General features: G+C 34.1%; 2 protein-coding genes and 1 pseudogene across 3 annotated transcripts; 2 read left to right on the forward strand and 1 right to left on the reverse strand.

Moving 5' to 3' along the window:
* Nucleotides 1-19,549: 19,549 nt before the first annotated feature.
* On the forward strand, nucleotides 19,550-20,695 carry CT83 (cancer/testis antigen 83; the record flags this gene model as incomplete). The annotated part of the gene is made up of 2 exons (XM_079123605.1): nucleotides 19,550-19,618; nucleotides 20,393-20,695. 2 exons carry the CDS (start codon nucleotides 19,550-19,552, stop codon nucleotides 20,693-20,695), a joined length of 372 nt encoding a protein of 123 aa, XP_078979731.1.
* A 179-nt stretch (nucleotides 20,696-20,874) lies between these two features.
* SLC6A14 (solute carrier family 6 member 14) lies at nucleotides 20,875-49,709 on the reverse strand. Its single transcript, XM_079124474.1, has 14 exons — nucleotides 49,570-49,709; nucleotides 48,441-48,606; nucleotides 44,869-45,000; nucleotides 43,080-43,241; nucleotides 42,026-42,161; nucleotides 37,766-37,898; nucleotides 36,041-36,181; nucleotides 31,348-31,576; nucleotides 29,901-30,026; nucleotides 28,584-28,702; nucleotides 27,768-27,867; nucleotides 27,404-27,513; nucleotides 24,295-24,462; nucleotides 20,875-23,152 (listed from the first exon to the last, which is right to left on the reverse strand). Exons 1-14 carry the CDS (start codon nucleotides 49,615-49,617, stop codon nucleotides 23,006-23,008), a joined length of 1,917 nt encoding a protein of 638 aa, XP_078980600.1. The 5' UTR covers nucleotides 49,618-49,709; the 3' UTR covers nucleotides 20,875-23,005.
* A 20,874-nt stretch (nucleotides 49,710-70,583) lies between these two features.
* Nucleotides 70,584-71,699, forward strand: LOC306651287 (diablo IAP-binding mitochondrial protein-like; annotated as a pseudogene). Its single transcript has one exon. The product of its transcript is annotated as a diablo IAP-binding mitochondrial protein-like (transcript).
* The last annotated feature ends 390 nt before the right edge of the window (nucleotides 71,700-72,089 follow it).

Here is a 72,089-nt window from a genome sequence, read left to right on the forward strand (position 1 = left end):
TGGTGATTTGTCAGCTCTGGAGCCTGTGGTGACCACCTAGGGAGTGCAGTATTGTGTCTGATGGTTGTTTCTATTGTGTGCAGAGCTTCAGGGTCCAGGCTTTGGACTGTCACTGTGATTGCTGTGAGCCACTATATACCTCTATAGGGTCCTTTTCATGGTTGTGTAGAGTCTGGTGGCTATCTGTAAGCTCAGGTCCTGTGGTTGCGGATCCTTGTAGGGGATCTGTGGTATAGAAACATTCTCCTTGGCCTACTCAGCTCACCAAAGTACTATACTTACTACTGAGTAAAGGGATTTAGCTGGTTCACCAGTGTTCTAGTTTTCACTGCCTCAGGTTATAAACAGCGGGTGCCCATGTCCTTTTCTGACTGTGACTGAGGCAGGGTCCATTCAGTGTCCAAACAGTGACCTGTCACTCAGCAGTTGTGGCTGAGGGTCAGGTTGGGAGCTGGGTCAGAATGGGAAATGAGTCAGCTTGGGGGACCTTGCTCTCCATTGCCTTGAACCCAGGCAAATTTCTGCCTTGACTGACCTCCTGCTGCTTATGATGACAATCTGGGCACAATCCCATTTAGCTTGCTGGGGACTCAGGCACTTTCTCATCATGGCCTTCTGCCAGTTGATGCTATAATCTGGGGACCTATCCCTCTATGTTGCTGCATATTCAGACAGCTTCCCTCTGGGTTGGCACCATGCAGACTATGGTCACAATCAGGGGGATAATCCCTCTAGGCTTCATAGGACTTCTTATGATACACTTCCTACTGTGTATCACCCCAGTGTCAGTGGGAGGTGGCAGTGGTTCTAACAGCTCCCCTTTCCTTTGCTGGGAGCCAAAACTGACTTGTTGCTCAGATCTGAGTTCTCACTTCTACCACCTTGAATTTCAGGCATCTGCTCTGTCTCTGCCTGGGCTTTGCAGTGGCTATATAGAGCACTGAGTTGAGCAGGTGGGATGCTCCACCCTGTTACACTTGTTTGCAGTGAGTGGCAGGGTGTTTCAGTGACTTTTGGCTAGTAGCAATCTCTCTACAAGTTCTTTCTAGCTGAATTCTTAAGAGAACCCACTGCAGGGGTGCTCTGGGTTAATTGTTTCTGTCTAGAGGTGGGAGATGCTATGTTGATTTAAAGGGTAACTGGTCAACTGTGGGCTCCTCAAAATGGCTATAGTATCCAGCTAGGCTTTCTATTCACAATTTGGCTTTATACAGCTTGAGCCTCTTCAAGGACATAGCTGTTACCATCACACTTTAAGTTTTCAACCTTCTTTCCAAATGTTGTTAAGGGGATGAGTTTTTGTACTTCTCTCCCCCTCCTCTCTCTCTCGCTCACTCTTTCCCTCACTCTCCCCTTCACCCCTCATCTCTCCCTCTTTTCCCTGTTTTCCCTACCCTGGTCCGGGTTTGGGGTTAGGGAATACTGAGCTTATTTTCTGCTCTAGTAACCAATCTTCATGTCTCTTCAGCTATCAGACTTTGTAATATTGGGTCTTAGATCATTTATTTTTGTCACCCACCTCTCAAATAAGTTGTCCCTTCACTGTCTCTTTTCTGTGTTGTGGGGGGATCAGGAATCACTGACTAGCTCCAACCCGCCATTTTCTAAACCTTGGTCAACATATGTGTTAGCAAATTTCCTTGATGAGTAAGGTTGGGTATGGGGTATCATTTTATATGCAAAGAATTAATTCAAGGAAACTGAAGTTCTCACTCTTCAGACATAATTTTCCTTCAAAGTCAAATGGAAATGGGTCTGCATCTTCCAGAACCCAGGAGGTACTACCCTTAGAGCTGAAAATGTATGACATTTCTATAGATGTGATTAAATGTAAGTCTATCCAGGAGAAATTCCTGAGCAATCAAAGAATCTCCATAGTGCAACTAAAAAGGGTCCAATACTTAAACCACATAAATAATATCTTAATATCAATTAATATTTCTTCTGTCAGTTTCAGAACTAGAAGATTAGTTATCTGACTCTGGACCTGATGGCAAACACACTGAAAAATATGTAACATGTTTGTAAAATGTTACCAAGATATCTCTCCATTTGTTCAACTTCTCAACACAGGAAGAGAAAACTAAAACCATAGAATAAGTAGTAATTTTTCTCTATTCAAAGATAAACACACAGAGGCAGGAAGATGAAGGGACCAGAATCAGGAGACCAAGTTTTTATATAACTAATTTAGAATTTAATCATAATAATGAAATTATTTACACTAGCTTCCTGTCCTACATACCACAGAGTTGTTATGAGGATTAGATTAAATCTGCAAATGAGGATGCTTCAAAATCATAGAAATGGTGAACAAATGTTAGGGCACAGATTTCTATTGGGACTATGAGAGAAACCAAAATTTTCATAAATAAACATACCACATAGCTAAATATATTTGTCTAATGCTGTTCACCATAAATTACATATATTCACACACCAACCTTGGAAACATTCATCAAGTTGCTCACAAATATTTGATAATAAGATGCAAATAACTGAGCAATCTGGTATTTTCAAATTATTGTTTTTTCCAGCTTAATTAAGGTATGATCAACAAATAAAAAGTGTACATATTCAAGGCACATAACATGATACTTTGATAAATAAGTGCATTTTGTAATGATTACAATGTTCAAATACTCAACACGTCCTTCATTATACATAGTTACCATCTGTGTGTGAGTGTGTGCTCGGTGAGGACAATCAAAGTCACTCTCCTAGTAACTTTGACTATATAATATTAACTATAGTCACAAGTTCCTCAGAACTTACTCATAACTGAAATTTTGTATCCTTTAATCAATAGCTTTCCATTTCCTTCAAACCTGTCACTGGTAACCATCATTCTACTGTTTCTATGAATTCAACCTGTTTAGACTCTACATATAAATGATGTCATATGGCATACATCTTCTTCTTATGTACCTCCAGATCCATCCTCCATATTTACACATGTTGTCACAAATTGCAGTACTGCCTTCATTTTTAGGACTACATAATATTCTGCTGAGTATATACACCACATTTCCTTTATCCACTCATCTATTGATGGACACATAGGTTGAGTCTACATTTTTGCTATTGTGAATAGTGATGCAATGAACTCAGGGTTGCAGGTAATCCTTTTTTGTTGGTTCTGTTTAGTTATACATGACAGTAGAAATCATTTGGATATAATTATAAAAGCATGGAATTTATCTTGTCCCTAGTACATCCCCTTCCCCTTCCCTCCTCTACCCCCTGAACCCTTCCCTCTATTGATCTTTCTCCAATTTACCCACAGTCATTTTTAAATTAATTTCTTGTTCATATACCCATTGGTGAGATTCACTGTGGTATATTCATATATGAACATAGGAATGTTATGTCTGATTCATTCCACTGTCTTTCATTTTCCCATCCCTCTTCCCTTCCCTTTATTCCCCTTTGTCTATTCCACTGAACTTCTATTGTTTCTCTCACCCACCTGCCACTTATTATAGATTAGCTTCCACATATCAGAGAAAACAACCTTCAGCTTTTTAGGACTGGCTTATTTCACTAAACATGATAGTCCGAGATCCATCCTTTTACTGGAAAATGTCATAAAGTCATTCTTCTTTAGGGCTGAATAATACTCCATTCTTTATGCATTCATCTGTTGAAAAGCAGCAGATAATCCTTTGAGATAATTTCAGTTCCTTTTGATACATACTCAGAAGTGAAATTGCTATATCATATGGTTGCTCTATTTTTTTATGTTTTTGAGGAATCTCCATACTGTTTTCTATCATGACTGTACTAATTTACATTCCCATCAATAGTGTAGAAGGTTTCCCTTTTCTCCACATCATCAACACTTGTTATCTCTGGTTGTTTTGAAAACAACCAGCCTAACACACATGAGATGATATCTCATTATGGTTTAGAGTTGTAGTTCCATAATTAGCCACATTTAGTACCTTTTCATATACCTGTTGGCTCTTGGTACATCTTCTTTCAAAACATGTTTATTCAAGTCCTATATTTTAATTGGGTTGTTTACTATTTATTTTCAGTTGTATGAGTGCTTATATAATTTTAGTATTAATTCTTATCACCTATATGGTTTACAAACATTTTCTCTGATTCTGTACATTGCCTTTAATTTTCTTACTCCCATTTCTATGAAAAAGTTTTTCAGTTTGATGTAGTGCCACTTGTTTATTTTTGCTTTTGTCCCTCATGTCTCTTGTATTTTTGTTGTCATATCTGAATTATCTTTTTTCCTATGATTTCTTCAAAGAGTTTTACAGTATTAGATCTCACATGTATGTCTTTAATTCATTTCAAATTAATTTTTGTACATGGTGTAATGATTCAATTTCACTCTTTTTCATGTGAGTATCCAATATTGTGTTTTTGGTGCTCTTGCCAAAGATTAATTGCTCCTACATACATTGATCAATTCTGTTTGGATTACTGGGTGACATCAATAATTTGGTGTGCTAGGAAATTCCAGGCACTCATTTTCCCATGGAAATATCAAACAAATAGGTAAACACAAACTAAAATAAATGTAAAGGAACACAGTAAACCAGTCAAAGATCTGCAGTAACTGAAAAATAGCCCAATTAAGAAAAAGTTACATTAAAAACGGTAAGAAATGTTGTCCTGTTATACTAAACTTTGCCCCATCCCTTCCCTGGTAGAGTAAAGTTGGCAGGAAGCACCCCAGTTTCCAGCTACAACTACTGGTCTAAAGAAGCAAAGTAGAAACCGTGGTCTGTTTTGTAGACTGCTTGAGTGACTGGTCTCTGTTCTGCCTGTCATGAAGCTCAGAAGAAGGATAGCAGCACATTTTAGATCTCAGTACTGAAGCCATGGAAGGCATGTGAAAAATGCAGGAGGACTGCAGTCCTGTGGATGCCCGGTGGCAAGAGATTAAAGATAGAGGAATACAATGAAACATCTAAGTCCCCAAAGAAGCTAGTGTGAAACACTTTGGTAAATTAATATATGTAAAAGCAGACAATGAAAATTGAGGTAACATGAAAAAGCATAGACCTAGACAGGACACGTGTTCAAAAATAATTAAAAAGATCATAGCCTTTGCCCTGGACAGATCTCATGGTTCAAAGGCCCTCTATTTAGTGAAGGCAAGTCTACACACAAGTCTACAAAGACTGTAAGAGATGGCTTTTTAAAAATTCAATTTTAATGCTCAATTTTTTAAGGAAAAAAAAGCACGCAGTGACACATGACTCATTCAAAGAATCAATTTTGCTTTTAAGCACAAAATAACTTTAGAATATATTATTAAGTCACAGTGATAGCCACAAGTAAAATATCTTTAAAAATATGCAAAAATAAATGAAAACACCATCAAAATTTATCACTCAAAAATCATCTAAACACAAAGGAAGACAGTAATAAAGGAAATGGGGGGGGACTACAAGACATACAGAAAAAATTACAATTGAAAAATAAAGTGCTTCCTTACTAGTAATATTTTTAGATGTAAATAGATTCAGCATCCCGATCAAAATATATTAATGGATAAAACTGACAAAGTGTTTTAAAAAACAGCATGCAAATCAATGCTATCTACAGGAGATTCACTTTTGATCTAAGTATTTGCATAAGGTGACATTTTAAATATGGGAAAAACATTTCATACACATAGTAAGCAAAATGGAGCAGTGTTGGCTATTCTAATATCAGACAAAGTAGACAATTCACATGCTGTTATGAGACAAAAGACATCATGCAATGAGAAGATAAAATAATTATATATGCACCAAACCCCAGAGTTCCTAAATATATGAAATAATTTGACAGAATTTAAAATTAAATAGAGCTCTTCAACAGGAAATCTCCAGTGCTCCACATTCAAATATGGAGAAAACCGGACAAACTAAATAAAGACATTGAGGACTTTAGCATTGTAGACCATTTGAACACATGAAAACACCCAATAGCTAAATACTCATTTTCTCAAGTGCAGATGGAACATTATCTAGGATACTACAGAAAGTCCAGAACTATAGAGCTTTACTGGAGAATTCTACAAAACATTTAAATCATTAACATCAATACTTTTTAAACTCTTCCAAAACTTTGAAAAGAATGGAAAATTCCCAATGCATTATAAGTGGTCAGCGAGACTTCAATAACAAAGTCAGATGAAGATATGAAAAGAGAAAATTAAACCTCAGTATACCTTATTAAGTTTTATATAAAAATCACTAACAATATATTAGCAAAGTGAAATTATTTGTGAGTTTTGGTCTCCACTCTCACATATAAGGTTAGAAGTCACTGTCTCATATTTGAACAAATAGAAAGCTGAACTGAAAAGGCAATAGCTTTTTCTAGATCTGTAAAAAAATGTTAGGTCACAGAGCAAATCACTGCCCTGAAAATCAGAGAGACTGATAGGTGAATACAGAGAATCACAACTTACCAGTGCAGAAATCTGTAAGCAACAACATCCACAGGAAAAACTGCTAATGCAGACAAACCTGAACTGCCTAAAGAATTGCCAGACAGTATGAACAAGTCTGAATCAAAAGCTCCAGGAGACTCAGTCATAGGGAGAACTCCACACATTGGTGAGTTTTACCACTTGGGGCTCTATCAGAGCCTCACTGTAATAATGGGAAAAATCACCTAATATTCCCAGAGGAGGAAGGAGAAAAGTTACCATTTTGAAATATTCCAGAGCATCTGTTTTTCTTAATAAGCCCTGACCTGAAGAAAAACAACTTAACCAAAGAAAAATAATCAATCAATATAAGCCATTTTATCAATATACTAAAAGAATAAAATATGATCATTTCAACAGATGCAGAAAAAGCTTTTGACAAAATCCAATACCCATTAATGATTTAAAAACTTTCAGGGGCTGGGACTATAGCTCAGTGGCAGGGTGCTTGCCTAGCATGTGTGAGACATTGGGTTTGATCTCTATAACTGCATAAAAATAAACAAATAAAATAAAGACATGCTGTCCATACACAATTACAAAAAAAATTTTTAATAAAAAATAAATAACTTTCAGTAAACCAGGAATAGAATTTTCTCAACTTGATAGAAGATATCTACACACACACACACACACACACACACACACACACACACACAAACTTAAAAACAACAGTTAACATCATACTAGTAGTGAGATGCTAGAAGCTTTTACACTAAAATCAGAAATGAGTCAAGGATGTTGCCTCACAGCATTGCTGTTCAACATTGTACTGTAAGTACTATATATAACACAATATATTAGTCAGCTTTACATCACTATTACCAAAACACATGACATAAATAACTTATAGAGAAAATATTTGTTTTGGCTTATGGTTTCAGAAGTTTCTGTCCATGATCAACTGTCTCCATTGCTTTGAATCTGACATAAGGTATCATGGTGGAAGGATGTGGTGGAAGAAAGTTGCTCACGGCAGCCAAGAAGAATGGAAGAGGGCAGTAAGGACAAGATCTGGTCCCTGAGGACATGCCCCAAGAACTCATTCCCTTCAACTTGGCCTCAACACCTACAGTCTCCACCAACAGTTCAGTAAAATTGTTTATGCATCAAATGAATTAATCCACAGCTGAGGTTAGAGCCTTCATGATCCAAATATTTTCTAAAATCCCCTCTCTGACCATTGTTGCATTAAGGACCAAAACTTCAATATATGATTCTTTGGAGAATACTTCAAATCCAAATCATAATACATAATAAAATGAGGAAATTAAGTAAGAGGTAAACACATTTGGAGGGAAGAAATAAAACTATCTTTGTTCATAGATAACATGATCATATATGTAGAAAATATAAAAGAATCAATAACAACAACAACAAAAATCTTTTTGGAACTAATAAGTTATTATAATAAGATTGCAAGATATGATTTTAATGTACAAGTCAATTGCTTACTATATACCAGCAATGAACAAGTGGAATTCAATATAATTTGCATTAGCATCCAAAAATGAAATATTTAGGTAGAAACGTTTCCAAACCTAGGTAAATATACACATGACCTATGTAAATGACAAGATTCTGAAGAAAGAAACCAAAGAAGAACCAAATAAATAAAAAGTAGATATTCCATCTTTGTGGATAGGGAAACTCAATATTGTCAAGATGTCAGTATATCCCAGATTGATGGCAGATTCAAAGCAATCCCAACAAGTTATATTGTGATAGCAACAAATTGATTCTTAAGTTTCTATGGAGAGGCAAAACCCCACAATATCCTACACTGTATTGAATAGGAATAGCAAAATTAGAGAACTTATACTAACCAACTCCAAGACTTACTATAAAGCCACAGTAATCAAAACTATAGCATTGACAAAAAGAATAGATAAACAAATCAATGAAACAGAATAGAAAGGCCAGAAATATAGCCATATAAATAAAATTGACTGATTTTTTACAAAGAAGCAAAGACAATACAATGTAGAAAGTATAGTATTTTATCTTAATGGTTCTGGAATAACTGAACATACAAAAACAAATCTATACACAGACCTTATACCTCTCATAAAAATTAATTCAAAATGAGTCAAAGACCTAAATTAAAAAGGCAATAATAAAAAGCTTGTAGAAGATAACAGGAGAATATCTAAATGATCTTGGTTTTAGTGATAACTCTTAGATAAAATAGCAAAACCATGACCTTGAAAGAAAGTATTGATAAGCTGGACTTCACTAAAATTACAAATTTCTATCAAAGTGCTATACATAGAATAGAGGACAGAGAGTAGGAGGAGGAGGAGGGAGATTAAGAGGAACCTCTTCAGACTGATATTGGCCAAATTATAATGTTATATTGTGTGCATGTACAAATGTGTAACAAATAATTCATCCATATGTACAACTATAATGCACCACTAAAAATTATGAAAAAAATTTAAAAATTCATTTCAGTTCTGTAAAAAACACTAAGTAAGGAAAAAACAAAAAAAGAAGTCAAAAACTGTGAGAAAAATATTTTCAAAAGACATATTGAACAAAAAATCTATAATTCAAAATACATGAGGAACTCAATGAAATAGAAGAAGTCATCAAAACCTATCAACCAAGAAAAGTTCAGGACCAGAGGTATTCTCAGCCAAGTTCTACAAGACCTTCAAAGAAGAACTCAATACTCCTCAAAGTATTCCATGAAATAGCAAAGGAGGGAACCCTTCCAAACTCATTCTATGAAGCTAATATCACCCTGATACCAAAACCAGACAAAGACACATCAACGAAAGAAAACTTCAGACCAATATACCTAATGAACATAGATGCAAAAATTCTTAACAAAGGTTTGGCAAATCACATACAAAACATATTAAAAAGATAGTGTACCATGATCAAGTGGGTTTTATCCCAGGGATGCAAGGTTGGTTCAACATCCAGAAATCAATAAATGTAATTCACCACATCAACAGGCTTAAAGTTAAGAATCACATGATTATTTTAATAGATGCAGAAAAAACATTTGATAAAATATAGCCCCCCTTCATGCTTAAAACACTAGAAAAAATAAGGATAGTAGGAACATTCCTCAATATTGTAAAGGCTATCTATGCTAAGCCCATGGCCAACATCATTCTAAATGGAGAAAAACTGAAAGCATTCACCCTAAAAACTGGAACAAGGCAGGGATGCACTCTTTTTACCACTTCTATTCAACATTATCCTTGAATCTCTAGCCAGAGCAATTAGACAGACCAAATAAATTAAAGGGATATGAATACGAAAAGAACTCAAACTATCACTATTTGTCAATGACATAATTCTATATTTAGAAGAACTGAAAAATTCCACCAGGAAACTTCTAGAATTTATAAAGGAATTCAGTAAAGTAACAGTATATAAAATCAATATTCAAAAATCTAATGTATTTTTATTCATAAGTGATAAACACTCTGAAAGAGAAATTAGAAAAACTACACCATTCACAATAGCCTCAAAAAAATAAAATATTTGGGAATCAATCTAACAGAAGAGGTGAAAGACCTCTACAATGAGAACTACAGAACACTAAAGAAAGAAATTAAAGAAAACCTTAGAAGATGGAAAGATCTCCCATGTTCTTGGATAGGCAGAATTAATATTGTCAGAATGGCCATACTACCAAAAGCTCTATACAAATTCAATGCAATTCCAATTAAAATCCCTATGATGTACCTCATAGAAACAGAGCAAGCAATCATGAAATTCATTTGAAAAAATAAGAGACCCACAATTGTTAAAGCAATCCTTAGTAGGAAGAGCAAAGCAAGTGGTATCACAATACCAGACCTTCAACTAAACTACAGAGCAATAGTAACAAAAACAGCATGGTATTGGCAACAAAATAGACAGGTAGATCAATGGTACAGAATAGAGGACACAGAGACAAACCCACAAAAATACAGTTACCTCATACTAGACAAAAATGCCAAAACCATACAATGGAGAAAAGATAGCCTCTTCAACAAATGGTGCTGAGAAAACTAGAAATCCATATGCAGCAAAATGAAACTAAACCCCTATCTCTCACCCTGCACAAAACGCAACTCAAAATGGATCCAGGACCTCAGAATTAGACCAGAGACGCTGCAGCTAACAGAAGAAAAAGCAGGCCCAAATCTTCTTTATGTCGACTTAGGACCAGACTTCCTTAACATGACTCCCAAAGCACAAGAAATAAAAGCAGAAATCAATCACTGGGATAGATTCAAACTAAAAAGCTTTCTGTCAGTAAAGGAAACTATCAGAAATGTGAAGAGAGAGCCAACAGAGTGGGAGAAAATGTTTGCCACTCATACTTCAGATAGAGCACTAATCTCCAGAATATATAAAGAACTCAAAAAACTCTACACCAAGAATACAAATAACCCAATCAACAAATGGGCACAGAAGAAGATCTACAAGCAATCAACAGATATATGAAAAAAGTGTTCAACATATCTAGTAATAAGAGAAATGCAAATCAAAACTACCCTAAGATTCCATCTCACCCCAATTAGAATGTCTATTATGAAGAATACAAGCAGCAATAGGTGTTGGCGAGGATGTGGGAAAAAGGTACACTCATACATTGCTGGTGGGGTTGCAAATTGGTGCAGCTACTCTGGAAAGCAATATGGAGATCCCTTAGAAAACTTGGAATGGACCCACCATTTGACCCAGCTGTCCCACTCCTTGGCCTATACCCAAAGGACTTCAAATCAGCATAATACAGTGATGCAGCCACATCAATGTTTATAGCAGTTCAATTCACAATAGCTAGACTGTGGAACCAATCTAGATATCTTTCAACAGATGAATGGATAAAGAAACTGTCGTATATATACACAATGGAATATTATTAAGCCATTAAGAAGAATAAAATTATGGCATTTGTAGGTAAACGAATAGAGTTGGAGAATATCATGCTAAGTGAAATAAGCCAAGCCCAAAAAAACCAAAGGGCAAATGATTTCTCTGATAAGTGGATGATGATACATAATGGGGTGAGAGGAGGTAAGGGAAAAATGGAGGAAAGATGGATTGTGTAGAGGGAAGTGAGGAGTAGGGAGGGGTCTGGGGGAATAAAGATAATAGAATGAGACAAACATCATTACCCTATGTACAAATAGATTATGTAAATGGTATGACTACTTTGTGTACAACCAGTGAAACAATAGTTGTACCCCATTTGTGTACAATGAATCAAAATAAAATAATAATATTAACAAGAAAAAACAAAATATATGAAGAACTCTCAACAACAACAATAAGGAAATAAATAACTTGATATAAAACTGGGCCAAAAACTTTATCCGATACCTCACCAAAGAAGCTATGCAAACAGGCTCAAGATGTAGCTCAGTGGCTTGCCTTGCATGCTTGGGTTTGAACCCAACACCATCTCTAATAGATATGCAAATGGAAAATAAACATATGGAAAAATGCTCAGCAAAAGCTATCCTAAGAATTTTTTTTAAATACAACAATAATAAAATACCACTTATACCTATTATAATGACTAAAATCCAGATCCCACAATAACACCAAATGTTGATGAGAATGTAAAGCAACAGGAACTCTCATTCATTGCTGGTGGGAATGCAAAATAGTATAGTCACCTTGGAAAACAGTTACTTATTTCTTCTAAAATTAAACATAGCATGTGATCCAGCAGTCATGTACCTTGATATATACTCAAAGGAGTTGGAAACATCTGTACACAAAATACTTCACACTGATGTTTATCTCAGCTTTTCTAATAATTGCCAAAACCTGAATGTAACCAATATTTCTTTAGTAGGTAAATAGATAAACTCTTGTATATCCAAACAATGTAATACTATGTAAGACAAAAAATGAGCTATTAATACTTGTAAGTCCATGGAGAAAATTTTAGCACATATTACTAAGTGAAAGAAACCAGTCTGGAAATTTACACTATGTGATTCTAACTATATGAAATTTTATAAAAGGAAAAAATATGGAGACAGTAAAATGATCAGTAGTTGCCAGGGGTTTGTGGAGAAGAAGGCATGAATAAAAAGAGCTCACAGGATTTTCAGGTTGGTGAAACAGCTTTACGTAACACTAGAATAGTGAATATATGTCATAACTTTGTCCAAAGTCATAGAATATACAATACCAACAATGATTCTTAATGTAAACCATAGACTCTGAGTGATAAAGGTGTGTTAACACAGCTTCATGATTTGTGATTTAAAAAAGTACAATTCTGGGGTGCAAGGTTGATATTGGGGAGAATATGCATGTGAGGAGGTAGGAAGTATATGAGAAATATTTGTACCACCTACTCAACTTTGCCATGAATCTAAAATCACTTTTTAAAATGTACATTCTTCAAACTGTTGGTAAACTAAATTCAATAGTACATTAAAAGGATTATACACCATGACTAACTTATTATTCCTGGAATGTAAGGATTGGTCAAAGAATAAAAATCAATGTAATAAAATCACATTAACAGAATGAAGTCCCAAAAAGCACACAATCATTCCAAATGATGCAGAAAAAGGATTTGATAAAATTCAACAGTTTCCATAATAAAAACACTCAACAAACTAGGAATGAAAGAAAAGTATCTCAACATAGTAAATATATGGCCATATGGGAAAAACCTACATCTTACATGTAATCAATGACAAATAACTAAAACCTTTCCCTCTAAAATAAGTAAAAAGGCAAGGATGCCCTCTTTCACCACTTCTCTTCAACATGGTATAAACGTCCTAGCTGAAGCAATCAGACATAAAGGAATGAATGAGTGAAGGAATGAATAAAATTATCTTTGTTTGAAATAACATGAAACTGTATAAACAGAAAGCTCTCTCTCTCTCTCTCTCTCTCACACACACACACACACACATATGCACACACACTCATTCAAACATCCTAGAAATAACAAATGAACTTAGAAAGGTTTCAAAATGTAAAAGACAAACTCAAAAATCACTGGCATTTTTATACATTAAACAAAATCCGCTGAAGAAAATTTGGAAAGCAAGTGCATTTAAATAGTCTCAAAAAGAATAAAATACTTAGAAATAAACTTAATGAAAGAAGTAAACAATTCATATACTGAAAACTACAAAATATTGATGAAAATTGAAAGATAGTGCAAATGTGAAGATATATTATTGGTTTGGAAAACTTCAAACAATTAATATAGTTTGAATACTACCCAATGTGATTTACAAAGTTAATGAAATTCCTATCAAAACCCTAATGAAGTTTTTTTCTTTCAAAAATGAAAAACTTGATTGTAAAATTTATTTCTAAAATTCATTTGAAATTTCAAAAGAACAAATAACCAGAACTCTGGAGAAATAAGAACAACGTAAGAGCACTCATACTTCCCAATTTCAAAATGCACTACAAACCTGTGGTAATTGAAGCAGTGTGGTACTAACAAATACAAAAAGAATGGGCAACGAGAATGAATCAGAGAACTCAGAAATAAACCCTTATGTACATGGACAATTTTTAAGAAGGATGTCAAAATCATTCAAAGAGTAAAGGAGAGTCTTTTCAATGAATGGTGATATGAAAACTGGATATTCACATGCAAAAGAATGAAGATAGACCCTTACCTGATGCTACCACCAAAAACTACCTAAAAATGGATCAAACATCTAAGTTAGGGTTAAAATTATAAAACTCTTATACAGCAAAAACTGTATATGTTGGAATTTCCCAATGATTTCTTGAATATAACAATGACTTCTGGGGTACAACAGCAAAAGTACAAGCAAAAAATAAAATAAAATAAATTCCTTTCCTATATACAAATGACAAATGAGCTGAAAGAGAAATTAGGAAAACTATCCTATTCACAAGAGGCTAAAATAATACTTGGAAATAAGTCTAACCAAAGAGATGAAAGACCTCCACAATGAAAATGACAGAATACTAAAGAAAGAACTTGAGGAACACCTTAGAAGATGGAAAGGTCTCCCATGTTCTTGAACAGGAAGCATTAATATTGTCAAAATGGCCACACTACCAAAAGTGCTATATAGATTTAATGCAATTCCAATTAAAATTCCAATGATGTAATTCATAAACATAGAAAAAGCAGTCATGAAATTCATTCGGAAAAATAGGAGACCCAGAATAACCAAAGCAATTCTTAGAAAAGTAGAGCAGGAGTCATCTCAATCCAAGATGTTCAATTATACTACAGAGTTATAGTAACAAAAACAACATGGTATTGACACCAAAACAGGCATGAAGATCAATGGAACAGAATAGAAGACATAGAGAAAAACCCACATGAATACAGTTATCTGACTACACAAAGTTGCCCAAAACATACATTGGAGAAAATATAGCCTCTTCAAGAAATGGTTCTGGGGAAACTGGAAATCCATATGTAGCAAAACGAAATTAAAACCCTGTCTCTCACCCTGCACAAAACTCAATTCAAAGTGGATCAAAGACTTAGGCCCTAGAACAGACACTGTACCTAATAGAAGAAAAAGTAAATCCAAATCCTTACCATGTTGACTTAGGAACTGACTTCCTCAACAAGACTCCTAAAGTAGAAGAAGTAAAATCAAGAATCAATAAATGGGTCAGACATGGTGGAACATGCCTATAATCCCAGGAGCTGGAGAGGCTGAGACAGGATAATCACGAGTTCAAAGCCAGCCTCAGCAACTTAGAGAGGCCCTAAATAACTCAGTGAGACCCTGTCTCAAAATAAAATACAAAAAAGGGCTGGAGATGTGACTCAGTGATTAACTACCCCTGGATTCACTTCCCAGTACCAAAAAAATAAAAAATAAAAAGAATCAATAAATGGGATTGTATCAAACTAAAAAGCTTTTTCACAGCAAAGGAAACAATCAAGCATATGAAGAGAAAGCCTACAAAATGGGAGACAATCTTTGACAACCACACCTCAAATAAGGAGTTAATTTCCAGTATATGTAAAGAATTCAAAAATATTAACACCAAAAATACCCACCAAAATAACCTAATCAATAAACGGGCAAAGGAACCAAACAGGCACTTCACAGAAGAAATACAAATTGTCAACAAGTATATAAAAAAAGTTCAACATTTCTAGCAATTAGATTAATGTAAATTAAAACTACTCTGAGGTTCCATCTGGCTTAAGTCAGAATGGCAGTTATCAAGAATACAAATAACAATAAATTTTGCCTAGGATGTGGGGAAAAGAGTACACTTATACATTGCTGGTGGGACTGCAAATTGGTGCAACCACTCTGGAAAGCAGTATGGAGATTCCTCAAAAAACTGGGAACAGAACCATCATTTGACCCAGTTATCATACTCCTTGGTATATATCCAAAGGACTTAAAATCAGCATACTACAGTGATGCAGCCACATCAATGTTTATAGCAGCTCAATTCACAATAGCCAACTTATGGAGCCAACATAGATGCCCATCAACAGATTAATAGATAAAGAAACTGTGGTATATATACACAATTGAGTATTACTTACCCATAAAGAAGAATGACTTTTTGACATTTTCCAGTAAATGGATGTATCTGGAGATTATCATGCTAAGTGAAATAAGCCAATCACCAAAACCAAAGGGTGAATGTGTTCTTTGATATGTGGAAGCTAACACACAATAAGAGAGAAGGGGAAGAATAGGAGTTAAGAGGATTAGACAAAGGGAAATGTAGGAAAGGGAGGGAGGATAGGAATAGAAAGGCCAGTGGAAAGAATCTGACATAACTTTCCTATTTTCATACATAAATACACCACAGTGAATCCCACTATCCTGTACATCCATGAGCCTGGGTCGCTAATTAGAATAAGATATATTCCATACGTGTATAATTTATCAAAATGGACTCTACTGTCATGTATAAATAAAAAGAACCAATAAAAAAGAAAAAAGTTGGACTTTATTAAAATGATATATTTTTGTATATTAAAGGACATATTCAGTTAAATGAAGAAGTAACCTACAGTAAGGGAGAAGGTATTTGCATATCATATATCTGATATAGATTTAATATGTAGACTATATTAAAAAATCCTACATCTCAACACAAATTCTAATAACCTGTTTGACATTTGTATTTCCATGTTCACAGGAGAATTATTCACAACAGTTAAAACATGTAAACAATCCAAATGTCCATAGATGGACGAATGGATAGGCAAAATATAGTATATACATACAACGTAATATTATTCAGACTTAAAAAGAAATTCTGACACAAGCCACATGAGTGGACCTTGAACATATCATGCTAAATGTAATAAGCCATTCAGAACAAGAAGAATATTATGCAATTCCACTCATATGAAGTACTTATTGTAGTCAAATTAGTAGATACAGAAAGCAGAATGCTGGTTGTTAGGAACTTGTGAGAGAGGAAAACAGGAAGTCAGTGTTCAACTCGTTAAATACCAAGTTTTCAATTCTATGAATATTTCAATGAAATTGATATAGGTGGCTTAAAATAGGCTGTAAATCATTATATATATGTATATATACACACACATACACACATACATATACACATTTGTGTTTTCAAATACTCTAACACTTCACTTATTTTTCTCAAAAGAATAGACCTCTTAAAATGATATATTCTCAAAGTTAACATAAGCATAAGTGTTATATTTGTAGCTCAATTTTAGTTTTTATAGGTGTTCCATATCTGGGACAATGAGAAAAAATGGATTAATGAATACTGAGTTGGGGAAGATAAGAAACTTCTAAAGATGGTTAGTGGTGATGTTTGCACAATGATACAAATGTAATTATTGCCACAGAATTGTGCACTTTAATTGGCTAAAATGTTAAAGTCTATACTATTATAACATTATACTACATATATGTATATATATTTATTTATTCAATGTTTAGTAACAGTGCTTGATTAGAACACTTTCTAAAAAATCTGAAAATTTCCCCTGGATATTGATATAATTGAAATTAAAAATGCTGTTATTAAAGATAGATTAGTGGCTTCACTCAATTTTATTCAATGAAATAACAAATTTAGATTCAAGACAATCATAATAGCACACAATAGAAGTGTTATTACCCGGTTATTAAATATTGCAATCCTTCAAGGCTCTATTCTAATTTGTCTTCTGTTTGCACATCCTACAGTAACAAGAGGGAATCTTGCATATCTAGAGTTTCAATTATCATTAACATGCAGATGACTAACAATGGTATGTCTTCAATTATTTCTCTGAGATCAATTGTTTCATGTCTTGAATTGCTCAAACTTGACATGTCCTAAACCAAATTCATGATCAGCAACTCTGTATTGGTTACTTCACCCAATTGATTAAACCCATAAAGCCAGGATCTTATTCTCATTTATATGTCATATCCAATAAGTTCCCAAGCCACCATGTACTTCTTGCTATGATTTATACTTCAACACTTTTACATTAATTTCTGTATTTCGTTAATGTCTATCTCCTATACTAGAGTGCACATTCCAGGTGGACTTCATTTTGCACCCAATCTTATTCCCAGAATATAACACAGTGCCCAGTACAGAGGTGTTTAATACATATTTTGAATTAATGAAACTTCAAACTTTGAACCAATCTTAGAAAATATTATTTTATGAAAAATTAAAATTGCAATTCCTTTCCTTCCTATCTATATGAAGATGAGAGTTGTTCTCAAGCAGAATTAATGGCTGAAGTTTGACATTCACCTTGAGATTACCTGATTATTGTCTTTAGTTCTGGTTCTTTTAAAAAAAAATTTAGATGTTGATAGACCTTTATTTTATTCATTTATTTATATGTGGTGCTGAGAATTGAACCCAGTGCCTCACACATGGTAGGCAAGCGCTCTACCACTGAGCCACAACCCCAGTCCCTAGTTCTGGTTCTTTAGTGTCTTCTTCCACATTTAAATGAATTTCTTGAACACATCTAACTTTTCTAGTGCAATGACTCCTGTATCTGTTGCCTCCCATTAATACTAATCAAAGTACATTTCAATTCTTTGTTGAAAAATATTAAATACTTGATGTACACAAGTCAGAGTAGAGTTTGAGGTCTTGAAGATGTGAATTAGAATGAAGGAATGGAAGAGTTTATCTCAGAACTCAAACTCCAAGCGTTGGTGCTTTGAATTTTAAAACCTGAATCTTTTTCCTCATTTTCAAAAAAAAGGCCCAGTATTAAAAATCTCTTTATATAAACTTGCAATGAGGATTTTAATGAGGAAATATCTCTGAAATCCCTTTTTAAACTATAAAGTTAAAAAAAATGTATTTAACAATTCCAATGTGACTAGGATTTGAATGAATCCTAAAATAGCAAGAGAAGTATGGAGGAGATACTTGTTATGTTATTGACTTACATTTTGTGGGTAACTACGTTTTACAATGCATTTCTATCTTATTATTGAACTTATTTTTTTGTACCAGAGATTGAACACAGGGGTGTTAACCATTGAGCCACATCCCTAGCTCTTTATATTTTTTATTTTGAGCCAGTCTCGCTAAATTGCTTAGGGACTCGCCAAGTGTCTGAGGCTGGCCTCAAACTTGTGATCCTTCTGTCTTAACCTCCCACGTCACAGGGATTACAGGCAGACACCACCACACCAGAGCTGAAATTTTTGTGAAATGAAAATTAGAATGGTTGCAGCAAAGTCATATTTTTAAAGGAAAAAGAAGGGAAAAGCACATTGTATATCATATATTTAATCAGTCTGTTTGCAGTCTGAACTTCTATCATAGTTCAAGTTCTTGAAAACCCCAATTTCCCCTTATCATCTCTTACTCTCCTAATGACCTGAGACAATTACAAGGTGGGTGGTTGCTAAGTGCCTCTTGGCTTCGTGCAGGCTAGATTCTACCTCATCAGTTTGTGGCGTAGCATCCACTCATGCGCGCTTACCGATTATGAGGTCACACGCCTGCTCCAGTATATAAAGCTGGACCCCACGGCGTATCCCAGTCGCACCAGGCAGTGAGGGGCGCCTACCATACTGGCCAGTGGTTTCCACAGGCCGGGTGGCTACTGGCCCCCGATTCCCAACTGCCAGCTGAGTGCATCTGTCCTGAGAAGAGAGAAGTGGCTGAGGAGGAACCGTGAGCATGTTTTTCCTTCTAATGAGCTGTATTACGTTCGCCTTTTTGTTTGTCTTCTGGAAAAAACTAAATCAGGTAAAGGTGTATCTAAGAGAGATTGGACTTAGATGAAGCTAGGTGAACGCGTGGGTCAGGGAGTGTGTTTATAAAATGGTAGAAAGATACTAAAATGAGAATTAAGGGGAGATGTCCTCATTCCCCCTTTCTCTCCACAAAACCCCAGACGTTTATTTCTCCCTATTACCCATCCCCCTCAATTCCCACATTTTGGTCAGTGATTCGACCCTCCCTCGTGGTCTGTTATAAAAGAGCCCCAAATCATTAAGTGATATAGTTACCTTTCTATACACCTGGAGAGAAGAGTGCAGTTAAAAGTACCCATTTCCCACCACCATGTCCTATTTTAAGAATCTGTAATTACTTTTTCTTCTCTTATTTCTACAACCCCCATTTTCCTGTTTCCTTCCCCTGCCATAATTTTGGGAGCTTTCTGGAAATTTCCCAGTATTTCAGGTTTAAATATGGATTTCCTGATTTCAAGTTGCAAATGAAGTACTTTTAGATAAGGGTCAAAGACAGGTTCCACATGCACACCTACTGGACTGCCCAAGAAATGTAAGCAAAAGGATATGGCACTTCGGTGCTATAAGGCTACTTTCATATTTTTTTTTCTCAGTCTTTCTAGGCAGAACATACTTTGAATCAATGTGGTCATCCAACACACTTTTAATCTATAACTCTTAGGGGAAGTCAGCTCATTTTTGTAACTAAATGGGTTTTCGGTAGTATTTGGTAGTATTTGGAAATTACTACAATTAATAAACTACATATGCATAATTTCCTTTACAGGGAAACACTGGTGAAACGTCATCAAATTCGACTTCTCTTGCACTAGTAAGAACTTCTCCTTCTTGGTCACCTAGGAGCAATACAGATAGTCTTTCAGTCAACAACCTTTCTCGGGATATCTTAAATAATTTCCCACACTCAATAGCCATACAGAAGCGAATTTTGGTAAACCTCAGGATCGTGGAATACAAGCTGGCTGAATTGGAGCATTTCCTAATTATCAAGGGCTTAACTGGTGCATTAATTAATCAGAAATCCACTGAAAAGTTTACAAGATGTAATGACAGTGGAAGTAATCATTAAAGGCACTTTGAGTGAATTCATTTGATTATGTGTTTATACCAAATGAATTATTATTTAAAAGGGGAGGGTATATCAAGTCAGATACAAAATCCAAACATTTATTGATTTTCTTACTCATATTTTATTTAAAGAATTGATTATATATACTTGCTAAAATATATTTTACTGAGGAAGGAAGAACAATACAGTAAGAAAATCAGTCCAAAAGTTTATTTTTTACAATAAGCTACATTCAAAAAATAGTTGAGATATAGTGATTATAATTCCATCAAGAGTGAAAAACAGTTTTCTCTAATGGTTTACAGCATAATACTGAAATTATCTCCATGCTTGCATTAAAGTAAGTAGAATTTGATGGAACTCATTTCTATTATGCAGAATACTGTTTCTTGCCACTGTTGAATCTGTGTAATAATTATAAGAGCTATCATGGGCACCCTACAATATGCCAATCACTTCATTAAGATCTTGTGAAGATAGTGACACAAACTTTCACCTAGTCTTTGTGGTCAGCTTTTGAAAAAGATTGCTTCCACTTCATATCCCCCTCTCCCAATTAGATATTCTTTCATTTAAACTGTGCCAAAATCTTCCGTGAATTGCAAGAGTCACCTATAGAAAATTCCATGCATTTTTCTCTTTGGTGAAAAATTTGTACCTCTAATAGCACCAAATTATAATGGTAGAATATATGTAATGTAATGTGAATTAAAATTATTAAAAAGTGTTTCTAAGCTCTATTTGGTTATCTATTTCAAATAATATTTTACAAAATCTGGGATAGCTAAGGAATTAATCTCTTGAAGTTTGCTAACAGCATTTGACCTATCTCAGAAAAACCCTCAAAATATCAAATGTGAGTTCATTATCTATATGTACATAAATCACTGATATTATTTATACAAAATCCATTCACATGGTTCAATTGCAGGCCTATTTACCTTCATGCCCCCTTTCCTCAAAATAATTTACCAGTATAAATTAAAGAAATGCCTTAATACCTTATTCCTTTAATCTTCAATTGAAAGGAAAAGGAATTGAAAACATATAAGAAAATGTATAAAAAAAGAAAAGGAAAAAATCATTCCTTCTAGTGTCACTCACTTTCCAAGCATAAAAACCAGCAGCAGTGTTTGTGGTTCTTAATCTTTTTTGAGTCATAAGTCATTTTGGTATTCTGATGAAAACTATGGACTCTCTCCCTACAAAAAATGCACATACACATCACACAAATGATGTTACATATAATTTCAGCATCATAATTCCCTTAAACCTGTTTTTTAAATAAACCTTAAAAATTGCTGAGAAGTTCCTTATATATTTAGGCAGTGTTTATTGTCCTAGGTTGTGATGTTTAAACCAATTGTCAATGAAATACAATCAAAAATAAAGTTGTTAGTGATATATTTCATTAGTAAGGAAACCAAGACATATAACCTTCATTTTGTATGTGTTTATCTCCTGTTATTATGTAAATAAATTATCACCCATAATCACTAACTTATTCACATAAGACTAGCCATATATCATGATTATTAAATACTAATTTTGTGTAAAACCATTTTCTCATTAATATTTTGATCCATAGTCTACATGAAATTAAAACTCTATTCAGAGAATATAATGAACACTCAAGGTTGCTAGACAATAGAAATTAGATGTATCATAGTTTTCTTCCAGATACAACCTAAAGAAGGAAGATAGAATATAAGGAAACCTGTATTTCACTTTCTAGATTTATCCCTTACTGGCCAAAAGATTCTTATTTCTCCTGTCCTGTCAATAAGTTCACATAAATGTATGGAGTTTTTAGACATATTTGGATCAAAAGCACTAAACTATAATCCTGATATAATACACACATTTTTTCACTTATTTATGATATTTCTAAGTGAGGCCTTTAGTTTGTATCACTTGTTTTTAAATATACTGATATTCCCCCAGCTTGTGAAAAAGAAAGGTTGTATATTAAAAAATAGAAGCAAATAATATTTTTAAACTTGCATAACAAAATCAGCTCAATGCATTCAATGTATTAGAAAAACCTTATGGTAATATTTTTTTAAATTTCACTATGAAAGACTTGTGTGCATATTATACAGATAGCTAATCTTAAAAGAAATTAAGCACATTATTAAACATTAATAGGTTCACATTTTTATATTACATTCCTGCTTAAGTGGAAAAATACTTATTACCCTATTGTGAACATGGCATGTATATTTTTCTACTCAGCTAACATACAAATAAATAAAAATTGCCCCTACTCTAAAATCACATTATACAACAACCATTTTTTAAAATGAGGTCTCATTCTGGTTTTCTACTGCCACTAATAGTAGGTATTTCATGGTTAATCTCTTTCTTAGGCTCCACCATGTCTTTATATCGTTCCCCACGATGTTGTTCCAGGTATGGACCCCAGTTAGGAGCTGGTTTGCAGCAGCTTACTATGCGCTGAAATGACAAAACAAAAAATTCCTGTCTTAGAATTTAAGTACTATTATCTGCAAATACTATACTGTAATTCTAAAATTTTGTTTCTTTGCTAACAAGCAAATATTAAACTATAATTTTAAAATCATAAGCTTCTTTACTAACAAAAATGAAATAAGAATCACAGAAAAGTTGAAGTGAGTCTAAATTAATAATGCAGCCTACTAAGAAGAAATTAAATAATCAAATTATTACCTAATTGTATTGAATATTAAAATATATTTTCATTTTAAAATTTTAAGTTTCTTTGCTAACAATAATGAAATAGGAAAAGTCAAAAAGTTAAATGCTTAATGTAGTCTAAGAAAGTATAATCAAATCATTAACTAATTGTTAATAGAATTATACCAATAATCAAATTAATCAAATATGTAAATGATGTCAGAAGGCATGTGAGCCCATTAGAGTAACAGGGTCACTTATAGTTACCTTCACTGAATTCGTATGCATTTCCATCCTGGCCTTGAGGTGAGGGTGAGGTGAGGATCTAAACTAGTGTATACTTGCATGTGGTTCAAGAACAAAGGAAAGGAAGTTCCAAGGTCAAAATATTGATTGGAATCTATTCTTGTAAAGGGATTTAATTAAATGTAAGACTCCTGAGCCTAACTTGTCATTGTTCTAGTAAAAAATCATAATCAAATCTACCTGCTAAGCCTCCAAGGAAAAAAGATGATTCAAGGTCTACATAGCATTCCAAATAATTTTCCAGGCCTATTGCACTCTAAACACACTACTAGGAGTTGTATTTTAACTAGGTGAGGCTTTAAAAGTAGAAATTATGGATATAAAAAGCAAAGAACTTGTGATATCTTCGGAACAACTCAGTACAAGTATAGAGACCTTAACTGTTACATGTTAAGTACTGTAATAGGGCTTGAGGATCCACTAACAAGACAGACAAGACTTTTCACAAGGAGCTTGTAGTCTAATACAGTTTAAAGTACTAGTAACAGATGATTATATCAGGTATAGAAGTAGTAAGAGGAAAGGGTGATTATTTAATTGCACATAATCTCATATTACTGCCATATAAAGTAAATTAATGTTCATTTTTCTGATAAATAATTTATATAAAGCATTTTACAATTTAATGTGCTTACCTGAAAGATGTTTCCTTGGGCCTGAACTATTTTTATAACAGCAACAATTGGAATCCAAATAATGCAGAAAATAATCATACACCAGCCCAGAGCAACTCCCCAGTCAGGGTATGAAATTTCACCATACATGGGCCTCTGGAATTTCACCAGTGACCATATTAAAATTGCCTGCAAAAATAAAAAATGAAAATACAATGCTACAGATTGGACCTTATTGCACATATGATTAATAATTTGATCACATTCCAAAGTTTATCAAATAAATTAAAATTAAAATATAATTTCAATTTAATTTTATTATCTTCTGGTAACAAGCCAGAAGATAATAATATGAAATGAATAAAATTTCCATTTTTACTTTGAATAAATTCTTTCAAAATTTAATACTTCCATATATTTATAAAATATATGAATACTTGTTCCACATACATTTCAATAAAATACTTGACTGAGACTGAAAGCAAAATAAATCTGAAATTTTGTTATTGAGCTTTTAACTCTACCAATTTATTATTTATATTTTTATTTTTAACTGATACATAAAACATTAAAATATACATAATAATTGACTCATTACGTTTAAATACATGTATATATTGCATAATGTTTTAATCAGGTTAAACATTTGTCTCCTTAGACATTATTTCTTTATGGTTAAAACTTTGACTTTGAAAATCATTTCTTCTAGCCCTTTGAAATGTAAAGTACATTACTATTATCTATAATCACCCTACTGTGCAATAGCACACCAGAACTTCTTGCTTCTATCTAACCATAACTCAGTACCACTGATCAATATTTCACAATACCTCTCCCCTACACACACTTTTCCTGGTCTCACTATTCTATTTTCAATTTCCTTGAGATCACCTTTTTTAGATTCCACTTACAAGTAACATCATGTGATACTTGTCTTTTTGTTTCTAGCTTATTTCTCTTAACATAATCTCTAGTTCCATGCACATTGTTGCAAATGACAAGATTTCATTCTTTTTATGGATAAATAGTATGCCATTGCATATATGAACCACATTTTTTATTCATTTATCAGTTGATGGATACTTAAGCTGTTTTCATTTCTTGGGTATTGTGAATAGTTCTGCAATGTATATAGGAGCGCAGATGTCTCTTTATCCTATTGATTTTATTTCAATTGAAAATATATACCCAGGAGCAGGATTGTTGGCAAGGATATAGAGAAAAGGAAACCCTTGTACACTGTTGATGGAAATGTAAATTAGTACAGTCATTATAGAAAAGACTATGGTGGTTCCTCATATTAAAACTAGAGCCATCATTTGATCCAGCAATCTCACTACTGGATATATATCCAAAAGGAAATTATGTTTCATTTAAAATAACATGGTTTTATTCTATGCTTTGAGTTTGCCAGCATATATTTTAATTCAATGAGAGTGTAAAAGTACACATTAGTGGACATGTTCTCTTCTTGCTTAACAAGTATTTCTGTTATTTTAACTGCAGAGAGCACCCCTTCACCTCAAAACATAGATTTGCACATATACTATGGGTACATACTTATCAAAGTACACTTCACGTCCAACCTCAGTGAGAAAAAAATTCAATATAAGTTTAGCTAATATGGTAAAATCTGAATGACAAAGATACAATCACTTTAAGGCCTAGTTTTAGAATGTTTTTTAAAAAACCTACTAGAAATGTTGAGGCATTAACACTGTTTATAGAAATCTATGAAGGAGAACAAAACCCCCAAATTACCTACACATTTTCCTAAATTTAGCTGACTTTTACTAGAAACAATGAGAAAGCAATGAATTATAGAAATCTTTATAAATAGATATGCAAGTATAATTATAGAATTGAGTGGATATGTTTTATTAATTCAATTATAGTAAATTAAATATATTTCACAGTTACCATAATTGTACATAGTTACAAGAAGATGAATGCAGGACATTGGAGTCTAAAACATAAGACTTTATTCAAAATAGATGGAAATTTGTATCATTTGATATTTAATATTTTAACATTTTAAAGTAAATTCAAGTATTAGACCTATGTAGTCAATGAAAATTAGCTGGTTAGTAGTTTAGTTGGATCTCTAAGTTGATAGGGGGCATATTTTGTTAGAGATTTTCAAACAAGGGGAGTGATATTTAATAGCACTTTCTAAGGCATTTAGCAAGAACAAGAAGAATGTAAATATTGCATTCAGTCCCAAATCATTTACTATGTAAACAAATCGATTAATGTTTAAAAAATATAAACTAACACCCACTAAAAATAATCAAATATGATACTTCAGATATCGAACAAATCTGTATCAAATTATTTAATGGCCTTTTCTAGGGAAACTTTAGAAAGATGAAGGCAATGAAAACTAAAACACATCCATGAAGCTCTGCCATCAATCCAATCTCACCATGAACTCTAGTACATGGCATTTCTCCATCTCATGAAGTGTTTCCTACTATCCATTTACTTTCCTAAACTATTATTTGAAGATTTAACGTCTATATATCATGACACTTCAGTAGACAACATTCGGATTTTAAATAGCACCAATTGTTGAATTTATTAACATAATAATTTTCTCTTGACATAGTTGAATTTCCTTTAGTAATTTCAGATGCTAAATAACTACCACCATGAATTTTAAAACTGCACATTATAATTCGAGTGCTGTTTCTTACAAATCAGTATATCTAAACTGAATTTCTTGAAGGCATTTTCTGGTCTTTTCTATCTTACTATTTTCTATACTTGCAGAGAGGTTAAGAAAATTATTGATGGCTCGTATATCTGTTAGGGAATGAGAAAATTCCTTTGTTTTTATTTATCCTATTGATTGTTTTTATCCTATTGATAATTTTAGGTTACTGACAACTTTTAAGTCTACAGGAAGTTCTTTATTTTCTCAAATAGTAAATGTTTCAACCCCGGCCTCAAAAATAATACTGTAAAGGCATTTTAGGCAGTTTTGAGGCACTACTCATAAATACAGCAAAATGTGAAAATTATTTTTTTACAACTACTATTTCCACATTGAATTATTCTCCAAGTATATCCTGGAAATTTTTAAATGTATATGTTACTGCTACCAAATTCATGGTATACTATTACTTACAATCAATAAGATAGGCGTAATTACAAACCAGCAAGCTCTCCACCACAGCCAGAATATCCACCTCTTTGCTCCAATCATCATTTCTATATCTTCAATGAATCTGTTTCCTCCTAAAGAAAACAATGTCCGAGAGTACAATGAGCCCTTACTCAGTGGTTTCCCCAAATAGTCATTTTTGTCTAACATATTTTTCTACATCTGAACATTTTTCTAACCACAACAATGAAGTATACAGCTGTAAATAATTTTCTTTATATTATACATTACTATTATAATAGTGAAGTTATTAATAGCATGATTACATATATATAATTATTAAATTATTTTAATAAAACTTGTAAATAATTCTAAAGTCATTATTTACCATAAATCCAGATGATTCCTATTATTTCCAATATAGCTGCAATCAAAATGCCCCATCCAGCACAGAAGTGGTCAATCAGATTAACCCAATAAATTCCAGCCTACCAAAAACAAAAAGCCAGTTACTTGTTTTAATTATTTTTGTTTTTGATGAAGTGTTCAAATTGAATCTATTAATTTTTTCTTAATTTGTTTATTAGTTCTTTTTAGTTATACATGATAGTAAAATCCATATATCTATATGTATATATCTATATACATATAGATGTATATATCTTCTTCTAGTTAAGACCCCATTCTTGTGGATGTACATGATGGTGGGATTCACTGTAATGTTTTCATATATGTACATAGGAAAATTATATCAGTGAATCTATTAAGTTGACCTTAACATATGCTCCTTAGTTTCATTTCTGCTAAAATATAGAAAATAATGTTTCAAATACAAACAAAAATGTGGTTTTAACTATCTTACAAAACTTTTTTCTATACTGAGTTATTGGGAATAAATAAACGTTTAAAATAATTGATTGTCAAAATGTATGTAGTATCAATATGTTCTATGGTAGCTGCCAAGAAACTTACAGTATATGTTTAAGGTCTATAATCTTGTTATAGCAGGGAAAATTATCTCTTCCTTTGCAAAATATGTACAAAGTTACAGTGGGAAGAAATGGTCTAAAATTTGGAAAACCTTATTCCAACTAGAACTTAGACTTTCCACTAAACACCATCTTAAGACTTTTTTTTTTCATTTAGATTCTGACATATGTCCCAATTAATATATTGTCTAAGAAAAGAAAAAGTTGTAGTATACCTGAGTCACACAGACGAGACCAAGGAGAAACAAAACCAAGCAGCAACCCAAAGTTATAGGAACCCTCATTTTCTTCATTACTTTGGGAAATAAATCCTGAATTGTTGTTGTAATTGTTTCTTCGGGGGGAAAAATGACATACGTTAACTCAATAAGGTTAACCACAGAATTTGACTTCTACTAATCAAGTTTACAAATATTTGTGGAGAATATACTCAAAATATTTGTGGAGAATATACACTGGGTCCTACTAATTTAAAAAAAAAAAATTCTTAGGGTTATCTTACAATTCACCACTTGTTGATTCTGATGAAAACCAAAAACAGCTCTACTTGTTATCTAAGTTTTTTTTTTTTTTTAGTAGTGACAACTGTAAGGTCATTGGGGGCTAAAGTAGTTTGAAAAAGAGTTATAGGAAAGGAAAAATTCTAATGAGAATTTAATCAAGTAAATATTAGAATTAGTGGCATGGAGATAGAAAAGATTGTAGGTTTAAGAAATAAATGTATTCATTAAATAGGGAACTGGCTAAAAGCACAAGGATGATTGAAAGTATTAGAAATGTGTTTGAAATTTACAAGGGCTTTGAGAGTCATCGAAAGGAATCTGAACTTTGTCCTATAAACAACAAACTGAAAATTTTTATATAAGAGAATGATATGATGAAAACTAAGAATAATTGCTAGTCTACCTTAAGGAAAATTCCTTTGTTTACATGGAATCATGAATAAGGATAGTCATTGCATAATGTGTGTCAGGAAAAAAAATGGAATCCAAATACCTATGAAACCTATCAATACGGAAACAGATTGTTAAATAGATCTATATGTCTATGTAGCAACATGGATTCATAATACATATAAAAATCTGTTAGAGTGTAATACATATATATGTATTAACTTCACATTTATGTGAAATATTTAAATGTATATTATTTATGGATATATATACAATGTATACAAACATGGACTGAATAACACAATCCATGGTGATGGTTGCCTCCAGGAAAAACATGTAAATTATATTAGTGAGAAACATAGGGAACTTCAAATTCACTTGTAACCATTTATTTTCTAAAAAGTATCTGAAGAAAATATGATACAATATTACTGTTTTTTCCTTTTGAGTGTCAAGTAGATAGATGTGTAGTTTGTATTTTTCCATACTTAAATTTTAAGTTAAAAAATAATTTGGAATGCTCATTTAAAGAATTAACAGCTAAAGGGGGGAATAAGTGTAAGAAAAGGATGTTTTCAAGTAGAGGAAACATGAATATAATATGAGGGTAATGTTAACACTGGAGGTACTACTACTTACCAATGGAGGCAAACTGAGAATCGAGACCCAAAGTTAAAAGCATGAAGAAAAATAATATGGACCAAAATGGACCACCTGGGAGTTGGGCTAGAGCTTCTGGATAGGCAATGAATGCTAGATCAAAACCTAAGAAAAATGTGTGGTATTTTCAATTAGTTGTTAAGAAAATTCACATATTTGGACACTACAAAATTCTCACCTTGATTTGGCAATGCAATCCTTGACATAAATCCTTGACATTCTTTACCAACTATCTCACATTCACTTTTTAAAATTTTTAACTTGGTTGTTGTACAATATTACATTGTGAACACGGGACATGAATTAAGCTAGTGCCTATTTCTCGCATAATAAATTTAACGATTTTAATGGTTTTGTTTAACTGATTTACATTTAGTAAGACTGATGAAGAGTAACAGTTGTCTTTATCATAGAAACATTAATTAGGTCACCTTGACTTAGCTTAAAATTCTGAAAGAATTAGACTATCTAGAAAGATACACAAATGGAACTTTTTAGTCTTCAACTTTATTTCCAAATGTTTACCTAGAATCATTATGAGTAATGCCATTTAAATCAGTTTATGGATACCTGAAAAATTGTATGTAATGAAACTATAAAATGAATCTTATTTTCTATTTGCTGTTACATTTAGAAATGCTATTCATTTTGTTCCAGTTTTCTTATGTGATTGTCAGTTTTAAGTATTTTAAGTTTCTCTCACTTTCCAAAGGACTGAATTTTAAAAATTACCTTCTAGTCTAGGCTCTATCATTATCCTAAATATTTGACCATCTTCAAGATGTGGATAACATTCTTGTGTATTAGTCCTCTAAGAGGAGTTTGACACTAGATGATCTCCAGGGGCCCTTCTCAGTCCCGAAATTTTTTTATCATTTATCAGTAGTTCCATCAAATGATACTAACTATAATAAAATTTTAATAAGAAGCTTCCAGGATTATTTTTTCTAAGAATCTCTAGTCAAATAATTAAACATCACTAGCTAATGATTTTAAAGTTAAGAAGTTCATTAGTCAGATTTTTTTAAAGATGGACACAGCTGTATATTCAGAGTAACTGGAATTTCTATATGATATTGATGTGTTTAGAAACTCAAATCTGACATGTAATTTGCATAAGGGAATTTGCAATATGTTTTTTTCTCTTTCACAATGCATGGAATATGCATTACAATTATAACTGTGCAGTAAGTGGTTCATATTAAGAACTAAACAAAATCCAGAAAAGCATCATATCTTCTTAAAACAATGTTGCTCTTGTTTACATAAATCATCTAAGAATTATTATATTATTAAAACAAATTGCATAAGATGAAATGAGAAATAAAATACAATACCCCAAATCATGAATGCAAATTGCTATCAACCATATTAGACTTTAAGTGAGCTATATTAATTAAAATTTATAACATATAGCATCATATACCTGATTTTACAACTTGAGAGACTTCCTTTCCAGATATATGAGCCATGTGTCCCAAAATAGAAAAAATAGCAAATCCAGCAAACACACTAGTGAGGCAATTTGTCAAACAAACCACAATGGCATCAGAAAAGCAGTTGTTGTTGAACTTATTGTAAGATGATAGAGCAACTAAGCCACCCCAAGCCACTGAAAGGGAGTAAAATATCTGGGTGGCAGCATCTTTCCAAACCTGTAAGAGAAAATTAAGTTTATAAAACATGTGCTCTTAAGTTTTCATTTGTATAAAATATTTCACATATACATATCAATACATTTTATAAAACAATGAAATGAATACCAAGTACCCACTATTCAGTTTAAGAAATAAAAGGTTACTAGTCTCTAAAAGCCTCCTTGTGCCCTTGTGCCTCTTCCTAACTCTATCTCCCTTCCACCGTCCAGAAGTAAATGCATGCTGACTGATGTTTATCATTTCCTGTTCTTTCTGTTTAATGTGAATGCTTTTGAACTCATAGAAAAATTATTTTAATGGGTGTAAACTTATACAACTTACTTTTTCATTCAATAGTATTAAATTTTTCCATTATCAAGTTGAGCCACAAAAATTTTCAAATTTTATAATTCAATAAAGAAAGAATACAGGCAAATTCATGTGACTCAAATGCATGTGGCTTTAAACATTTTTCTACTTTTCTATTGCCCCACTGTATATACAATTTATCCTTTTCCTGTTGATGGATATTAGATTGCTCAGTATTTTGTTATTATGTAGTTGTGAACATTCTTGTACATGTATCCTCATAATCTAGGTGGGGAAGTATGATGTCAGAGATCCTTTCTTTTACTAACTCTTTGCAAATTGTCCAGAGTGATTGTACTACTTTCTAATTCCACAGCTCATTTGAGAGTTCACATTCCTCTACATCCTTGCTAGCATATGGTCAGAATTTTTAATTTGATCCAATGTAGTGGCTGTGAAATAAGAGTTTGGATTATCTTTGTTACTTACAAAGTTAGTGTGTTTTTAAATGTTTATTTTCCATAGGATTTTTTTTCCCATAAAACTTCTGTTCAGTCTTTCTTTTTTGCTTGGGTTATATGCCTTATTTGATTTCTAGGAATTCTTCATGTAATTTCTAATCCTTTGTCTATTACATATGTTGAATTTTTTTCTCTCAGCTTGTGGTTTTTTCCCACTTCATTGTGTTCTTTGATGAACCAAAGTCTTTGTTGTTGATTTAATGTGGCTGAAGGTATTCACCTTTGCTTGTATGTATAGGCCATGATGTCTATTATTTAACAAAGTACTTAGCCCAAAATTATAAAGATACTGTTTTATATCTTATTCTGAAAGAAAAAGTTTTGCCTATATTATTAAAATTTCAGTTCACCCTCAATTGTTATTGTGCATATTAATACATGAAATTCCTGGTATCCTAAGTGGGATATCGACAGTGAAAGTATAATATATGTTATCAGTGATATGTGTTTGATATCAATTGTGTATCAGCATTATCAACTGGATAATCATTCTTTCCCCATTGATCTGCATTGCCACCTCTGCCATATATCAAGTTCCATTTAATTGTGAATCTAATTCTGAGATTATTCTATTCCATAGGTCTATATGTACCACTCTATTTTAATTAATACAGCATTATAATATTGTTTCGCATCCAGTAGGATAATTTCTCTTCACTTTTTCTGTGCTGGGAATTTGATTGGAATTCTGTTAACACTACATATCAATTAGAGTCACATTCTATTGACTCTACATATAGAGTAATAATAAAAACACATTCTTAGCAAGGCTAGTACTAGGTGCCCCCTCACACTTTATTAATCCCACCCTTTTTTTATTCCTCTTTTCACAATTTATCCCTCCTATGTCTTTGTTAAAGGTCATTAATTAGTCTTAGAAACTGATTTAGGCTAATCCATTTTAATATTGAACTGTTTTGGATATAGCATTACTCCAAAAAGAAAAAAAATCAGATGTGCTGATTTCAAATAATAGAGCTGGTATATATTGAAGCAAAAATGTCTTTTTCATTCTCTAAAAGTCAGATTGTCAGAGGAAGATAGTATAATATAGTGACTAAGTGTTCTGTCTCTGGAGTCAGAAAAATGTTTATATCCAATACTTCCCACTCCCTTTGACCTCAGTTTATTTAACCCCTTTAAGCCTGTTTCTTCATCTGTAAGATGGATTTTAATAATAATATCATCCAAGGAATGATGTGAGAAAGAACTGAGATAACACATGCAAAGCAATTAATAAGATGCTCAAAGATGCTAAACAGTAGTTCCTGTTATTGTGAGAATCAGAATAAATTGATACTCAGTTTCTTATATAGAAGTTAAAAATCAATAATTTCTCCGTTTAATATTATTTTAATAGAAGCATACATGCTTAGATCAAGGTTATTTGACTTACATATAAAAAAATCATGTTAGAAGTAAAATGCCCTCTTATTTATTAGGATGTTCTCCATCTTAAGAGATGAACAGCATGTCTACATTGGCCTCTGAGCTTCTTTCACTTGATATATTCTGTTTATATACGGGAGTTGGTGGTTGCTATAGCAGTTCTGGGATGTTTAAAAACGCTACTGTATACCACCATATGTACTTAGGTTGCAAACAAACATTGACAGAAATTCCAAACATAGTTATAATCTCCTTATGAATCAATCTCATATACATACACAAGATTATTAGGTATTAGGAAATCTTAATTCAATTTGCACTAATTGTGTACACTTGACTCAATTTGAATCTTTCTGGATCTTAATTTCATCACTCTAAGATGAAGGAGTTAGTAGAATATTCTCTAAAGACCTCTCTAACTATTAATTTGTATGGTTCTCTATTTTCTGGGAAATTTCAGTAGAATTCATAAATTCCAATAAAAGTTTAAAGTATATACTATTATCTCATGTTTACAATATGAATTGTGAGGAATAAAAAAAATCTAAGAAAAACAATTCTCATTGCCAGTAAACCCAAAAGAGGAGTGGGGTTGTGTTGTATTGGGGAGTGGATGGGATAGGGGATTAAACTGTATCTTTCACAAGGAGTTTTAAGTGTGGGTCTGATTTTTTAAAAAATAATAGACATTGAAGCACAAAGCAATATAAAATAGTCATACACATTTTTCAGAAGAGTTTCAAGGAAGCATAAAGACAAGATGTCTGAGGCTTGTAAAAGCCACTTAATATCAAAGGGGCTTTTCAACCTTGCTCAAAGTTATGAAGTTTAAGAAAATGCTGGATCTATTTCTTAGGGAAAATATTGCAATTATAATAATAACAGGATTATTGAAATAATTGGATATTAGTTCATAGTTATATGAGTTTACCATTTCTAAAATGCATTAACTTATTTTATCTTGTTTAATAACCTAACAGAGAGAAGGTGATGAATCCCAACTACCGTTTTATTTGTTTCTTATTCACCGCCGAAAATGGTCTTTGAGTTGGGAAGAGATTAACAAACAAGGTTAAAAAGAGTGAGGCCCAAGATAAATGAAGAAATGCATTAAGATGGCCTGTGGACACTAACCTCCAAGACTAAAAATAATAAAATGTCATAGTTCCAACATAATTTAGAGCTGTTGTGATTAATCATTGAGTGAAAATTATTGGGCACAATAAAAGAACCAAAGACCAGAAATTGACATTTCATATTTCAAAAAGGTAAATGATAGGTTTCCATGACTAATAGCTAATTGATTTGACATTACTTACCAGAAAGATCCTACAACAATTAATTAAATATCTGATTGTTTTTACAAAACAGCAAGGGCTGGAAATTAGCATGAGTTCTACAAAGAATACCATAGTAATCTAAAAGTAATATCCATTTTGGTCAGTACTCATATGGCAGATAGTAAAATAATATTTCTTGATTTTAACATAACATTGTGAATTTTTAGTTGACCAGAAGCTTAATATATGCCAAGAGTGTGATGTAACTACTAAAAGAGTGAAAGCCGCCTTAGGCTGTATCATGGTATCTAGAATAGATGTGTTGTTAACATTCTCTGTAGTTAAAATTATGAAAGATTTTTTGTGCCCATGACACACAGCCATTATCTGGAGATAGACTAAGGTTAAAAGAGGATTAGCCAGTTCACATTCATGGCACATGTTTATGTTTTGAGAATAAGCTTATTTATGGAATGCTTAATCCATGTCATTTTGTGTTTTGTCTTTTTAATCCATTAGGCAAAATATGATCTTGCTTTTGGAATATTAACTTTTGAAGACAATAAAAAAGAACAAATTTTTCAAAATACATAGTAGACCATTAAATTGTCAACAGTGATCTTTAAGGCTACTATGAATTTATGCAATAAATCACATAGTCCTAATCATCATTTGCAGGTATTATGCATGAAATATTGTTTTTCACATTAATAAACACCAAACCCTGTTGGTCAGGCAAAATCATTTATATGAATAAAATGATTATTTTAAATTCTGTTGCTAAAAATTCTTTCTTACATCCAATAAGAGAATTAAGATCATGTTATGTAGGTTAATCAGAAATTCTAGTGGACAGAAACACAAATATATTTAACTGAATATTCTTTTACAAGCCACTATGACACTCATGCAACCAAAGAGCTTTGGTATATAATTTTAAGGTTTACATCCTCAGATAACATTAAATTTAAATAAAGTCTTACCTCTGCTTCCCCAAGTTTTGTAAAATTCGATTGTGCTCCAATATAGTATGAAATGCCTTTTGATGCACCCTCTAGAGTTGCACCTCGTATTAACAGAATGAGTAGGACTACATAGGGAAAAAGAGCTGTAAAATATACCACCTACCAAAAAGACAACAAAAGTCAATGTTATTTTCAAAGCATGGCATCTAACTGTATATAGGTAAAATTGTGAGATGGATGAGATTAGACAAATAAAGTACTGGAGATTTTTTTAAGTTATTAATACATATTATGATACCAGTACCAAAGTTGGCATAATTTCCTATTTCTCTTCTCACTTTCAAATCATCCATTTTCAAAAAACACTTTGACATTTGAAGCAGTATTTCCTAGGCTCATGGTGTAAATGAACAGTACAGTAAGTAGCAGTGATAACTTAGGATCAAGTTGGAATGTTTTCCTAATATATCTTTATAAATATCTAAGAAGATTGAATGTCTCCTTTTAAGAAAATTATTGCATTGAAGTGAGAAGGGAAATTATTTAAAAATCTACAACAGTTAGTATATATTCCACTCCTAAGAAGAAGGAAAATATCTGATAGATGTCCAAATCTCATAAAAATTTTATTAAAGTGAATACTGAACACTTGGTACTTAAAGCTACCATTAAGAGAGTTTGATAACACACAAACAAATACGCTGTTTCTGTCCTAGATAACATATGGTTCCAGACAAACAGATTTTGCCTTTGAGGCTGGCTTTTCATTAAAGTGGATGATTTCTTTGATCCATAGATGTCCCATGTTTGATAATATGCCCAAGGAGATGATTTAAACAAGTCATCCAGAGACTAATAAAAATTAATTGCTTGGGTAAATGGCCTTTAATGGACTCTTCCAATAGTAACTTCAAAAAGGAAGCAAGGGCTTCAAAATGTGCAATTAGAACATGCCAGAAAGTTTCCACTGTGTTTCTGATGTTCACAGTAATTTTTGTGATGTAACAAACAGCATGTCTCATTATGACAACATTAGTTGAATTTGCTGGATATTGTACTAGGAATACAAAAATAGTGCTCACAAGTTTTCTTGTCCACCACCTTTAATAAAATTTCATTCTAATAATTATAAAGAAAGAAACATTCACTTTTCTAGGTGTTGTGTAACTGCACACAGAGAAAATTTCATGATCTTTTAAATTGCCATTGTGCTCTCTGAAAATCTTTTAAAAATAAAACAATGAAGAGGGAAAATGTAACAATGTTTTCAGAAAAGGCCTTTCACTGAGAGAGTAGATTCTGAGTCAATTTTGGAAAATTTTCATTTAGAAGAATAATTGCATGGTATTTTTTCTATTTCTTTCCAACAAGGGCATTTTGGTGCTATTACTCTACATGGAACTAGACTTTTCAAACCAAACATTATAACACTATATAATTCCATTCAAGATGCTTATTTATATAGTAGGTCAGAAAATTGGAAAAAACATACTCTCAAGCCTCACAATTCTGCATCAGCTAGAAGGGTCCAAGTTTTGAGTAGCTGTACAACCTTTGTATTATTTTTTGTTCATTTTAACAATAGCAATGATCCTTAAAACTAAAAACCCTACTTAGAAAACTTTTGCATACCCAGATGTCCCCATTGTAGAAAATATGCATCTGATAATTGCTTGACTTTGAAATTCAGTGACATTGGAAAGCAGCTACCATCACAAAAACCTAATGTGTTTTCCAAATTACCTTGCCAGAAGACTTGATTCCTTTAAATAATGCTGCTCCAACTATGATCCAAGCCAGAAGAAGGCAAAGTGCTAAATACCACACAATTTCTCCAGTTTCATCCATTCCACTAGACCTTTGAAGTGCCACTTTACTGAAACACAATAACCCTTTTATGAACACAATCATTCATCTTTAATAATATTGAATTTTGTAATACATTTCATCTGAAGGAAGCTTCATGAGTATTGTATTTAATTCATATATCCATGTCCTGTGAGCCTTTTGTTGACAGACTCTCTTGTATGAAGGAACAAAAATTATTCATTAAAAAGCCAGGCTCTGAACTTCAGGGTTAACTACACCCAATTCAAATTTCCCAAACCTAGAATAACAAAGCTACTGACTCCTCTCCCCAAATGATTTCTCTCTATAAATTCAAGCTGCTTGACATAAAGAAATTAATCTTATATTCCTTCATTTGACTCAATACAATATTTTTATCAAGTTAAAATGTATTAAATATTTCCTTATTCCATACTTGTAGATATTAGCAAACTCAAATGACTACATTATTCACAAGTTTTTCAAAAACATTTGGCAAAATTCTGTGATTTTCAACAGCAACATACATGGTTCTAGAATTTTAATTTTTAGCTTGACGTTTGACAGCATTTCAAGATCAAAATTTTAAAGAGTCATATTATGGAAAACAGTCTAGAGGTTAATCAAAATTAAATAAAATAAAAATAAATAAAATTCCATCTGGTTCAACAATCCTACTGTGTATATATCCAAAGGACAGGAAATCAGCATTAACCTGCACTCTGATGTTTACTGAAGTATTATTCACAATAGCCAAGAAATGGAAATAACCTAAGAGTCCATGAGCTGATGAATAGATAAAGAAAATGTGTTATATATACATAATGGAATTGTACTACAGCATTAAAAAGGATGAAATTCTGTCATTTATAACAACATGGACAGAACTGGAGTTCGTTATGTTAAGTGAAATGAGGCAGGCACAGAAAGACAAGTACCACATGATTTCACTCATATATGGAATCTAAAAAAGTTCATCTCATAGAAATTGAAAGTAGAACAGTGGTGACCAGAGACTGGAGAGAGTACAGTAGTGGGGATGGGGAGCAGTTGATCAATGGGTACTAAGTTACACTTAGCAGAAAGTTCTGGTGTGCTATTATACAGTAAGATGTCCATAGCTAACAATAATATATTACATATCAAAAAGCTAGAAGGAAGGATTTTGAATGTTTTACACCATAAAGAAGTGAAAACTGATAAAATACTTGGGAGTTAATATAACCAAGGAGGTAAAAGACATCTATGATGAAAATTATAGAACTCCAAAGAAAAAAATTCAAGAAGACCTTAGAAGATGGAAAGACAACCTGTGTTCTTGGATAGGCAGAATTAATATTGTCAAAATGGCCATACTACCAAAACAATATACAGATTCAATGTGACATCCATCAAAATACCAATGACAATCTTCACAAACTAGAAAAAAAAGTCCTAAATTTCATTTGGAAGAATAAGAGACCCAGAACAGCCAAAGCACTACTGATCAAGAAAAGTGATGCAGGAGGCATCACAATACCTGATCTCAAATTATACTACAGAGCTACAGTAATAAAATCCCAGCTTATTGGCATCGAAATAGACATAAAGACCAATGGAACAGAATAGAAGACACAGAGACAAAACCACATACTTAGCATCATCTGATACTAGACAAAGGTGCCATAATTAAATTTTGGAGAAAAGACAGCCTTTTAACAAATGGTGCTAGGAAAACTGGATAACTCTATGAAGAAAAATGAAACTAGACCTCTAACTCTCATCCTACGTGAAGGATCAAAGTAGATCAAATACTTAGGAATTAGACCAGAAACATCATGACTTCTAGAAGAAAAATAGGGCCAACACTGCATCATATTTGTGATAAGTACTGACTTCCTTAACAAGACCCCTAAAGCTCAAAAAATAAAATCAAGAATCAGTAAGTGGCATGCCATAAAATTAAAAGCTTTTGCACAGCAAAGGAAATGAGAATGTGAACAGAGAGCCTACAGAATGGGAGAAAATCTTTGCCAGCTGCTTCTCTGACAGGGGATTAATACACAGAATATGTAAATAACACAACAATTTTAACACCAAAAACAACAACCCAATTAACAAATTGGCAAATGAACTAAATAAACTTCTCAAAATAAGAAACACACATGGCCAACAAATAAATGAAACAATGTTCATCTCTGACAATCAGAGAAATGCAAATACTAAGATTTCATCACATTCTAGACAGAATGGCAATTAAGAACACAAATAATAAAAGCTGGTGAGGATGGGGAAAGTACACTGGTACATTGTTAGTGGGACTGCAAACTAGAACAACCACTCTGGAAAGCAGTATGGAGATTTTTCAAAACACTAAGAATGAAACTACCATATGACCCAGCTATAGCACTCCTTGGTATTTTCCCAAAACAACTAAAATCAGTATTTCGTAGCAATACAGCCACATCAGTGTTTTATAGCACCACAATTCACAATAGTTAAATTATAGAATCAACCCAGGTACCCATCAATAGATGAATGGATTAAGAAATTGTGATACACACACACACACACACACACACACACACACACACACAATGGAGTTTTACTCAATCATAAAGAAGAATGAAATTAAGGCATTTGCTTATAAATGGATGGAAATGGAGAACATCATGCCAAGTAAAATAAGACAGACTCAGAAAGTCAAAGGTCAAATGTTTTCTCTCATGTGAAAACTAGATTAAAATAAAGGAAAGAAGGATGGGAGCATTGGCTATTACAAAGATATAAGGAAGGTCAGTAGTATAGAAGATGGAGAGGGAGAGAGGAGCGAAGGGAAAGGGGAAGAAATGTGTAATGAATTCTTACATTATCATGTTATGTGCATATATGAACATGAGACAGGGAATTTCCCTTTATATATAAGTAGAAATAACCAATCAAAAATAAATAAAAGGGTGAGTGAAAGGAAGACCACTAGAGAAAGGAGAATGGGGTGGGAATGGAGGGAAGAGAAAAGGTGAGGATTCTGAACTGAAAAAGAATTCAATGCATATATGATTTTTTATGATAAACCCAACTATTATGTATAATTATAATACTCTAATAAAAATGACAACTGAAGAGTTAGTTATGTTTAACTTGACTTAAACATTTTATAATATATACATGTTTTGAAATATCACATGGTAGCTCATTAACATGCACAATTTATGTTTTTTCTGAATCAGTTTAAAAAATTAAAATAAAAAAGTCATATAGGGCATTTACATATAGATGATAACAAGCTCATTCAACAGTAGAGCCAAGGATGTAAGGTAAGGGTAATAGATCAGTATAAGGAGAGTTGATTTAAAGTTAATAAATTAAATATAGCCCCAAATATCTCTAGCCCATACAGTGGCAATTGTAAGCCAGACAAATAATTAGGAATTGCAGCCTTAAAAAGCAATTTTGCTCCCAATATCACCTATCATTCAAATTTTCATTATTAGAACCGCTCATTATAATTTTAAAAGTACACTATTTTTTCTGGTAAATAAAAAATAGATCACTAGTGTTGTGCCCATTGAATAATTCATTTATAGGAGAAACATTGTTAACTATGAGCTAACTTTACAGATAAGTACTATTCACCTAGGATAGGTAAACATGTAAACATTTGAATCAAATGAAATATGCTGATTCCCCCTTTTTTCTATTTATATGAGTTAAAGAAGGGACCAATCACTATTCTGTTCTTCTTTATAAAAATTTTTTTACTAGTTCTAAATTTTATTTTAATTGTTTTTAAGGTGAGTTTTCTTTAATGAAGAGGATGAGTATAGAGTACTTCTCTGAAACCTAGTAAAAGCTACACTGAAAAACTCATCTGCATCTAATACATTTTTCTTTATATACCATCTGAACAAACAAACAAACTAAACTAAACAGATAGTGAAGGCCTGGAGCAGGAATTTACATGAAGTGAAGATAAGTCCATGATGTTATTCTGTTTAGTTATCTTTTATGTCAGATACTCCACTGACTGCTTCTCTTTCCCCTATTTTATATGTAGTAACTGTATTTAATTGACTCTACTATTTCCTTCCCAAATGTGATTATGATTGGTCATAAGTTATCCTCTACCCTGTTGAAAACTTAATTTAAAAATTTTAATAACACCTGTTTAATAAGTAAATCCGCTAATGTACTTACTTCCAGTATTGTTCACTTGGTAGCTGCCCTGGCTGATATACTTCACTGCCATTCACGCAGGTAAAATTGTTGGCATCTACCCAGCTAATATTCAGTAGGATCTCTTCACCATACATACTCACATTACAGTGAGTTACTAAAAATGATTAAAAAAAAGAAATACAGACACATATGAATTGAGTTTCTGAAGAGTACTTTCCTGAAAAAAATTTACTGGTAAATATTTAAGTTACTGACTAAATTTTTAACTTGGTAAAGGTAGAATAAAACATTTTACAAGTAGAATAAATCATGTACATGCAGCATCTTAAATCTTCTCTACTCCTAAGCTTGGAGTAACTGTAATACTATTTGCCCTTTTAAACTGTGATAGTACTTATACTATTAACAGTTACAGAGTAACAATTGTTTCCATTGAGATTTAGTGCTCTAAAAACTTTTAATAGGTGGACTTATCTATCTAAACTATGTAGATAAATTGATATATTCAAATTCTCAGAAGTATGAAATCTTTATAACTTTAACCTCTGATATGTATAGGTAATCACAGTGGTAATAGACCACAATATTGATGCTACTTATCCCAAAGTTTAGTATCATATTGACATGGACAAAACCCACTGTTTCCTGAAACATACATTATGGCTAGCACTTTTCTCTATCAGTTTCCCATTCTCTTGCTTCTCTTCTATCCAGGACTTAAGCCTGCAAGAAGTACTCCTAGACCTGCTTTAATGTTCCTGGCTGCCCTGAAATATTAACACATTAATCCATTCTCAGATCATATATGTTATATTCTGTTTTAACCAATGACTATGGCCTACTTAAAATTGGACCCGAATTGATGCTATGTATCCCAATGATTAATAACACCTACTGTTCCCCAAAACACATACTCCCACTATTATGGATGCCACTTTTCTCTCTTTATTACTTTCCAGTTTTCTTACTTTTCTCCTACTCAGGAGGATTTAATCCTTCGATCTTATTTAGAAGAAATGAAAGAATGATGTGAAGATAATAATATTTTAAAAATTAAATCAGTAAAATTTACCTATAGGTGATCTGCTACAGTTTTTGTCTGACCAAGAAGAACAATTTTTCCATGGTAGTTCACTTTGAAAAGAAGCAAACATGTAGTAAAGACTATAACCAATTATGACATTGTAATAGATTGTCACAAAAATGGATATCAGGACCATTGTAATTCCCACACCTGGAGAAAAACAAAATTAAACAAACTTAATTGAAATTTATTGTACTAATTCATAAAAAGAAGCTACATCTCTATTTCTACAAAATCTATTTTAAATTAAAAGGCTATTTCAAATAACTATTTTTCTTCGTTTTGAGGAGGTGGATTAGGGGAGGTCAGGGATGAGGAATGTGTGATACTCTCTGAGTAGTTTTATTCACAAATTTAAAACTATTTTTATTTTGGTTTTCTGAGACAGTTTTTCATTTGATTTGAAAAGGTATTAAGGTCAAGGGAAGAAGACCTGTATTAAGCCATCAAATTCGCATAAAGCCTATGTCTATTACTCTTCGTTATTAAGTCTACAATTCTTGTCAGAGTGGACAGAGTGAACGTTAAAAACATTCAAAGCCCATATCCTGTTGACACATTGACCAATACTTACATCTTCATCTATAAACCAACATTTTGACAAGTAGAAAATGAAACATCTGAATTAATGTTCCGAAGGGACATAGTACAGTATTTCTACAAGTACACATAAATTGTATAATTCAGTGAAAATTTGAACTTAAACCTCCAGCATTTCTTTAACTCGGTAGCTTCTAAATGCAGTTTAGCATACTGAATATAACTCCAGTGCTTAAGATCACCTTTTAAAGTAGCTTTTCTAGTCTTCCAGTACAATATTCTATTCACCTCCTCACGAATTTATTTTTGATGTCCCATTGAGATTTTTACAAATAGTTTTCAGCAGCTAGCAAATACTAATATGATATTTAATCTTCAGAGAGGAAGGCAGTTTGATGTTTAATGACAATCAAGGCATTTTCAGCTTTACGAGTATCCTATCCTACTAGGAGGAGCCAAAAAAAAATAGTGACCTGCCCTTCAAGTTTTCTGAATGAGGCTTTGTAAAAGATGTGCAAAGACAGTGAGACAAAGTCTGCATGTGTATTATTTAAAAAGTCAGAGCTGCTAAGTAAGTGTACAACAGGACTATGCCAAAAGAATTCAAAAGGTGGAAATAGAAAATGGCAGCATCCTTACGAACATCTCTACTGTCCTTCGTAACCCTGCCCATATCTACAGCCACACTAAACACAAATAAAAATTAATATTTCATTCATTTCATTCTTAAATTTCACTGTTGCAAACAATACAGAAAACAGCAATGTATGCTTCTTTGCCGCCTTTGGCAGGGTTTTATTTTTGTGCTTTCTATTTTTTCAATTGACAGATAAAATTGTATAAATTTTTCATAATGTTTGAAGTGTATATACATTGTGGAATGGTTAAATCTAGCTAATTAACAAATACGTACATAGTTGTCATTAAATTGGAAAGAACACTTAATATCTACTCTATTTTTGAGAGTATAATATTGTCATTAATTAATCACCATGCTATGACTCCTGAACTTACAGATTTGTAGATTATTGATCTCTTTAATTTATTTCTCCTAACTCTAACCATATATCCCTCCCTCCTTCCTAACCACCCCAACCTCTGGTAACCACCATTCTGTCCTCAACTTCTATAAGATCAAACATATCCAAATTTTAACACTTTTTCTTCCAAATAGTGAAGTCAGCTATATGCACACATAGACCAATAATCATGATGCTGAAAATATTTTAAGACCAACCTTGAAACAATGGCAAAATCCTCCAAACTGAAACTGGACCTAAACTAGCAAATTGGCCCAGTGAACACTCTAGGAAGAACAAAGGTAAACCAGCCAATGCCAGCATAATTGCATAAGGTATCAGGAAGGCACCTAGAAAAGGCAAAAAAAGAACAAAAATGCTATTACATTCCAAAACCTTGATGGCACTTTGACAACCAGCATAACATTTTAAGTCTCCTGATACAGTAGAATCAGTGTGTTCTGGGTTCGGGCCCCAAACTTATTGCTTTCTATGAGAAAATGGGCATGCTAATGTTACCTAATGAAGTGACTGCAATTATTAAAAATAATTGTCTATAAAAAGTAAGCTAGAGGAGTTGAATAATCACAGGTTATGGAGCCAGAGGGACCTAGGTTGAAATGCTGGATCTATCACTTCCTAGCTATGTGACCTGGGGCAGTTTATCTAACCTATGAACCTTGTGCTCCTCATAAAAGTGGAGAGCAATTACCAACTCAACAGTTTCTGGTAAGGGTTCAAATACTGGGCCTATATTGAAACAGTTGACAACATGTCAGGCATATACCATATGTTCAATGTTAACTTCCATCCCCTCCTTTCTTCTTTAAAAATAAGTGGCCTATTTTTAAGACTTAGGGTACAAATGCTAAATGTGTTTCACAGTAGAAGTTATTATGATTAAGTTTATTATTCTCCAAATAATTATGAGGCTCTTTACTCAATAAGATATTTTTTTTTGGTTTTGATAGAATAATCTAAACTGAATAGTTAACTTTCAATTTCAGAGATATTAATTCTTCCATATTAAATTATCTAGCCCTTTCCCACACATACCCCATTTTATTTTTTTTTATTTTTTTTTAATTGTAAACAAATGGGATACATGTTGTTTCTCTGTTTGTACATGGCGTAAAGGCATACCATTTGTGTAATCATAAATTTACATAGAGCAATGTTGTTTGATTCATTCTGTTATTTTTTCCCTTCCCCCCACCCCTCCCACCCCTCTTTACCCTCTATACAGTAGTTCCTTCCTCTATACTTGCCCCCCTCCCTAACCCTAACTCTAACCCTTCCCTCCCCCCCATTATGTGTCAACCTCCACTTATTAGCGATATCATTCGTCCTTTGGCTTTTTGAGATTGGCTTATCTCACTTAGCATGATATTCTCCAATTTCATCCATTTGCCTGCAAATGTCATAATTTTATCATTCTTTATGGCTGAGTAATATTCCATAGTATATATATACCACAGTTTCTTTATCCACTCATCAATTGAAGGGCATCTAGGTTGGTTCCACAGTCTGGCTATTGTGAATTGAGCAGCTATGAACATTGATGTGGCTGTATTTCTGTAGTATGCAGATTTTAAGTCCTTTGGGTATAGGCCAAGGAGTGGGATAGCTGGGTCACACATACCCCATTTTAAACTTTTTATTAGTTTGTTTTCTTTCTGCCTGCTTTTGGGGCATAATATTATTCATGAAAACCTTTACCAGATTTTGAATTGAATTAGGGACAGAATATTAAACTTATTCTGGATGTCTTGGCAAAGTTTAATAAAAGCAGTGTGGATAAAAATAGGATGAGGTACATTTCATTTACTCATGTGTATAATTTTCCTCTAGTATTTTTCATATTATGATGCTGTAACATCATACCTATGAATTACATGTTTTCTAGCCCTTAAAATAGATTCTACTCAAAATGATACAATCAAGTACAGACTATTTAAGTGGCTTTACTTTAATGCTAACCCTGAAAGACATAGGGAAGACTGTTTGTATAGATGTTGCAATTTGTTATACCATCATTACTATGACTAATAGAATTTTAAGTCCTACCAATGATAAATATGAAGAAAAAATAATACAAATATTTCTGCTTACCTACAATAATAAAGTTTTACTAGCCTTTTATGGACAGGTACTTTTAAAAAATTGATAATTTTCCTCAATTTAACATATGACTTTTAACACCCTTTATTGTATCTTGTTACCAGTGATGACTATGATTAATAAATTGTTAATATAGTGGCCAGACTGTTAATACTGCTGATCTAGATCTTAAGATAACATGACAATTTCTTTTATATACTGTTTAAAAATCTGCAGATAAAAATGTTTCCAGATTTTAGCAATAGTTTTCCAAACCCAACCATATTTTTTAAACCTGATCTATTAATATTTAACAAATTTGAATTTCATGTTACTCTTCTACCCTTGAATTTAAAAAAGAAGGAATTGAGAGAACCCAGATCCTCTACTACCAAAATGATATCTTTAAAAACTGAGAGTCAATATGGCATATTAACTTTTAAAGAAAATAGCAAAAAATGATTGAGCCTATGTTAAATAATACCATTTTGTTTTGGCAATATTTAAAAAGTATTAGTTTTATGTAATTTCTAGAAATTAATGGCAATTGTTCAATGAATGTATGCTGTCAAGTCACAGGAAATCTCTTATTCAAACCATGAGGTCAAGAAGCTCAAAAGGAGCTTAATGCTTCTCTTGACCACACTGGACATTAGAACATAGACACCAAACAGATTGGGATTCCTGACTCATTTGCCGACTCTTACATCAAACCCACTACTGAATGACCTAAGTCCTACAAACAGGATTTTATGCTACCTAACCTTTGTGTTTAGTAAAGTTCTCCTCTCTTAATTCTCTGAAGGAGAGTGTGAACATTTTAATGCATCAAATTAAAAAGAAAGAAAACATTGAAATATCACAAAAAACTCTTATTGTACTAAGAAAAAATAATTATAGTGGCATAGTTTCACTGGTACCCAGTTATGAAATATGATGGCCTGTCACCTCTACACTTCTAATAGAACCTGTAATTACAAGTAAATAAAATGTGGTGTAAGTGAAAAGATGTTTCAACATTACTAAAGAATTGTGCAATTCATTTTATTTCCCTTTGCATGTACCTCAGTTATTTTTTTCTTCTTGTTCTAATGGAGTCTACCTTAATGGTGTTGCAAGAATAAAACATATAGCCTTGAACTAAACTCTGTTGCATCTTAGAAGGATCTTCTACGTGGTCAATTCAATTTGGAATATATATAACTGAAGACTGAAGTTTAAAATACTAAACATTTAATTACATTTTATCATCTCTTTCCACAGTTAAATTACCAAAATGTAATGTCTTATTTTAGTTAAGCAAACAATTCATTTGAGCTTCATAATAGAACTATATATCCCTTTTTTCTTTTATTTAGCTATAAATTAAGCAAAACACAACTTGAATTTGAACAGATTTTCACAGAAACATGTACACATCTTTTTAAAGTCATAGTTGAAGATTATATGGGATGTTAAATTAGAAGCTCAGTAATGATAAAAAAAAATTTATCGAGTATATATCAGAGAATATTTTGAAACCAGTTTCCTAATTTGAGCTAGTAGCTCAGTCTAATAATAAAGGTAGTATGTTTGTTTCCATCCTTCCATTAACCCAGACTATTGTATACCTTTATAGACTCTTAAAATGTCCTCAGAGGCTGTAGAGCACCCCACTCAAAACTGGAGGGAAAAGAGAAAGAAAGAATACCTCCACCATTGTTGTAGGTTAGATATGGGAATCTCCACACATTTCCCAGTCCCACTGCATATCCAACCATAGATAGTAGATAATCTGATTTTTTGGACCAGTTCCCACGGTCCTGATTCTCATCATTTTCACCAACATGGAAATTCTCAGATGAAGCCGTCACTTTCTAAGGAAGGGAAAAAAAAAAAAAAAACCTTTCTATTACAAATTCCACAGAAGCATAATTTCAAAAATCCATAGAGTTACAGAAAGGGAGGAGAAGAAAGAACAGATCCTATGTACATTGTATCCAAGGGAAATTCTTTTCAAAATCCAAGAGGTTTCTGCTGGATTTTGCTCAACATTTTCTCCTTGGGGGGAAAAAATCTGTAGGTAGATATTTCTACCACTCCTTCAGCTGAGATCATCCAAATTTTAGTGAAAAGGTTAAATGTCATGCCAGCATGAAAGGCAAACAGAAGAGGACAAATCTGGTTTCAAGTGCAAAAGTCTTAAAGATTAATTAGGAAAAGCCAACACTCTTGAGATTGTAGCAGATCTTTGAGGAGGATCAAATGTAGCTTTACTGAAATATTACAAAGAACTCATACTCCCTTTCTTATGTGCAGATAGTTTTGGAAGTTTGGAGTTGAGGAACCTTTAACTTTTCCCCCCCTGTCTTGGAGCATAAAATCAGTTTTTTTCTAAAAGCCACAGAATAATATGCAGAGACAATTTTCCTGTCCCACCAGGTGGAGCAACTCTCTGCACTTTAAGTGGGAGGAGAGGGGTTCTCTCCCAACCTGTTAACTGCTGTGGGGTATCAAGGTTCCTTAGGTCAGATAAGGACAGTGCACTTTCACATTTCCCTCCAGCATATGGCCACAGTTTAGAGAAGGACAGAGAACAGGATTTCGTGGGTACTTCCCAAACCCAGGTTGAGGTAGTTCTAAGTCTCCTAGCTGCCGGAATAAGAGCTGTTCTCTTGTTCCTCTACTCCATGGGGCTATCTCAGGCACACCTGAAGATAATTGAACAGAAATGAAGAGAACAAGGAGCAACCACAGAAGGCAAAACCTGAGACTGACCCTCCCTCTTAAGTTTTCCCTTCCCAGGCCCTCCACACCTCCAGCAGCTCCCAGACCCCTACCTCCTTCCCCCTGCACTTGAAGAAGCTGGGGCACTTCAATTTGTCCATGGTTCATTCAGTCCCTCGGCTTGCTCCGCCTTGCTCTTCTCACAGTCGGGCTGAGCTTGACTGGTAGCAGGTGCACACTCCCCCGTTCCTACCTGCCAGAGTGAGCCACCTTGCCCAGGGGTGGGACCATTTATGGAGGGAAGCTCTCCCTTCCCCCTCCCAGGCTCCCAGTCGTGTCAATTACCGGAAGGGACCTAAGTGAGGCTCAGGTTTTTCCCCAGGTAATCCTGCATGTAGCAATTCCCTGCCCCGGCCCCAGGAAAGGGCTGGGCTGTGAGCGAGAGAGCGAGCGGAGCTGCCTGAGCCGGGATGACTGACAGCCTTTGACTCAGAGCTGTGCAGGTGCCTTAGCAATCTTGCCTCCTTTCCTGGATTCCTTGCTTCCTCCTAACCTCGCCTCTCAGTCTGGTCTCTGTCCTGGGGCCAAGTGCTGATCTCCCCTGGTTCTGGAAGGTGGGAGAGACACAGTCGGTGGGGCCCATTCTGTTAGTCAAGATTCCCCTAAACAGACCATACCGCCCTGGGCCCACAGATTTCCCAAATATTTGCCCCTCGCTAGAAAGCTTTTCATTCCCTGGGGCAGACACTGCTCCCAGAGGGAAAGCCCCTGAATTGGGCACCTTGAAAGGCAGCCAGCTAAGATAAGATTACCCAGCTGGCTCTGCCTGAAAACAGTGACTTTGAGTCTATGTCTCAAGCTTCTTTCTCCGCCTTCGGGACAGTTTTGCCTTTTACAAGGATTGCTTTGTGTTGTATTTCAAAGAAGCCAAACACAAACAAATTATTGAGCAGGTTTATGGGAAATTCTAACCCAACAAAGGACTCAAATCTGCAAGAAGGGTGAGGCCTAGAAAGTAAACCATAAGGAAACATCCCGGTTTGACTGGGGAGGAAATAATTATTATAATGCTGTTTACCAATGTAACAACTTTTCATCAAAAACTCAAATGATTTAAACATAATCTATCCAGTAAGAGATGGTGGTAGTTCTGTGAAACATAACACAAACCCCTGCACGCAAAGGAACAAGCAAAGAGCCAAATTCTATATCTTATGTGAAGTTCCTTTGTTCCTACTGACTGACAAGAAATTCACATTTGCAATAGAAATATGCCTTCAGAAGTCCAGTTGAGTAGAGAAAAGTCCATGAGGAAGGTTTGAAGGAAAAAGTATCAATAAGTTTCAGGTAACTTGGTCTTGAATTTAACAGGCTGCTATGTTTGTGTGTGTGTGTGTGTGTGTGTGTGTGTGTGTGTGTGTGCATGCATGTGCATGTGTGTGAGAAAAACAGCACATGGGTATGTGCCTTTTAGTATTACCTACTACTGACATGTCCTGAAGGCTAAAATGAAGAAAGTATTATGGTAGACAGGGTAAAGTGAAGGGCTCATACACCTCTTTATAAAAGGTGAGCTGAAAAGTAAATCTAATAGCATTTACCAAACTATTGAAGTCCTGAAGAAATGAAAGGGATTCATCATGGGCCACCACAAACTGTTGGCAACTAAGAGAGTAGAAAGAATAGAAAGATAGAAAGATTATGGGATCAAAATTCAGGGGTAGGTGATATTTAGAGAGAACAAAGAGCAATTTTCCCTGTATGTTACACAGTAGAGAAGCTTCAATCACTTATTTATTTACTTATGTATTCATTTATTTATTTATTCTAATTGGTTATACATGGCAGTACAATGCATTTTGACACATTGTACACAAATGGAGCATAACTTCTCATTCCTCTGAGTGTACATAGTGCTGAGTCACACCAGTAGTGTAATCATACATGTATTTAGGGTAATAATATCTGCCTCATTCTAATGTCCTTCCCATCCCCACTGCCCCACCCTCCCCTAACTCCCCTCTGAACAATCCAAAGTTCCTTCATTTTTCCCTACCTCCCCCCACTATGGATCAGCATCTGCTTATCAGAGAAAACGTTTGGCCTTTGGTTTTGGGGGGTTCACTTAGTTCACTTAGCATGATATTCTCTACTTCCATCCAATTACCTGCAAATGCCATAATTTTAATCTTCTTTATAGCTGAGTAATATTCCATTGTGTATATATACCATAGTTTCTTTATCCATTAATCTATTGAAGGACACCTAGATTGATTTCATAGCTTAGCTATTGTGAATTGAGCTGCTATAAACATTGATGTGACAGTGTACTGTAGTATGCTGACTTTAAGTCCTTTGGATATAAAAGAAGGAGTGGGATAATCACTTTTAAGATTAGAGCACTTGAGGCAAAAATAAAATGAAATAAAATAAAAGTATTTTAGGGAATGTATTTTGTTTGTTTAGGGGTTGGTATTCCCATTGCCAGGCATGGCTTTTCATGATTTGCTGCCTTTTTCCTATCATCTCTTGCCATTCTTTGTCTCAAATTCTTAGCTTGTATGTACTATCCTGTACCTACTCTTTCTCACCTCTGTGCCTTTGCTTATTATGCTATTGCTTCTTCTGGAAATTCCCACCTCTTCTTTATTTGGCTAACTACTACTCATCCTTTAAGACTGCTTAGGTGTCACCTTCTCCAGGTCATTCTACAATAGTTCTTCCTGTATTACCAAAGACTAGGTTTAGATGCCTCTGCTCTCTATTCCTATGCTATCCTATGTTCTTTCTACATTGTGTAAAATCATTTGCTTATAGTCCTCTAGACTGTGAGTTTATTGAGGGCAGGGAGACTTTTTTAAGTTTTAGGAATATATTTTAACTGATACATAAAACATAAAATTTATAGGTTAATGGGTAACATGTTTTCATACCTGTATGTACATTGTGTAGTGTTTAGGTTCATATAAACATATGTATCTCCCCAAACACTTCTCATTTCCTTATGGTAAAAACTTTCAAAATCCTTTTGTCCTAGCTTTTTTAAATGTACAATACATAATTATTATTTAGAGTCATCATACTTGTCAATAGTACCCCAGAGCTTCTTGCTACTAAGTGTAAATTAATACCCACTGACAAACTTTTCACCATCCAAACTCCACTGTTCCCTGCCTCTAGTAAGTAACCACCATTTCACTCTCAATTTCTATGAGATCAAATTTTGATTCCACATGAGTTAGATCATGTGATACTTGTCATTCTATGCCTAGTTTATTTCATTTAACATAATGTTCTGAAGTTATCTATGTTGTTGCAAATGAAAAGATTTCATTCTTTGTATGGCTGAATAGTATTCCATTGTGTACATGTACCACATCTTCCTTATCCATTCATCTGTTGGAAGATAGAAACTTAAGTTGTTTCCATTTCTTGACTGTTATGAATAGTGCTGCAATGAGCATGGGAGTATAGATATGTCTTCAACATACGGATTCCATTTCTTTGGGTATATACCCAGTAGCTGTTGGATCGCTGTAGCATATGATAGTTTTATTTTTAATTTGTTTTGTGCAGTACTGAGGATTGAACCCACAGATACTTTACCACTGAGTTATATCCCCATTCCTTTTAATATACTTTTTATTTAGAGACAGGGTCTTGCTCAATTTCCCAGGCTGAACTTGAACTTGCAATCCTCCTGCCTCAGCCTTTTGAGTCACTGGGACTACAGGCATGTACCACCATGCCTGGCCCATTTTTAATTTTTTTGAGGAAACCAGGAAGACTGTCCTTATCCTCCCCACATTCCAAGCACATAGCACAGAACTTGATGCAGAGAAGACACTTATTACATGTTTATTAAAATGTTTTATTCAACAAGACCAAATAATGACTTTGCTATCAAAAACAGGAAAGGACAAATGGTCTAGAATCCACCTCCAAGAGATCATGTAATACCAGGAGTATGTTTTCTTTTCTTTGGGATCTAACTTATTAACTGATGAAGAAACTGTATTTATGAATTATTTTATTGATTCAAAAATCAAAAGAAATATAGAATTGAGTACACAAAATAGAAAGGGAACTACATAAACCAAGTCACAGGGATATGAATGTGTAGGTACTAGAGATCATAAGAAGACTATACCGATTTGTGGAGTAACAAGAAAAAAATGTGATCATTCATGGGACTTGCAATTTCAGCCTAAGCTATGGTCTGAAAGACAACACTAAAGTGATGGCTAACTTTGGAATAACATATGACAAGCTCTGCTTTAGTCATGAAAATTACTTCAAAATCATAATTAGCGACCACCCCCTCCCCATTCACACAGTTATACATGTTGGATGTTTAACTATGGGCCATCTCTTCCTTGACATACACATCATAACTATGAATCTGATTAGCTTTCTTTTTTAAGGCATGGTCACTAATAGAAAGATTCATTTAGGAATAAGTCATCAACAACTAAAAATCTGCTTATAATTGTAATTTTGCTCAGGAAACAAAGTTAAAAATGATCCAATAGTTATATCCTACAATTTTTAACTAAGAATATATTTATGTTATTAGCCATGAAAGTCCTTTCAATATTTTTTAATGACCAAAATTAAAGAAGACTCATTACTTAAAGATTTCTTCTAGTTCTTTGAATGTAGAAAATTTGTGCAAATGAAAAGGCGTTTGAGCAATCTTGTGAAATTCAATGCTTTATTGAGCCACTACATGATTTTCTAGCCCCATCCTAGAAGAACTCTTTTCTATTTTTTAGTATTTATTCTTTATTTCCTCATTTCTATTGGTGCAGTATAGTTGTACATATTGATGGTATTTCATTACATATCCATACATACACACAATATAGCAATATAATTTGGCCAGTATCACTCGCCAGCATTTCACCCTCCCGCCTTACCTCCCACTCCTTGGTCCCTTTTCTCTACTGATCTCCCTTTGATTTTTAGGAGATCCACCTCCACACTTGATTTCCTTTTTTCTCTCTAGTTTCCACATATAAGAGAAAATGTATGACCCTTAACCTTATGAATTCAACTTATTTACCTTAACATGATGGTCTCTAGTTCCATCCATTTTCCTGCAAATGCCATAATTTCATTTTTCTTTATGGCTTCATAAAACTCCATTGTGTATATATACCACATATTCTTTATCCAATCATCCATCCATGGACATCTAGGCTGGATCCATAGTTTGGCTATTGTGAATTGTGCTGCTATAAATATGGGTATGCACTGTAGTAAGATGATTTTATTCTAGAAGAACTCTTTTAAATTTCACCAGCTGAAAGTTTAAATGAATCCACTAGTGAACAGTAAAAATAAATATTTTAAAAATTCCTGTCATAGTAAATGTGTATACATGAGTTATGCTTTAAAGGTTTAGTATCAGACATTAACTACTTTTTTAAACTATTGGATTCTATTCAGTCAAAACATTAGTTAATTATTTCTAGAAACATTTCCTTTATTTCTATGAAGCAAGTTTTATTTAAGAAAGGCAAACACAGGACAGGGAGCATAACTCAGATGTAGAGCATTTGCCTAACATGTGCAAGGTCCTGGGTTCAATCACACACACACACAAAGACAATCATATAGATATTCTTGCTGTCAACCAAGGTGGAAATGAGTCTCTAACTACATTAATTAGTGAATTAACAAAGAACTCATATACTACTTTCTTATAGAATACAAAGTACAATGTGCCAGAGAACCTTGAAAGAAAATGGTTGCTTCTGATTCATAATTTCATAGTGGTGCTTTGTAAGTAGAGAAAGTGAATGAATCTGCTAAATTTTGTGATTTTTTAACATTGGCTATAACATACCATAGAGCTTTTTTAAAGTGTAAATTTTATATGAAAGTGCGACATGTGTCAGACACAGTGGTGCACACCTGTAATCCCAGCAGTTCTGAAGGCTAAGGCAGGAAAATCACAAGTTCAAAGCCAGCCTCAGCAACATAGAAAGACCCTGTCTCAAAATGAAAGAAAGAAAGGGCTAGAAATGGGTCTCAGCAGTTAAGCAACCCTGGGTTTAATCCCTGGTACCAAAAAAAAAAAAAAAAAAAAAAAAAAAAAAAAAAAAAAAAAAAGAGACAGAGGAAAAAAAGAAAAGAAAAAGAGAAAGTGATATGCATACCAAAAGTGCACATATCATGTAGGTGTACAGTTTGATAAATTTTCACAAGCTTAACATTCCTGTACTACTACCAACAAGTTTAAGAAACAACATTATCACAACCTCATACCTCCCCAACATTAACCACTACCTTAAATCTTAAGACCATAAATATTTTTTGCCAATTTTTGAAATTTCAGTGAATGAAATATTGTGCCTGCATTTGACTCAATATTATGTTTTGGTGATTCTACCATACTATTACACATACCTATAGTCCATCTGTTAAAATTTTGTATAGTATTACAATGTATTAATATACATTAATACCATTCACATATCCATTTACCGATAGACATTTGAGCTGTTTTCAGCTTGGGGCTATTTTTCATAGTCCTACTATGGATTCAGCTAATCCTTATGAAGACAATTAATGCTGAGTGCTTAATGTGAGGGCTAGAATTTAGTAACTATGACCTAGAAACAAAGATAGAAAAATTATTCTCTAAGGTGTAATAAACATGTAGGGTTTGCAGCCCAAGGAACACTTAAATGCTTCACTATATATAACATGCAAAGAACCTTGTTTTTATAAATCTCTTTAACCAAACCAATCCTTAATATGGTATACCTGAGTCAACTGGGCAATGGAACTAATGTGGATTTTGTTGCTCTTCTGAAGCACACAAACTGAAAATTTTCTCTCCCAGGAAAGGGAAACTCTTCAGCAAAATTATTTCTATCATGCTGAAACTGAATAAGTCACTAGAGGTATTCTGTAAGTTGTTAGTAACAATGAATAAACATTTAAACCTGACCTAGTTACCTGCTACTATTGTAATGATGCATTAAAGGAGGGAAATACTTAGTCTTCACCTTGATACACCGGTAAGTCTCCTTTTAAATGTATTGCTGTAAGGTATGCTTGTTGCTGGTTTGCATACACAATAATAAGCTTTACCAGAACTCTGTACCATAGTTTTTCAATATCAGGCCCTTTAAAGAGTCAATACCTAATCTTTTGCTTCCCCATCTAAGGAAATCATTCACTTTATGTGATCCACAGAATAATTGCTCTTAACTTCTTAAATAAAAACAAGTGTAAAAAATAATTTTATTATGGAACCTAACTATAATCCACCTACTAGAGTCCTATAAGGAGATAAAATCAAAGAATACTTATGTTAATACTGTGCTATATTTTTCTCTTACTACATAGTCTAAAGAACTGGAAAAAGAAGTGCTACAAACAAAACCAATCATGTACACAATACAGCTTTATTTATTTATTATTTTGCTTGGTTGAAGTCTTTTAATGTGAAAGCGATATGAAGTTGAATGCATAATATGTGAATAATATAATGCAATTATTTTCTCTTTTGCCATTGCAGAATGATATTCAAGCTTCTTTTGCTAAAATTAACATTTGGAAGGCTATCTAAGGCATCCCTCATCATGCACTTTCTTTTATTGCTGAATGTTATAGCAACTGATTTGTTTGTGCTTTATTACTGTCAAACAATATTGTCACTAACAATAATAATATGACCGTAGCAATAATAACAATAACCACCACTGAAATATCAATTACCTTTTTTTGAGTAGCTGCCACATGGTGTGCACTTTATATGTTATTTCATTTATCACAACAACTCTACCAAACAAGTACTAATATTATTCCCATTTTTACAGATCAACAAACAGGCACAGAGAAGTGAAATAATTTGTCCAAAGTCATAGGACTAGAAAATGTAAGGACTGGTATTGAGACCCAGTTTTCTTAATGAAACCTGAGGGCTTTTCCCAGCAATCATACTATGATGCGTCTCTTTCCCACCTCAGTCTTTCTTGATTATTCTATTACTTCTTTCTCTTCACTGTGCATTCCTCTCTTGCTTACTTCTATTTCTCTTTTCTTTTCCCCAGCTCTTGCCTCACACAGTTCTTCTTCCAAACTGTTTTTCCTTTTTTGGCAGAATCCTCTTCTTCTCCTCCCCTCTCTGTCAGTCTCTCCTTAAAACACAAGCCAAGCGGGGCTGTAGCTGTAGCTCAGTGGTAGAGCACTTGCCTAGCACATGCGAGGCACTGGGTTCAATTCTCAAGCACCACATTAAAAATGAAGTTAAAAAAACACAGACAAATTATTATTCATCACTAGCCTGAACAGATAATAAATACCTTATCACCTGCCAGATAGCTCACTGCTGCAATCTGGAGATCCTTCTTAGGAGGAGGGATGATTCTGTGCATAAACCAATTCAATCTGTTTCATAGACTTTCCTTCCTACAATCAAAACTTAATTCCTGAAACCAGCAACCAAATGTCTGCCAATATCCATGAGAGGGTGAACTTACCAATAAAGTGAAGTCCAGCTCTTCAATCAACATTTTTAAAGTTATTAACATCAGTGGGTTGCAGCAATCAGTTATGGTGAACAGAATTTCAGACTGCCCATCTCCCTGTGTTATTGGGCTTAGGAGTGGTTGGAGTGTTGTTTTCAGGCTTAACAGTGGTAATACACCTGTCCTGTAATTACACAACAGCAGCTAATACCCCACTGTGGGTTAGAGCTTGACTCATTTGTTTAGATGTTATGTGTCTAGAAATTAAGAAAGCTATGTGATTAAGACTAACTGGGAAATATTATTTTAAAATGCAGAAAAATTAAAACAGAGCCTCTTACATAACACCTTTCCATTAAATCCTTTTACCAACTTGAGTTGGTCATTCCTATGACATATGCTGAATGAAGTAGGTACAGTGTATATTAGTACTACTGTTCTAAATACTTAAGAAAAAACACATTGCTGTTATATAACTTCTTGATGAAAAGAAAGCTGGAAGAAAAACAACAACTTATCCTGGTATAGGTACTAAATCCTATTATCATTTCTGACTAGGATACCCTTTAGGAAAAGAAAAACACCTACATTGATATTCAGTTTATTCAACAGTGACAAGTACAAACACGCAACTTTTATTTTCTGATTACTGCCTTAACCTTGGTGCATTTGATCTTGATGTCTTAACCCCTAAAAGCACCTCAAGCATATCCCCTAGCATTCTTGTCACTTTTAGCTATTAAAAAATCCAACCTAACCCTTTTCTGTCCTTCCTCTCTTTCTTGCCCTTTCCAATCTATAGGGACCCCATTCCACTCTATTCATCTTTGAGACTGACAAATTTTTTATATATTACAGTACAGTAACTATTATCTACAACAATGTATGGTATATTTCAAAATAAATAGAAGAGAAAATTGCCAACACATAGAAACTATTAATGTTGGAAGAATTGGAAGTATTTAATTACCTTGATTTGATTATTACATATTGTATACATGTATTGATTTATCATAATACACCCCATAAATATGTACTAATATGTATTAATAAAAAGTATAACCCAAAACCAAAAGTCCAGCCTAGTATAACACATTTTAAAACTTCAGTGCCAAAAAAAAAAAAAAAAAAACACTTCAGTGCCAATTGACTACGAAAATTCTCTCTTCCCCACCGCCCTCCACTACTATCAGACTTCATCTCAAGGAATCTGGAGTGGTGAAGGAATAAAATTTGCCCCTTCATTCCTCCCTTAACTTTTCAGAGTCCCTTTCTCCTCTACAGTCCTGGAGTTGGAAAGAGTTTGGATAGAATCTCCAATCGGCTGTCACTGCTTTGCTGGCTGTGAATGACTGGCCATCAATTCCCTCTGCATGACAGGTATCCACAACATTGGTACTTGGGAGATCTTTTGGAACTGTGTGAATAGGTGGGCTCTCTTTGCATTGTTCTCTGACATCAAGTAGCATCTTCTTCCAATCTTCCTCAGCTTCCTGCTCTGGTAATACTCCTCAGAGTCTCTAGTTGCGAAGGAACACATTTATTGATTGGTAACCCTTTTGCGTAAGAGGCAAGAATACTGAAGCCTGGTTTAAATACTCAAGTGTATCTTTGGTGACATCAATTTGACCAATGGGAAGCACATCAAAATTCCCTATGCTAAACTGGGAGTTCAGACTCTTCTGCTGACATCTCCCCTCTGCACTTTTTCATATCTCTTTTAATATTCTCTCCTGTTGCTCAGTCATAAGGGTCAGATAGGCAGAAGTTAAAACAAAAAATAAAAATAGGAACAACATGCCAATATCTCCTTTTTTCCAGGCCCTGCATTTTCAGGCAACCAGTTATCTTATGGTTCCCTTTACTTTGACTAGGTTTTGTAGCAGTTCCCCCTCTCTGCATTTAAGAAGAAAAGGGAAAACTCTTAACACTCCACACATATAACTCTGCCCAAATGACATCTCATATAATCTTCCTAATAATGCTATGGAATAGATAGCAATGGTGTCACTGTTCCCATTTTACAAAAGAACCTAAACCATAAGGAATATAAGACTGTCCAAGGTATTGTGCTTTCAAAGCTTCCCTATGTGAGTGGCAGAGCCAGGAATAAACTCTAGTTACCTGATTCCAGACCCATACCTTTATCACTGCCTTCACGCATTCTGCCTTCTACATGCAACTAGACTAACATAAGATCTTTGGGACCTCTGTAATGAAATCTTAGGCAGAGGTGGTTCAAGACAGAGAACCCTTGTTCAGAATCTCATCCTATTGTATTAAAGCAAGGTTCTAGTAAAGAAGGGACTCCTTGGTATACACACTCCACTAAGTGCTATGGTGAAGGTGTCCATAAGGAGCTTGCCATCTTCCTTAGGAGTGTGTTAGAGTGTTAAACAAGACAATATATAATCAAGTGACAAATTGTAGGTACACATTTAAATATTCATATGATTGGAATAGATGGGGAGAATTTCATAGGAACCTTATGATAAACTTTGAATGAATGGATAGGGCTGAAAGACAAGATAACTATAATCAGGAAAAATAAGTATAAAATAGAAGAATACAAGTTGATTACACCAAAGATTTTTCTGGTGGGGGTAAGAGAAGACACTCTTGACTCATTGCAGTGGGATTACTAGACTGCAAACTTCAAGGAGGGACTTTTTCTCCTTCACTACTGCATCCCCATTGCCTTGAAGGAGCCAAGAGCATAGCAGCTCAATAAATATTCGTTGTTTGTTGAGACTTACAATACAGACACTTGAACCTGAATATTTACCCTGTGGCTAACAAGGAACCTTCACAATTACTATCAAGAACACAATCACTTGAGAATTTTCTAAGTTGCCTTTCTTAGTTCATTTTCTGCCACTAAAATGGGATATCACAGAATGAGTAATTTATAACAACAGATGTTTATTTAGCTCATAGTTCTGGAGGCTGGGCAGTCCAAGAGTATGGCATTGGCATCTGGCCCTCATTTCATGCTGCATAATAATATGGTAGAAGGGAAGCAAGCACCCACAGGACACAGAGGAAATCAGGCAGAACTAATCCTTTTAATCAGGAATCCACTCCCAACGATAATGGCATTAATCTGTTCACGAGGGCAGAACCCTTATGACCTAATCCCTCTTAAAGGTCCCACCTCTCAATACCATTAACAGTGGCAAAATTCAGCATGAGTTTGGGGGTGGCATTCAAACCATAGCAGTACCTTTAGCATTTTTTTTTCTAATTTTATTCTGTATCTACTCTTCATTCTACACCCTTATTCTTTCTGAGGCTATCTCAAAATAAGTACAGCAAACTACAGTTCCAGAATATGAAATTAGGCTGAAAAATAATGAAAGTAGCACTCATTTCTATTTCTTTGACTGTCTTCAGAATTAAACTTTATCATGTTATTTAATTCTTGTGGTTTGAAAATCCAGATTTACATTCATTGCATAGTTGGTGACACTATAAATTGATGTACATTTCTACAAGGCAATTTGGCAACATGTATCAAAAATCTGAAAAACGTTCATTCCCTTTGACCTGGTACTTCTTAATTCCAAGAACCTACCCTAAGTAAATAAAAATGTGAACACAAATTTAACTAGAAGGCTATTCATTGCAGTGGTATTCAGAATTTTAAAACAAACTAGTAATGGATTGAATGTCTGAATATTTTATGAATGTTTAAGTAAACTTTAAATTGTTCAACTGAGAAAATATCTGTTGCAAAATATTTAATGACATGGAAAAATGCAAACACATACCCAAATATATTGGGAAAAGTCTGGAAGAAATTATGCCAAACTAGTAAAAGGGAATTTGCTCCAGGTGGTGAGATTATTAATAATTTATAAGTATTTTTAAATCAAAGGACAAACTATATTTTATGAGTTTACTTTTTAATCTACATTTGATCTTATCTTTTCATCCTTTCTGCAGAGGAAGAGGAAAAAACAGAAGGGGACAGAGAAATAGAGGTGATAATAAAGTCAATGCAAGGGAGGAACATACCAGTAGGTATTTATGAACTGTGTCTAGATACCTTAAGCCCATTCTTGGAATAGTCCTGTAAATTCTTCCCTTATTTGATGTTCTTGCCCTAGTAAGGCTATACATGCAAATAGCAAGAGAAAACAAAAGGCAAAGGCAAAAAATGTTCAAATCATGTGACTGTTTTCTGATGTCCCAGGGAGGAATGAGAACAGTGTGTGCAGCTCTAAACCTAGGAATCTCCTATAATCCTAGTCTGAATGTTTATTATTCCGTTTCCTGCATATAAAATTGTTCCAAAATTTGAGACAATAAATGAAAGAAATGGAATTTAGAAAGTTTGTGTATTTACTGTATTTCCTCTCAACTTCTGATAGTGGGAAGTATTATGAAATAGGGCTACTAACCTCAAGCAAGCACTTCTTTGCTGGCTAACTTAATGTTGACATCATCCAAGGTAATGGCTGGGTAGCAGAGGGGAGGGTGGTTCTTTTATGAACTCTGTGCCCTATGGCTCATAGCCTTTCCCCTTTATTTCTCCTTTGCTTCCTTCCTCTGTCCTATGTCAACCACTCACGTATGCTCTGTCAGCCAGTTGGAGCATAAAACTGCTAAAGAGTTTGGCAATTTCAGGGTATAAACTATACACAGATTAGGTAAATTGCAGGTACGCAGTCTGATAATTTAAATTAGGTCTTTAAAAAGGTTGTTGCTCTAGATTTTTCTCCAAGGCTAGACTGCTCACATATTTGGCCTTCCTTTTTCCTGACTGACTAGCAGGCCAACGCTTAGGGCTAAGGAAAAACTTCACCTTCTTTAAGTACTTCAGAACTATGAAGCATATAGTATTTATTTTACCTACTAACAATAAAAGTGATATTTTGTTTTAAAATTTTACAATAAAAATTTGAGATAAAAACAAAATCTTCCATGATCCTTCCACCCAAATATAACTACTTTGATTTAGATATATACTTTATATGTACATGTTAAAAAAACGAATTGAATTTATGTTGTAAAAAAGTTCTAGGTATCAGTTTTTGCACCTGGAATTATATTTGAGCATTTTCTTCTGGCAACATCTTTCAAAATGGTCTTCTATCACATGGGTACAACATAATGATTTGACCAACTCTTGGTGATTCTTTCAGGTTCTTGTCGTTATAAATAATTTTTGGATGAACATCTTTTCTATAACTTGATATGAATTATTTCCTCAGGATACAATCCTAAAAGTATGATAAGAAACCAAAGGGATTATTATTTTGAGGTTTGAGATATATTGCTAAATTATTCAAAATTATGCCATTTCACAGTAACTGCAGACGCATATCAGAGTGCCTTGACAATTTTTGATACGTGACAAATATGCAGCAATATTTTCAATATGGTTTGGAATTCTGACCTTGAGACAAATGTGTAAGAATCTTATTATTTACATCCCACATTTACTGCAATATACTGCCCATGATCACAAAGATTCTCTGCAAATCTCTATGGATCTTTATGGAAAATGACTTTTTGATAGGCCATGAAGTAAAACTAATAGTTTCGTTATCCAGTTATCTCTTAGTAACATTACTGTGTAACTCCATTTACATCCTAAGTCTCACCAGAATGTAATAAAAATTACAGAGCAAATGTCCATGTGAAAATCTTTACTAATGGTTCCTGTGATTTCATATACCCAGACAGATCACCAAATAAATGTAAAGGGTAATCCCCTAATGTTCTCTGTATTAGGTTTCATAACTTCAGTCTAGTGCTGTGAATACTGTACAGGAGAAGACTAACATTTCTTAAGTGGCAACATAAGCAATAAAGTGTGTGATTCTCAATTACATGCATGATCCTATTTAATCCTCAGAAGGCTTTCAGGTGGAAATTTTCAGTATGCTGTTTTACTGATGAGGAAACTGAGGCTTAGAGTCTAAATAATTCTACTTCAGTCACGAAAACTGCAGAACTGTAGGTCTGTTTGATCCCACAGCTAGAGTTCTTTCCACTTCACTCTGAAATTCAGAAAGGTTAAGTTAAAACAGTGATATCATTTTTTATTTATCTTTCAATTTTTTAGACTGCATTTTGATTCATTGTACACAAATGGGGTACATCATTTCCTTTCTATGGTTGTACATGATGTAGATTCATACATGTGTTATCATACATGTACATAAGGTAATAATGTCTGTCTCATTCCACCATCTTTCATTCCCTCCCCCCTCATTTTCTTCTACATAATCTAGTTTCCCCATCCTTCTTTCCCTCGTGATATCATTTCTTAGGATCAATAATTTACATTTTCCTTCCTAACAATTGTTTGAGTCTGTATTCAGGCAAAAACATCTGCCATAAACCCTTAATAACCCAGAAATATTCTGAAGATGGACCCATAAGAGACTGCTGAGTACACTGGAAGCCTAAATATAGCTGGGTAATAACACAAAACACCTATCCAAAATATTTTAAAACTGTTTTATTTATAAGGCAGGATGACTTACACTCAGTGATTGAAATTTCTATGATTTCTGTTCGTCTATTTTTAGATATACATGTGCTTATTTTACAATATTAGAGAATATTTTTTGTAACTCATGCTGATTTCTAAGCATTCCACACAAATATCTAAGGGGAGAATTAGACTATCTCTAAGTCAGGGCACAAGATTTCATATATGAGATCAGAACTAATCTAATATATGAATCACCTTGTTTCATTCAGAGCATCCCTATCCTCCTCTTATAAGGAGTGGCTTGCTTTTCAATTGTTTGTTTTTTGCTTCTTTGATAAATTATTAACAACTTGCTTGAGAATCCTATAAACATTTGGTAAACAATCTTAGAGACAATTCTTTTTGTTCACAGGAGCCATCTTGACTGCATTAAACCTGTTGGAATTTACAAGATAGCAGCCTAGTTACAAAACTGGTATTGTCCTAGATAAGCTCATGCAACAAACCTGTAAGGCAATTTATGATTATCCCTCCAAGTCAAAGTTTCTCAACCTTGGTGTTATTGACATTTTAGGCCAGATGACTTGAGGGTTTTTTTCAGCTTTATTGAGGTATAACTGACAAAAGTGTATATATTTAAGTGTACAGCAAGATTATGTGATATACATATATGTTTTGAAACAGTCACTACAATCAAGTTAATTAACACATCCATCACCTTACATAATGCTATGGTTTGTTTCTCCCAAATCTCATGTGTTGGAAACTTAATCCCCAAATAACAGTATTGAGAGGTGAAAACTTAAAGAATTAATTAGGTCATGAGGGCAGAGCCCTCATGAATTCATTAAATGTCATTATAGTAGGAGTTGTCTCTTGTAAAAGGATAGGTTCAAATCCCCTCCCCATCTCTCTTGTCCATGGGATGCCTTCTACCATGTTATGACACAGAAAGTTCCTCACCTGTGCCTCAATCTTGAAATTTCCAGTCTCTAGATCTATGATCCAATAAATTTCTCCTTGTGATAAACTACCCAATTTATGATATTTGGTTATGTCATCAGAAGACATACTAAGAAAATTGGCACCAAGAAGTAGAGCTGTTTTTATAAAAAACTACAGAGGTAGAAAAAGCTTTAGATCTTGTACTGGGTAAAAGCATGAAGAGTTTGGAGGAGCAGTCTTGAAAAACTTTGTATTGCTGTGAATAGAATGTTAAGGGTGATTCTAGACTCAGAAGAAAAGAGCTCAAGGGAAAGTCTGAAATTTCTAAGAGATTACTTAAGTTGTCATGATTAGAATGTTGGTAGAAATATGGACAGTAAAGGCCATTCTGATAAGGTCTCAGATGAAAAAGAGGAATACCTTATTGGAAACTGTACTAAAGGCCATCCTTGTTATAATTTGGCAAAGAATTTGAATTATGTCCATGCCCCAGGGCTTTATGGAAGGCGAAAGTTAAGAATGATGAACTCGGATATCTGGCAGAAGAAATTTCTGAGCAAAATCCTGAAGGAGCTGTGTGGCTATCTTTAATCACTTATAGTAATACCCATGAGGAAAGAAACGATTTAAAGATAAAATTTATAATTAAAAGGGAAGCATAATGGAAATATTTGGAAAATTCACAGCCTAGCCATGTAAACATGCAAGGGTGAAGCCAAGCAGCTCTGTGAAGAAGGAATTAGCATGGCTAGAAGGAATCCAGGTGCTATTCATCAAGACAATAAGAGAACAACCCCAAAGGCATTTCAGAGGTCTTTGAGGCAAACTAGGACTTTGAGAGTAATGATTCCAGAGAGGTACCCATGGGACCCCAGCATTTACTGTCCAGAGTCATGGTCAGTTCTCTGCTATATCATTCCAGCAAAGTGCCCTTTGCCATCCCAACCACGACCCAGCTGTGGCTCTGAACACCATTCTGGGAGGATTCAGGCAATAAGTTTGGTAGTGTCCATGCAGTACTAATGGCTGGGCTGTGGAGTTATGGCAGTCTCCACTTAAATTTCATAGGATGTATCAGAAACCTGCTCTAGGGATGGAATCCCCCCACTAGGATACTACCTAGCAGAGCCATGGAAGTGGGGTCACCCCTGAAATCCCAGATCTTTAGAGCTACCCATGTGCAACTCTAGGTTCAGAGAACTGCAGGCACAAAACTCCGAACTATGAAAGTTACTGTATGAACAAAGCCCAGAAAAATAGGGATGGGTTTGCCTGACACTTTGGGGGGCTCAACCCCTGGAGGTACCAATGAAGTGAAAGATTATTCACTTGAAGGTTAAATGTTTTTTCCATTGGGCTTTGGACTGAACATGGGGCCTGTTATTCTTTTCTTCTTGCCTACTTTGCCCTTTTAGAATGGGAATATTTATCCTATGCATGTATTTTGGAAGCAGGTAACTTGTTTTGATTTTACAGGTTCACAGCTGATGTGGAATTTGCCTCAGGATACCCTTATGAGTGTTACCCATATGCGATTCAGATGAGACTCTGGACTTTGGAGTTGATGCTGGAACATGTTAAGCCTCTGGGGGCTAATTGGATGGAATAAATATATTTTTCATGTGAGAAGGACAGGAATTTGGGGGACCAGGAGTAGAATACTTTGGTTTGAATGTGGCTCCCAAAGTTCATATGTTGAAAACGTAATCCCTGGTGGAAGAGTGCTGAGAGGTGGAACCTTTAAAGGTGATTAAGTCATGAATGGATTAATGTCACTATTGTGAAAATTAGTCCTTTAAAGGGTGAACTTATCCCCTTGTCCTATCTGTCTTGCCCATGTGATGCCTTCTGTCATGCATAGTGCAACAGGGCCCTCATCAGATGTTGGCCTCTCAATTTTGTACTTTCCAACCCCCAAATCTATGACATAATAAATTTATGTTCATTATAAATTACTCAGTTTGTGGTATTTTGCTATAGCAACACAAAAAGACATGGTTCTAGTTAACTTTTTGGACAAGAACAGCACATTTCAAATATAAATATAGTATTATTGACTATAGCCAATAATGCTGTACATTAGATCCTCAGAACTATTCATTTTATAGTACATTTTAAATTATATATGCTATTATACTGTTACATTATATTATACTATACATTATATTGCATTATTACATATGTTCTTCATTTTAATAATACTATTCATTCTATAAACTGAAAGTTTGTACCCTTGACCAATATTTCCCCTTTTTCTGAAAACCCTTAGGCCCTGGCAAACATTGTCTTGTGGAGGGAATTCCTGTGCACTGTAGGATATTCAGCAATATCTGTTTTCTGCCAGTAGATACCAGTAGCACCACCACTATCAAGTTTTGACCATCAAAAATATCTGGGCTGGGGATATAGCTCAGTTGATAGAATGCTTGCCTCGCATGCACAGGGCCCTAGGTTCAATCCTCAGCACCACAAATATTTTTTAAAAATGAGAATTAATGATCTAAGTAAAGGTTCCCCAACATTTTGTACTGAGTGATGTGTGCTTCTGGTTTCCATTCTAAGTCATTTTTTACTGTTTCTTTGCCAATGTTCTTTGTATAAGGTTAAGCAAGTTAACAAACAATTCTAATCCTCAATTTCCTCGTCTATGAATGCACACAAATTAATCTCTCTCCTAACAGAATGCTTTTAAAACAATCAGAAAAGGTATATTTGTACTATTGGATAGCACATATATCTGAAATATATTGGAATGGTTAAGAATTTAGACTCAGCAATACTATGTGTCTTCATGTGAATCTCAGTTCTGCCACTTAATAGGTGAGTGACTTTGGACAAGTTCCTTAAGCATTCTGTCTGTGTTTCCTCATCTGTAAAATGGGAACAATAACTTACTACTTGTTTTACCAGATTTCTGTGAGGATTCAAAGAAAGAATGTAAATAAAGCACCCATCAGGACAAAAAGAAAAGCACACCCAAAAGGTGCCTCCCATCATGTAAACAACAAAGAAAAACCTTTTGAAAGCTGTTTGACTAGTTTTTTTTCACCTTGATGTTTTGATTTGAAAAGTACAAAAAATGTGAAACTAAGTCTATTTTATGAGTTTAACCATACAAAAACTTTCCTGAACAACTTGCTAATGATCTTGCCTAACTAAAATTTAACTTTATTTTTTGTGCCAGAGAAATAATTTCCTGAATTTTTAATCTATGCACGTTTATCAAATAGGCTTAAGACACTGTTGTAACTGACTGAAGCTGCCCAAAGAACCCATACTTCATATGCACCCATGCACCCGGAACTAGAGAGCCCCAGCCACTCTGGAACCACTACAAGGATTATTCAAAGCTTGTAAGGCAAGAGACAGTGCAGGAGAAGCCGACTGGCCTTTTGCCAGTAAAATCATGTTAGACCTGTTTGGTTCATGTGTGATTGAACTGACTTATGACAAAACATACAGTTATGAAACCAAAATGTTGACATTTTCAGGACCACCAAGAAAAACACAATTGAATTAAAATATCAAAGCCCAAGCTCAGGTATTTCCCCATTAAATCACAACAAATTAAATATCTAAAATCCAACCACAAAGTGGGCAGTTATGCATTTGAAGAGAAAATAAGGAAATTTGTTTCAATGTACATAGAGATTTGGCAGTCAAAAGTTTGGTTACAAATATCTCCTTTATATTCAGTTCCTCCCTTTCATTCTCTTTTATAAAGTCACCACATCTGAGCTCCCATGAAGACTTAGAGAATAATGTGAGAACATTGTGTTCCAGTCTCAGCTTCCATAAGTCACCCTCTCTTTGCCCTATCTGTATTAAGACAACCAAGTACTTCAGGGCTACAAGAAGAGACATGTTGTACTAGAAAAGAGGAGGAGACCTATACTGAACCTTCAACAATAGACTCTTGCATAGACCGTGAAACCCAGAAACTTCTACTGACTGATACAACAATTGCAACTAAGAACCTGAGATATTTCTCTAACATTTGCTTTCTTGCCAGTCTGATTCAAATTTATCCAAATTTGAGGTTTAGAGTAGATCTCTTACTATTTACCCAAGGATTGAACTTCATGATGTTCAAGTGTTTCTCTCCACATTATCCCCACTCTCATGAAGTGAAAACCATAAAGCAGAAAATCAAAATCTTTAATAATCCCACCCAACAGAACATAAGATTTTGAATATAAATAATTTAAGAGTTTTCTATGCAGGTGTGCATTTTAAACAAAGAGGAATATTCAACATATTCTTTTAATGAGTGTTTATCGTGTGTGTGTGTGTGTGTGTGTGTGTGTGTGTGTGTGTGTGTGTGTGTGTTCAACATACAGGAGACAACAGATTTTAAATGTTCAGCTCATGAATGTGTACAAAGTAAACATGTTCCATGTATTTCTCACTCAGGTCAATACTGGCACTCCAGTGCTTTGTGCATCTTCCCAGCAACTATCCACACATATAGTAAAACACTACCTTGACTTCTTTCATTGTCTACTATTTTTATATTTCTGAACTTTATATAAATGGAATTACAGAGTATGCACTTGTTTTTATATCTAGCTTCTTTCATGTCTCATTATATTTATAGGATTCATGCAAGCAGTTGCATAGAAGTCCATTGTATGAATATACAATGAGATATTTATTCATTCTATACTTGATGAGTATTTGGTCTGTTTCCAGTTCTTGGCTATTATGAATAATGCTATTAAATGCATTCTTGTACATATCTTTGGTGCATTTATATTCATGTTTGTCTTACAAATACATAAGACAGTATTGCTGGATTGTAAATGATATTGGCTTTAATATAGCATGTCAGTTTTCCTCAGTGTTATATAAATTCACACTCCCACCAGCAGTTCGTGGGAGTCCCAGATGCTTTACACCCTTACCAGATACTTGTAGTTATCTTTTTCATTTCAGTCTTTTGAATGGATGTGTATTTATTTCTCTGTGGGCTTTTAATTGGCAATTTCCTGATGAATGATGATACTGAGGCACTTTTCATATGTTCATTGGCTATTTGGATATTCTCTCTTTAAAAGTATCTGGTGAAATATATTATTCATTTGTCTATTACAATGTCTGTCTGTTGATTTGTCCAAGTTCTTTAGATATTTTGGTCACACCAGATTGTATTTTTATACAGTTTATTTTCATTCTCTTAATGTTTTTGATTAACAGAAATTCCTTTTTAAAATTTTTTCTAAGACATCCAGCATCCGCCTGCCGCGTGATGGCAGCTCTGAGGAGCTGGTTGTCGAGGAGCATAGCCTCCTTCTTCAGGTACAGACAGTGTGTTCCTGTTGCGGTTAATTCTAGGAAACGCTCGTTGATAAGACCATGGCACAAAACAGTGGCGGCCGCATTTGGTGTAACCTTGTGTGTAGTTCCTATTGCTCAGAAATCGGAGCCTCATTCTCTTAGTAATGAAGCATTAATGAGGAGGGCTGTGTCTTTAGTAACAGCACCTCTACCTTTCTCCCTCAAACCGCATATGCATTGATTGAAGCAATCACTGAATATACTAAGGCTGTTTATACATTAATTTCTCTGTACCAACCATATACAAGTTTACTTGGGAAAATGAATTCACAGGAGGAAGATGAAGTGTGGCAGGTGATCACAGGAGCCAGAGTTGAGATGACTTCAAAACAACAGGAATACTTGAACCTGGAAACCACTTGGATAACTGCAGTTGGTCTCTCAGAGATGGCAGCAGAAGCTGCACACCAATCTAGAGCAGATCAGGCCTCTATAACTGCCAGGAATCACATTCGGCTGGTGAAATTGCAGGTGCAGGAGGTTTGCCAGCTCTCCCAGAAAGCAGAAACCAAACTGACCAAAGTGCAAACACAGGAGCTGCACCAGAAAACAGGGAAGGGACAAGAGGGCCAACCAGGAACAGGAGGCCTAACTGCATGAAGATTTAGGGCCCAAGCTGGCTGCCCTTTCTACCCACTCAGTGGGGAAAGCAGAGGTGGATGCCCTCCACCCAGCATCAGCACAGTTCTCTACACACAGAGAAGAGGGGTCAGGTTCTACCCTGGCCTATCAGGCCAGAAGCCTTTGTGAGCTCCGAATGCCTGACCCTTTCCCCTATGTCTCAGCTTTTACTGGACCTGGTTGTTAGTCCTTGGGCACTGTATGTACCCTGTTTAACATTGCACCCCCCTCAGCATACCTGCTCTCTTACCTTAGGCCCAAAGCATTTCACCAGCCTGGGCCAGAGAGGGGTCTTTTAGTCACTTCCTTAAGTTCAATAGCTATTTAACCTCAGTTTCAAGCTTACTCAGATTTTCAAATATTATTTAATATTTGTTCCCTCCATGGGAATTTGAGTTTGGTGGGGAAGGGGAGCCTGTCGGGTTTTTAAGATTTCTTTTCAAGCATATATAATGCCTTCTCTGATATGACTTTACCGCCAGCTCCTTGGACAGCTAAGGCCAAGGAGTCAAGAGTGTAACTATAAAGGGAATGAATGCGGAGTGTTCACCTGGTGATCCCAACAGGACTTATTCTTGAAAATAAACAATTTTTTTTTAGTTGTTAATGGCCCTTTATTTTATTCATTTATTTATATGTGGTGCTGAGGTTCAAACTCAGTGCCTCACACATGCTAAGCAAGTGCTCTACCACTGAGCCACAACCCCAGTCCAATTAACAGAAATTCTTAATGTTCATTCTTATACCATTATTTTATTAATCATGTTTTAGTGTCCCATGTATGATCTATCAAAAT

Source organism: Sciurus vulgaris, assembly GCF_902686455.1.
Source record: "Sciurus vulgaris genome assembly, chromosome: X".
Classification (NCBI taxonomy): domain Eukaryota; kingdom Metazoa; phylum Chordata; class Mammalia; order Rodentia; family Sciuridae; genus Sciurus; species Sciurus vulgaris.

Bases quoted from the DNA above. Each gene is read 5' to 3' on its own strand.
- SLC6A14 (XM_079124474.1), bottom strand. From the start codon at position 49,617: ATGGACAAATTGAAGTGCCCCAGCTTCTTCAAGTGCAGGGGGAAGGAG. The intron at 28,703-29,900 runs GTAAGTAGTAGT...TTCCCCCCGAAG, and splicing joins TTCTCAGTTTGCCTCCATTG to AAACAATTACAACAACAATT. The intron at 24,463-27,403 runs GTAAGTAATAGT...TTATTTTTGCAG, and splicing joins TTACGCCTATCTTATTGATT to GCAATTTTAATATGGTCACT.